The sequence below is a fragment of the Zea mays genome, chromosome 1 (genome assembly GCF_902167145.1).
Source record: "Zea mays cultivar B73 chromosome 1, Zm-B73-REFERENCE-NAM-5.0, whole genome shotgun sequence".
Taxonomy (NCBI): Eukaryota; Viridiplantae; Streptophyta; class Magnoliopsida; order Poales; family Poaceae; genus Zea; species Zea mays.
The window spans coordinates 145,857,524-145,929,612 of record NC_050096.1 but is presented as its reverse complement, the minus strand read 5'-3'; the positions used below and the strand labels follow the sequence as shown (position 1 = coordinate 145,929,612).

General features: G+C 43.7%; 1 protein-coding gene and 1 pseudogene across 2 annotated transcripts; both read right to left on the bottom strand.

Moving 5' to 3' along the window:
- Window positions 1-48,512: 48,512 nt before the first annotated feature.
- LOC103639272 (zinc finger MYM-type protein 1-like) lies at window positions 48,513-51,529 on the bottom strand (annotated as a pseudogene). The gene is made up of 4 exons (XR_002266745.1): window positions 51,382-51,529; window positions 50,214-51,138; window positions 48,641-50,132; window positions 48,513-48,561 (listed from the first exon to the last, which is right to left on the bottom strand). The product of XR_002266745.1 is annotated as a zinc finger MYM-type protein 1-like (transcript).
- Window positions 51,530-56,539: 5,010 nt separating this feature from the next.
- LOC103639267 (uncharacterized) lies at window positions 56,540-57,839 on the bottom strand. The gene has a single exon (XM_035964105.1). The coding sequence runs from the start codon at window positions 57,566-57,568 to the stop codon at window positions 56,957-56,959; it is 612 nt and encodes a 203-aa protein (XP_035819998.1). The 5' UTR covers window positions 57,569-57,839; the 3' UTR covers window positions 56,540-56,956.
- Window positions 57,840-72,089: the final 14,250 nt, after the last annotated feature.

The following is a 72,089-nucleotide window of genomic DNA, read 5'->3' as shown; positions in this document are numbered from 1 at the left end:
TGTTCCAAATGATTTGAGAACAGGTGTGAGTTTTCAAAAGAAAATGCTTTTCAAAATGTGTGTGATGAAGGGTTTTCACCCTTATCACCTTGTGAGTGGGATAATCAGGGACTCCCTGGTTTAGGGGAGGGCCTAAGGTGTTGGCTCAGCTGGTTTAGGCGTGGGCAGAAGGATTGTCCCCTCATATAAGGACTGGTTTGTCATCTTCACTACCTGTACTCTTTAATAGTACAACCACTCGAGACTGTGTGGGCAGTCACTCAATCTGAACTCGTACGGTCCAACCCCAGGGTTATGAAGGCTGGGGAGCACCGGGAGGATAAGGAGGGGGAAAGTTTTGTCCGGTTTGGACATGGTGGTGGTCTGACTCCTTCCGGATAACCGTTAAGGTTAGGACGTGCGGGGAAAGAAAGAGATTCGGATTCGGATCTCATTGATCATGAGATCGCAGAGCCGGACTAGTGGGTAAAGTGTACACCTCTGCGCAGAGTTCAAACCTATTCGAATAGTCTGTGTCCACAGGAATGGACGAGTCTGGTATGGTATGGCAATTAATGTTTTGTTTTCCAAAAAAAAGAGATGGTTTTGAGAAAAGTGGTTTTTAAAAGGTTCGGCGGTTGAGCCGTGAGCTATGGTGGACGGGAAGTCTAGTAGCTGTTTTTGAAAAAGAAAACCAGTGGGAACTACTGAGATACCTGGATGGTTTAGTCCAGGGGATTTTGTTATAATACTGAAAAACTTCCTGCTCCTTTTGGAGAGGATGCGCTTTGCAAAAATACAAAATGTTTTTCAAAATAACTCTGCATAAAATATTGCTGTTTCTGCAAAATATCCAGAGCTCCACATATTCCATGCATTATATCTGATTTCCCCATTCCGCGGGTGAAGGTGGGCTGCTGAGTACGTTTGTACTCACCCTTGCTTATTTGTTGTTTTTCAGAAAAAGGAGATCGGGTAAGAGTTACGACTGTTCCCAACCTTGCCTGTGGCTGTTGGACCGCTGAATTGCTTCACTGCGTATATCAGGCTGCTTCAGCCCCACTCTGATGATATGTCCCGAGTTGTGGAACAACTCTTAAAGTTGATCGCCACCTTTATAGGTTTGTCTCGTTTAAGCAGATCTGGAATCATCTGATGTATAAATGTGTTTACTAGCCTCCTGGGACTATTAATTGTATCACATTTGAGTCCCAGAGGATTGGGGACGCTTCAGGTGGTATCAGAGCTGTTAGGTTGGCCGCAGGACGTAACCCTTAGCCTGATCAAAAGTTTTTGAGTCCAAACTATTTTCTTAAAAAAATTCTTGCTCTCATCCCTTCATTTCAAAAATGTTTTCCCCCTTTCCTTCTCTCAGAAGTCAGATGGAGGTTCAGTGCCAAACCAGCTTTTGCCAGAATGAAGATGGTTTCCCCAAGTTGCTGAGAACATGCACAGTTCGCCTCGGAATCAGGAGCCAGCCAGAGTATGATGGTCGTGAATTCGTCGAGCATGGCACAGAGAAGTGTGTCGTGACTGTATACATTGGATCCAGTCCGCACCATGTGGAATGGAGTGTCACTGCTGGTGGGTTCAGATTCAAAGACACTTGCCAAGTCGTCGCTCGCAAGGCATTGAGGGCCCTATGTCAGATCTATGAAGAAGAAGTGGCTGACACCCCACTCAGATTCTTTCCGCCCTTTTAGAGAGAGCGTACCGCTTGGATGGCCAGGATGCGTGCATTGGAAGGGCAGCAGTTGCTTGAGGACGACCCCACAGTCGTGTACCTCACTGCATACCTGCTCACCCTGGATGTGCAGTATGATTTCTTGGCTCGGCACCACCGTCGGATGATTGCCCAAGCAGAAGATGCAGAGAAGCTCAACCGTAAGCTCCATGTGGATCTCACCTCAGCTCAAGCCCGTGTAGCTGCCTTGGAAAGTCGTGAAGCCATTGCTGTTGAAGCCCTGAAGCAAGCCAAGGATGAGCACGTCCAGAAGTTGATGGAGGCCTACTTGGTAACCCATAACCAACGTAGAGCCCTACGGATCCAAGAGCCCGCTTCATCCAACCCAGTTCAACCCAGGAGAGCTGAAGATCCCCAGATTCTTGAAGGTCACCCGGTCTCTATCAAAGGAGAGAAGAAGGCTTGGGAACTACCAGAAAGAGCCATAGTCTTGGAAGGAATTCCAGTCTTCCCTCAGGCTACGAATAAGCAAGAGCACCCCGAGTCCTCCCAAGATCCCCCGCCAGAGTTGTTTGAGCCCCTCACCATGAAGAAGATTCCAGCACCATCCCTTGAGGTCCGTGGAGTTGGGGTATTTTGGGAGTGGAGTTGGACGAGTTCCGTGGGCAAAAGAGATTCCAGAGCTGGAGGGTGAGATGGTTGTGTTTGAGGCATTTTTTACTGCCGGCCTCCGGTTACCTGCGCATCGTTTTGTGACGGAGGTGTTGCAGAGGTATGAAGTGCAGATTCATCAGTTGACACCTAACGCCGTTGTGGCTTTGGCGAAGTATGTGTGGGTAGTGACTTCGTATGGCGGTCAGCCCTCCGTGGAGGTCTTCGCCAAGAATTATTGTTTACACTGGCAGAAGAGGAAAGTTGGAAACAAGATTGCACAGTTTGGGTCATGCACCTTTACACCGAGGACTGGGAAGACTTCGGCGGAGGTTGTGGAGCTAGTTCCCTGCGCTCGCAATAAGTGGGGCAACTGGCATGATTACTGGTTCTATGTGGCGGGAGGCGTAGTTGAAGACCTCCCAGGACTCCCGGCGGCAGTGATGTGCTCCCATTGCTATGTGGCGTTTCCGCCGTTTGAGGTGGCAGAGGGTGATAGTGACGAAGAGGCCCTTCGTGGTGCTGCCCGCATGAGTAGCAGGCGCGATTTAGTTGAGGAATTCATCGGTTTTGGGGTGTGGCCTTTGGCGCAAGGCTGGGCGTTGGGCGAAGTATGCCCTCGCCAGATGCCCTCCCTAGGCGATCAACTTGTGTGAAGTCCGGCCTTCGCGCTGGATCTGCGTGGCCGGGATCCAGCCGCATTCGTGCGTGAAGCGGAAGACGGGGCTGTGCGGATTGTGGGGCGTTATGTGCCGAGGATAGAGGCCCTGCGGAGTTGGGATATCCGTGGATCCAACGTTCTCCTGAATAGGGTCTTCGAGCTAAACCGCTTGCCGTACGGCGGCTATCCCGGGGATGACGCTGTCGACCGCCGTGGGAAGAGGCCAGTGGCCGTGACTGAGGAAGGCCCTTCGCAGGGGGCCGCCCTAGCCACTAAGAAGAGAAAAATAGGTACTGCAGTGGGGGGACTGGGGGTCTCTGATAGTTTTGCTGTGGAGTTGATGGGGACGTGCGTAGCCCTTGGGGGAAGGATGTCTTCGCCCGAGCTCCGGGAGTCTTTGGCGCGAATGCTGGAAGTTACTGGGGGTCGATGGCCCAAGAATGTTCTGATCCCCCGCGCGGCTGGCGAAGACTTCTTTACGTCTCGCATGGCTCGTGACTTGAAGGTTTTTCCTTACCGACGGAATATTGCTACTGTTGTATCGGCAGTGATGGAGAAGGACCGTTAAGACGCTGTGCAGAAACGTCGGGCGGTCATTAGGATCGTGGACCCTTTCCGCGAGGCGAAGAAGGCGCGGGGGAGCGCGAAGGCTCCTGCTCCTGGCAGTAGCAAACCAGTGCCGGCTGCGAAACCGGCCGCCCCCGGGCACAACAAAGCGTCGGCGAGTGCGAAGGCTGCTGCTTCTAGCGCGAGCAAGCCACCCCTGGGCGGGTTCGTGAAATGACGAAGGTTGCCTTCGCCGGCGCGAACGGACGGGGCGGTGGCACATGTTGCCGACTTCGACACGGACATCAGTGTCGTTGATTATTTTGTTGGTAAGTTTTTTTTAAGACTAGGTCTTTAACCAGTATCATGGTGCAGGGTCGGATGGGGGGCAACTAGCTGTTGTCCCGCCTCCGGTGGCAGCCACCTCGCCAACGGCGGTGGTTGGGGCGAAGGGTGCCACGCGGGACTCATGGGCCACCTTCTGCGTGAGCGGCGAGATTCTATCGGCCGCTGCCGCTAAGGACGTGGCGGGCTCCATGTCTCAGCAACTTCGGCAAGCGTCGCAGCAGCTGAAGCATGTAAGTTGTGTTGGACTTTGATGGTTGTTGTTTTTATGAGGGTTCGGGTCTCATGGGTTTATGTGTCAAGCGGCCGACTTCGCCGACCACGTCGCGTTGGGTGCCTTGACTGCGGACTTTGCTGCTGAGGTCGAGAGTCTCCGGGCGCAGCATGCGGATGCTATGCGGGAGAAGTTGACTGTGGAAAGCAAAAGCCGCAGGCTGTTGGAGAAGGTGGCTGCCATGGAGGCCGAGAAGGCGGATCTCCGGCACTAGCTGGCGGAGGAGAGGAGGGAGGCGAACAAGGCCATCGCTGATGCGCAGGCTACGCATGCCGAGGCCAAAGTGGCGCGGGCGGAGGGCAGTCTCGCCCGCCAACTCGCCGAGGAGCAGGAGGCGAGGCTCAATGCCCTGTGCAACCGTGTGGACAAGGCCGAGGCCTCGATGCGCGCGGAGGTCGAGCGGACGCATGCGCAGTTCGTGGACACGTACGGGAGCTGGGTGCGCGGACCGCTGCCTTCGAAGTGCTCGGCCAAGAAGCGGGCCTTCACTTCCTTGAATGGTTGCAAGAGGAGCTGGGGGTGATCCCGACCATTGTGACGGGTCTCATGTCCTTCGCCTCCCTCGTCACCTGCGAGGGGGTCGTGAATGCTTTGTCCCTCGAGGGGTGCAGGCATTACGAGGTCTTCGACCAAGTGGACGAAAGCTTTGAACGTGAAATCTTCAAGGTCGAAGACCCTGTGCTGAAGCAGTCGGCGGGGGTGCTCTTCGATAGGATGTGGGGCCCGCACGACCGAGACGTGGTCCGGGAGCGGTCGGACCGGGAAATAGATCAGGTAAAGGCTATTTTTGTGTGGTTATATGTGTGGGTATGTGTGGTTTTTGCTGAATGAGTGTGCTGTTGCTGCAGATGGCGCATGACGAAGGCGTCGAGGACCTTGGTGGTCTAGACGGCATGCTGCCCGAGGCCACGAAGGTGGATTCGGTGCCGCCATCTGATGTCGGCGAGGGCCCCTCGGCGACCCCCATGCCGACTGCAGCCGGCGAAGACCCCGCACCAGCCCCTGCGCCGACGTGTGAGGACACCTCAAAGGCGGTGGTCGAGCTAGCTACCGAAGACCCCGCGACGGCGACTGAGCCTTCGCAGGTGGCGGAATAGGGGTTAGGGATTGCATGTGAACTTTTTGTCTCTGTGATACTGAACCTCGGTTGCTGCGCAGGTTCCGACGTTTGGGCCTGCGCAAGTAACCACTACTGACAATACTGATTTTGCGGCGGAGACTTCAATTGTAGTGCCCGCCGATGATAATGTGTCTGGCTCTATGTCTGAATGTTTTGAGTCCGACGGTGAGTCTGGGAGTTCGTTTCCTTGGACGGAGGAGTCCTCAGACGAAGGCTTAGATTATTTTGTTGCGTTGGATGTGGCTGTGGCGGAGACTTCGCCGAGTGTGGTGGGTGCTGAGGATCTTTCTGGTACTAGTACTGGGTGTAGGCGGTGAAGGGTGGTGGGAAAGCAGTGTGTGGGTGAATTTTCACGGAGCGGCAGGCGCCGTCGCATGGGAATGGAGCGTGGCCGACATCGAGTAGACGAGGTTGGTAGGCGAGAATTGTTGTCTTTGCCAAATTGGGCGGGCATAGGCGAAGGGGATCTTCGGGAGCTTTTTGAGGGTGAGGAATTGAGGATAATGTTGTTTAATTACAGGGAGATGGGTATCATTCCGAAGGTTGAGCCGATGTGATAGGCGATGCCCTCGTCGTGTATGTGTAATAGGTGATGCCCTCGCCGTGTGTATGTAATTGTAATGGTGGTGTGGCCTGTTGGTCGTATTCGTACGCTTGTATTGTTCCGGCTGCGTACATGGGTGGCTTTGTGCGGAGTGCCTTTGTAATGATAGACTTCGATTAACGTTATTCCGGCTGCGCCCTTAGGTAATTGTTGCGATGTCTTTTGAATAAAAGACTTCGTTTGATGCTTCTGTTGTGTTGTTCTGGCTGCACCCTTAGGTGACTTTTGCTCGGAATGTCTTGTAAAGAAAAGACTTCGAATAACGCTCTTGTTGAGCTATTCCGGCTGCACCCTTAGGCGACTTTTGCGCGGAGTGTCTTCTGAAGAAAAGACTTCGAATAACGCTCTTGTTGAGCTATTCCGGCTGCACCCTTAGGCAACTTTTGCGTGGAGTGTCTTTTGGATAAAAGACTGATTATCACACTTGTTGTGCTATTCCGGCTGCACCCTTAGGCGACTTTTGCGTGGAGTGTCACACGCGAGGGTGGTCTACGCTGCCTCTCGTGGTGACTTTGGAGTGGTCGAATGTCGAAGACCGTTGATGCGGTCTTTTTCGACATGTTGCATCTTAGTTTTTTGCGGGGGATTTTTGCATATATATTACATGGCTCCGCCTCGTTAAAAACCTCACCCCCCGGGAGGAAAAGAGTGCGGGCCTGAATAATGCTGTTTGGTGAATTACAAGGGCGCGTAGGCCCTGAGGACTTAGACAAAAAAATTTGCGTAGATTGTCAATATTCCAGGAATGGTCTAGGTCTTCGCTGGATGGCGTTGTTAGCCTATATGCACTGGGGGACGCCTTCGACTTGACGATGAATGGACCTTCCCACTTTGGCTCCAGCTTGCCCCGTGACTCTGTCCAGGTGGTTCGAACTAGTACGAGGTCTCCTTCGTTAAATTCTCTTGGGATGACCGCATGGTCGCGCCAGGCCTTCATTTGAGCTTGGTATTTGTTGAGGGCCTGCAGGGCGAAGACGTGGTCTCCGTCGATGAGGTCTTTGGATGTTGGCTCGTCGACGTCGGGGGGCGGCTGATGCATTTGTTCGAGGTGACCCGTGCTTTATTTCCTGCGGGGCATGGCCTCTGATCCATATAGTAGTCGAAAAGGAGTGAATCCAGTTGCCCGACATTCAGTTGTGTTGAGTGCCTAGACTACTTCGGGTAGCTGGTCGGCCAATTTACCCTTCCTATCATCGAGAAGCCTCTTCTTGATGGCAGTGAAAATCTTGTCGTTGGCGCGCTCAACGACGCCGTTAGATTGCGGGTGATATACTGAGGTGAAGGCAAGCTTGGTGCCGATGGAGAAGCAGAAGTCCCTGAAATCCTGGCTGTCAAATTGTTTGCCGTTGTTGACTGTGAGCTCGGACGGGACTCCGAATCGGCAAACAATGTTTTGCCAGAAGAACTTCTAGGCAGTCTTCGATGTTATTGTGGATACTGCCCTTGCCTCGATCCACTTGGTAAAATACTCGACGGCGACGAAGGTGAACTTGAGGTTCCCTTGGGCCGTGGGTAGTGGCCCGACAATATCCAGCCCCCAGCGTTGAAGTGGCCATGTGTGGGCAATCAACTTTGTGTATTGCGAAGGGTTGCTTGAACGGGGAGAGAACTTATGGCAGGCTTCGCACGACCTCGTGACTCGATTCGCGGTGCAGATTATAGCGGGCCAGTAGAACCCTTGACGGATCACCTTGGCAGTGAGGGCTCTAGGCCCTGAGTGAGAGCCACAAGTTTCGCTGTGGACTTCGCGCAGGATCTGGACGCCTTCGGTTTCGGTGACACATTTAAGCATGGGTTGACTGACCCCCTTCTTGTAAAGCTGGCCCTCAATGAGTGCGAAGTCCCGGCTTCGGTGCTTGAGGCGCTTGGCCTTGTTGACGTCGCTTGGATGGTAATATCCCTGTAGGAATAGGGTGATTGGTGCCCGCCAATCTTCGGTCATGATGAGGTTGACTATGCGATGACCCTCGGTGTCGTTGGTTATTTGTAGGCCCTCTGGACTGCGGACGGCTGGCGTGCCGATGACGTGGTAGAACACGTCGGAGGGCAAGGCCTCGCCTCTGGCGGCTGCTTTGGCCAATGCGTCGGCCTCCTCGTTCTTGGCTCGGTCCACGTGCTGCAAGGTAAAGCCCTTAAATTGTCTCTCAAGACTGCAAACAGCCGTGAGATACTGCATGAGTGCGGGGTCTTTTGCTGAATAATCTTTTTCGACCTGGCCGGCAACCACTTTGGAGTCTGTTTTGATTATGCAGGTAGTGACACCAAGCGCTCATAGCTTGCGAAGACCCAGGATGACAGCTTCGTACTCTGCTACGTTGTTGGTGCATCTGTCGGACTCCAAAGCAAAGCTGAGGCGTGCTGCATATCTGTGTTTGACCCCTGTGGGTGATGTGATGACTGCAGCTGCGCCTGCCCCCGCATGGCACCATGCGCCGTCGCAGTGGATGATCCACACCTTCTCTGCAGGCTCATCCGGCTACGTTATTGGCCCTGTCTAGTCAACAATGAAGTCTGCCAGGACTTGTGACTTGATTGCTGTCCTGGGTTCGAAGGTGATATGGTAGCCAGAGAGCTCGGCTGCCCATTTGGCGATCCGAACAGACGCCTCCGGGTTGCGGAACAGCTCTCCCAGTCCCCTGTCCGAGGTGACCCGCACCTTGAATGCTTCGAAGTAATGGCGCAGCTTGTGTGATGCCATGACGACTGCGTAGGAGATTTTCTCCAGTTTGGTCATGTTACACTTGGAGACCGTGAGGACCTTGGACCCGTAGTAGACTGGACACTGCCGGGTCGTGCCCTCCCTGTTCTGCTCTTGGACTAGGGTTGCGCTGACTGCATGTGGTGAGGCGGCAATGTAGAGCAGCAGCGACAACGAAGGGTCTGGACTGGTGAGAGTGGCCAAGTCTGACAGGTGCTGCTTGAGTGATGCGAAGGATGCCGCCTGTTCTGGTCCCCATGCGAAGTCCTTCGCACCTCGCAGTGTCTTGAGGAAAGGTAGACTCTACTCGGCGGACTTGGAGATGAATCTGTTCAGAGCGGCTAATCTGCCTGTCAGACGCTGGACGTACCTGGTTGACTACGGGGGTGTCATGTTGACTATTGCCTGAATCTTGGTCGGGTTGGCCTCGATCCCGCGGTGTGACACCAGGTAGCCCAGTATTTTCCCCTGGCGGACCCCGAAGACGCACTTCTTGGGGTTGAGTCGAAGTCGAGCGTCCCTCATGTTTGCGAATGTCTCTGCGAGGTCGGCTAGGTGATCCACCTTATTTTTGCTGGCGACGACTATGTCATCCACATATGTGAAGATGTTTCGGCCTACTTGGCTCTTGAGCACCATCTTGGTGAGGCAAGAGAAGGTAGACCCAGCGTTCTTGAGTCCCTCCGGCATCCTGATGAAGCAGTACGTGCCGAAGGGTGTAATGAAACTGGTACTGGCCTTGTCTTCCTCCTTCATATATATTTGGTGATAGCCAGAGAAGCAGTCGAGGAGTGACATGACTTCACATCCGGCTGCACTATCGACGATCTTGTTGATCCGAGGCAGCGGGAAATTATCCTTGGGGCAGGCCTTGTTGAGGCTGGTGAAATCGATGCACATCCGCCACTTGCCACTCTTCTTTTGCACCATGAATACGTTGGTGAGCCACGTAGGGTAGGCGTCTGGCTCGATGAAATTGGCCTCCAGCAGGCGGTGTACTTCGGCTTTGGCGGCTTCTATTTTTTCATCGGACGTTTTGCGCAGCTGCTGCTTCTTTGGGCGCACCGAAGGGTCGATGCCCAGACTGTGCTCGATGACGGTGCGATTGACTTCGACTAGGTCAAGGGCAGACCAGGCGAAGACGTCCTTATTTCTGGAGAGACAGGAGATGAGTTTCTCCTCGTCTTGCGAAGTCAGGTCTTCGCTTATGATGACCGTTTGCTTGGGTGTTGCCTGGTTAAGGGGAACTGTCTTCGTTCCATCGTTGCTCTGCAGCTGTGTCTTTTCATGCTCGTTGGCGGCTGGGCGAGTAGCCTCGGGGACTTCACGCTGCGTCGTAAGGCAGTGTACGTTCTGTTGACCGGAAACGAAGTCTCTCTCAATGTTACGCGCAGTCTGCTGATTGCCGTACACCGTTATTGCGCCTTGCGGACTAGGAATTTTCATGTAGAGGTATAATCCGTGGATGGCTGCTTCAAATTTGTTGATAGAGCCCCGACCCATTATGGCGTTGTAGGGGTAGACCATGTCAACGATGTCAAAGGTGACCTGTTCGCTTCGCGCATTGAGCGCTACACCGAAGGACAGGGGTAGCTCTATCTTGCCCACAGGGAAGGTGCCCTTGCCACCGAAGCCATATAGAGGATTGTCCGAAGGCTTGAGTAAACAGTGGCTGATGCCCATGCGGTCGAAGGCGTGGAGGAAGATGATGTCCTCCTGGCTGCCGTTGTCAACTAGGACTTTATGCAGGTCCCATCCTGCCACACTGCAGCTGATAACCATGGCGTCAATATGGGGTGCGCTGCATAGATCAACATCTCTGGCGCCGAAGGTTAGCGGCACGTGTGACCACTTCGTTTGCACGACTGGGCCGGTGATGGCGACGTGGTTGATGCTGCGGTAGTGGTCCCTCTTTTGTCGCTTCGTGTCGAAGTCGACGCTGGACCCTCCAGTGATCATGTGAATGACTCTGCGATATGGTTGATCAGCGAAGTCTTTCTGTTTTGGTGCTTGGGGTGATTGTGGTGGTGGATGTTTGGCTGATGCGGGTGTGGAGGCGGAAGTGGGGGTGGTACGACTTGTACCTCCTCGTGGTGTTGGTATGCGTGGTTAAGTGGATGTTGGGCGGGCCGTGGTTGTATGGTTGTGGGAGGTGGTGTTGATATGTGTGGGCGACAACTCTTGGGTTGTCGGCGGGTTGTGCTCGGGAGATCCTGTCCCTGGTGGCCTTTGTTTCCGAGCAGTCCCTTGTTGGGTGCGTGCAGTCTTCGCCGTGAAACAGGCAGTAAAATCTACGCGGCTGCTGCGCCCGTCCTCGGCCCCGACCACGCGTGCCATTGCCGCAGCCCTGGGGGGATAATCTTGACGGCGAGGGGCCTCTCCGGCGGGGTGCTGGTTGGCAATATTATGCACCTGCTACTGACTGCGGCTATCCTAACCGGAGTCTGACTGTGAAGGTCTTGTCCATGTTTGGCTGGACTGTGGAGGGTCCTTGGGTTTTCTTTGAGACTCGACCTTGCGCTGGTGGAGCTCTTCGGATCTGGCGTACTTTTCAAACAACTGATAGAGTTCTTGGAGGTTTTTGGGTGGGTCCCTGATGCAGTGACTGTACACGACGCCAGCCCGAAGGCCACTGATGGCGTAGTGTATGGCAATTTGGTCGTCGACCGAGGGCAGTTGTGACTTGAGAGTCAAGAACTTGCGGTAGTACTCCCGCAGGGTTTCTTTCTCCTGCTACTTGTAGAGTGATAGTTCGGCCAAGGCATCGGTGTCTGGGCGGTACCCTTGGAAGTTGAGCAGAAATTTGTCCCGGAGAGTTCTCCAGGAGTCGATGGACAATGGGGGCAACCTGATGTACCAGGTCAAGGCCGGACCCTCGAGGGTGATGATGAAGGACTTGGCCATCGTGGCGTCATCCCCTCCGGATGATGCGACGGCGACTTGATAGCTCATGATGTACTGTGCTGGGTTAGTGCTGCCGTGGTACTTGGGGTAGGTCCCTACCCTGAAGTTGGTGGGCCATGGTGACACTTGCAGTTGTGGTGCCAGGGGACTCCGCTCATCAAGGTAGTTGACGCCTTGGAATGTTGCGGCGTGCGGGATGAAGGGTTCGCGCTGAGGAATGAATAGGTCTCCGACTGGCGCGCGCTGTTGGAGGGGCGGGCCGTGCTGCAGATCATGTTGGCCTTCACGCTGCATGAGCGCAATCTCTTGCTCGAGTTCCTGAGCCCTCTGCTCCTCGTCTCGTATCATCTGGCGCACCTTGGCCTGCGCGGAAACACGTTGGCGCTTGGCCTCGAGGATTTCTTTCTGCTTCTGGAGGTTGCGGTTCTTGATGCGCAGGGCCCGCAGCTGTAGCTGTTCTTCTGCTGAAACGCCGATGACTTCGCCGTCCTCTGTGGCGTCCTCGCCCTCTAGCGGAGCGAAGCCTGCGCCGGTCGTTTTGCCTCCGTTGGTGCAGCGAGATTGACGAAGGCCTGGAGCGAAGGGTAGCGTCTTCGCCTTCGCCCCAACAGACGTGGATAGATAAGTCCAACCATGTTTACCTGATAGGTTTTCTTATGGTGTGCAACCTTATTTTTAATAATAAATAGGGTGGTTTCAAGTGGATTGTATGTCTATATTATAATTGAAAACACATGCATGTTTTCTTTCTATGGTTTGTTTCAATAGCCATAAAGGCTATGCATAATTGTTAGTTGCTGCAGGCTAGTCATGTGGACGATATTTACAACCCATTTTATTTTATTTATTCGCTGACAATATATGGTAGTTTTATTTTTAATAATCAGTTTTGCTATGCATGCTTGTTGAAACATTATTTGGACCACTTTATCTTAAACGAAGTCAATGCTTAACTGGGAGCTACTTAGGTTTGTTAGTCATCTATCTCTATAATGATGTGGTTGTTGCATTAGAATGAGATTTTTTATGAATGGTGGTTTGATAGATCATGTATGTCTACTACTTTGAATGCATCCTGTGATATCACGAGGTACAAATTGTTCAAGTGCAGTAATAGGAGGTTTTGTTGTATATGAGTTTAATCAAGGTAGTTTGGTTATGTGGATTGTCTTATTGAAGTCCAATTACCCCTGTTGAGCATAGTATTGTGTTATTATTTTAGACTTGAAAGTAATATATATGAAGCTTTTGCATGAGTCCGTGTCTAGAAGAACATTAGTTTTTCTTGTTGTTATCCCTTCATTGCTTTATGAGTCTTGCAAATTTTATCTCTTTTGGAGAGGAGAAAAGGATGTTATATGACATGAGCACCATTTGCTTCATGTCAGCAGAATAGTTTTGGAGGTCTCTAGTAGTTGGATTCTAATGTCATAACAACCATGTTTTATAGTGCTTGAGAGTGGTATGTTAGGTGTTTCATACATTGACGATATATGGATGTTTGACCTTAGTGGCATTAACAAACGAGGTTGTTGAATTCGTTGATTGTTGTGTTTAGTGTTCTAACCTATTTGGTAACCTGTTGTTTAAAGACTTTGTGGGGTTGCATCCAAATTTGATAGCGGGAAATCCTAGTGTTGATTGCACCTGACAATGCCTTGGGTTTCATTTTATATCATTTTTTATTGTTGTTAAGGTGTGTTGTTTTCTATGATAAAATAGTCCGAGTTAGAGGTTTTCTCGTGAAAAAACTCTCTTGAAGATCACGTCAAGACAACTAGTCTATTATATGAGCCTTGTTGGGGGCCTTCGTCCTCCGAAGGTCCTCAAAAATGTAATTTAACAGTGTTTGTCAAGAATGATTTATAAACAGGTACCTTCGGATTCAGGGTTAAAGGCATATACGATGAGAAGGACACGATCGTGACGAAGGTTGCCACTACTTCGAAGCTATGCACAAAGGAGCTTCGGCTCAATCGCGGGAAAAGGAACCGACTTAAAGGGGAAAAGGCTATCTAGTCCTCATAGATTTTTCTATAAGCCAATAGTAAATGTAAAGGGCATGACTGTAATTTCTCATAGGCTGTGTCCTATGCCTATAAATAGGTGAACAGTATCCCCATACTGTTCACGCTGGCTAGTGCTTGTTTTTGCGTCACGCTTGTACTTTCCTGTCTTCTATCAAGTCGAAGGTACTTTTGTAATTTAATATTGTACCTGTTTTTCCATGATTATATAATAAGAAATATGTTGATAATGCCATATGACTGTTCATGTTGTTTTCCATATGTCATATGCTTCTTCTTTTATTTAACATTTACTGCGATGAAGAAGATATGTCCTTCATCTCCTTCGTCTGAAGATCATTATATCCTAAGGAAGATAATGCTTTGGAGGACAAAGGATATTAATATTTAATATTTTGTGTTGCCTTGTTCTTGATTCATAGCATTTGAGAACAAGTCCCCAACATTGGCGCCCACCTCCGGTGAACCCTTTTTCGACCACCTTCGGCAAGCACTGACCTTCGTCATGCCACCGAAGAAAGCTTCAGCGCCAGGGGCTGCTGCACTGCAGCCACTGGACCCAAATTAGGAGACCCTTTCTCTTCGAGAGGCCCGAAGCCAGAAGAGGAAGGCCACTAGTCCAACACTCCAGAAGGAGGAGTTGGACCAAGAAATCAGAAACATGGAGATAATCCATCAGCAAGTACAAAGGAAGAAGGAGAAGATGGCCCGACTGGCTGATCTTCGAAGGCAGATCGATGAAGCCACTGAAGAAGTACGCCATCTTGCTCAAGACGAACAAGATCGAAGGCCCCAACACAGAGAGCTTCATCAAGAAGGCTTGTTCAACGACGATGGATGGTATGATGATTTTAATCATGATACCTTTACTTTTGATGATGCTTCTCCCTTGGCAGCAGAACTGCAGGCTATCCCATGGCCCCCATCATACAAGCCACCTCAGCTTCCCATGTATGATGGGCATTCAGACCCGAAGCAGTTTTTGATGAGTTATGAAGCAACTATATCTTCATATGGAGGCAATGCAGCTGTCATGGCCATGTCCTTCGTCATGGCAGTTCAGAATGTGGCCCAAACATGGTATTCTTCTTTTCGGCCAGGGACCATTACTTCATGGCAGAAGCTCAAGGATATGCTGGTGACAAGTTTCCAAGGCTTCCAGATGAAGCTAGTCACAGCTCAGGCCTTGTTTCACTGCACGCAAGATCATGAGGAGTACCTCCAAGCATATGTCCGAAGGTTCTTGCGTCTTAGAGCACAAGCGCCTACAGTGCCCAATGAAATTGTCATTGAGGCCATGATTAAGGGGCTTCGTCCAGGACCTACTGCCCAGTATTTTGCTAGAAAGCCCCCACAGACTCTGGAGAAGCTGTTTCAGAAGATGGATGAGTACATCCGGGCTGACAATGACTTTCGCCAAAGAAGGGAGGAAGCATACAGGTTCGCTGAAATGACCAGGGGCTTCGGAGAAAGAATCCACCCAAGGCACGTCAGGTCAATTCACAACTCCACTCAGAGTGATGACAGAGGAAGTCAACAGCAGAGGCCGCAGTATTCTTCGCAAGCTTCGGGGCAGCAACAAAGCTCTTTCCGGCCGCCAGCTCCAAGAGGCAGAGGCGCCAGGGGCTTCGGAAGAAGATATGGGGACCAACCCAGGAAGATCTACTGCTTATTTTGTGGTGAAGATAAGGGCCACAATACAAGAACGTGTCAAATCACCATCCAAAAGCAAAAATAGATTGCAGAAGCCGAAGCCCGGCAAAGTCAACCGAAGTAGGTCCTACACACTGCTTCGTGTCATTCACCCTACATACCAGAATATGTGGGTAATCATCCCGCAGCTTATGTTGCTTTGGCTAGTCAGCCGCAAGTTTCTTGGCCACAGCTTCCACCTCCGCCGCCACTACAACCTGCCTATTCACGAGGTTAGCAGCCAAAAGGGAGCCAATAGACCCATCAGTAGCGAGATTTCAGGGAGGGGTCCGAAGCTCGCAGAGTTAATAGTACTGTGCCAGAATCAAAACACATATATTGAGAGATATCCTACCTCTAGCACAGTTTTACAATCACTGTCATTTTCTTTTTAATCAGGAACAATCAATGTAAACCTAGTTTTCTTGTCATTTTTAATTTCCTGTACTAGCTTCGTTTATGTCAAAATGAAATATACCTTCGTCACAGACTTACGAGAATGCCGAAGCTACAAAGAGATATTCCTTCAGGAATGCAGAGCTAAAAATCGCAGTGAAAGTTTCACCGAAGCCACAAAAAGTCGTTCTTAAAGAGCGTAGCGTAAGTTTGCCAAGCTTCAAAAAGTCGTTCCCAAGGGAGCGCAGTGTAAGTTTTCTGCTCAAAAGTCGTTCCAAAGGGAATGCAGAGCCAAATACCGCCGAAATATAAGGCAAAGCGCGAAAAGTCAACGTGAATACCGCCTAAATAGAAGGCGAAGAAGTTCAAAAGACGTTCCTTAGGGGATGCAGAACTTACACCGAAAAATAAGCGGCAAAGAAATTTTGATTGTCCCTAAGGGGACGCACAGATTGTGTTTTAGCATGGGTGTGTCTTCGGCATTGGCATCATTCTTTGCATCATTTCATCACATCATATCGCATAGCATCACATCATACATCATATCACACCAATGACATGAGTTGGAAACGAAGTCGATCTTCGGAGAACACTTTACAAACATGAAAAGGTGCCAAGGCACGAAGTAAGCTGAGAATTACATCTTCATCAGTTCCGATGTGGAAGAAGGGATCTATTGTTTACGAAGCATCGATGTTTTTACAAAGTGTGGATATTCTTACGAGGCATAAAAAGCCCTTCTTTACGAAGCATGAAAAGAAGGGAAGGTGGTTTTTCGCCGAAGGCTCAAAAACGGTATGTATGTAAAATTTCATGCATCGCAAAGAATTATATTACAAACGACTTACATATTAGATTCAAAATTGTAAGCATAAAATATTACAAACTTAGTTTAGCAAATGTTACATTAACATCCTAAAAATGTTTTTACAATAACTACTCTTCTTCCTTCAGAACTGTTTCTGCAACTTCGTTAAGTAGTTTAGCAACAACTTCGTCGACAATAGCTTCGGCCATATTAATGATTTCTATCGCTTTCTTTGTCTCCGGGTCGGCTAGAGGGTCGAACGGCTCCCGTGGAGGAGGTAGCTCAGCTGCGATAGAAAAAACAATTAGTTCGAAGTCTCGAAAAAACAAACGACGAAGCTACAAGACAATAAGCAATACCTATCCGTCTCTCAAGCTCTGCAGCTTTCTTCGTTGCTTCTCGAGAGTTGTGGATATCTTTTTCGTTCTTCTTTATTATTTCATGATCTATTCCTCGGCCGCCATTGTCCCAAATGTCAGTGAAAATTTTTCCGCCCAATAAACTTGCTTCGGTCGAAGGGTCTTTCGTGCCGTCAACAGAAAAGGCAGCGTCGGCCTGCGTCAAGGTTTTAACATGTTTGCAACCCGCCTTCTCCAGGACGGCTGCAACTCCTCTTGCGCCAGAGAATGCGCAGACGTCCCCGTGGTCACTCAAAATTTCCTCAAAAGCTTCAGCTTCACTACTGATCCACTCGATAACGCCCTCAGGGTCGCCTCGTATCAAGTTGTCTTCGTTTGAGTAGGCGCCTACGTTGGTGAAGCTAGCCTTTATCTTTTTTACGCATTCCATAGATTTTTTAAAACACCTTTCTTTGGATGCGTGAAGCTCTGCAACTGTCTTTTCAAAATAATTTTTCCAGTATTCGCTGACATCTCGATCAGCTTCAGCAACAACGCATTTTACTTTGGCCTCAGCCAATTGTCTCCGAAGATCTTCAATTTCATTCTTCTGGGCCTCAGCTTGAACTTTGGAATTAGCTTCGTCTTCTTTAATCTTGTTTACCAATGAAATTAATATTTTATCCTTTTCAAGGCCTTCGTTTCTTAGTTCAATTACCTCTGAACGAAGGTTGTTCAGGGCCATTGTGCACCCTTCATCTTCGATATTTTTCTGTGCCATGAGGGCATTACTAATGATCAAGCCCTACAAGAGGAGTACATTATTAAGTATAAATAAATAATTCGTCTTTAAATACAAAAATTGATTTTCATACCTTTATGCTATTATATGCTAAACTGTCAGCTAATTCATCCTTTGACAATACTAAGAGGCCATCTTCTAGCTTCGGAAATCCGAAGCTTCTTCCTATCTCCCGGCTGACGGATATCTCTTTGTTATCCGGGAGACAGTACAAAAAATCTTCTTCTCCGCTGCCATTAAACACCAGTGCCCCCTTTGGGTATTTTAGCTTTTGGGCATAATGATTAGCTTCTCGTTTTTCTTTCTGAAGAAAGCATCTTTCCCGAAGCATGGCAGATGATGTAATCAATGTTCTCTTCCAAAGCTTCGGGAGTAGGAGCGGCAACCTTTTCAGGTGGAGTTTGCTCTGAGGCTTTTTCTTCTGTTGTTTTCTCTTCAATTTCCGAAGGTTTTTTCTCGGCAAGCTCTGAAGGCCCAGCTTCGGCACTAGCTTGGCCTACTGCAGCTTCTGTTTTGGTCGGCTCTATCTCAGCTTCGGTTTGCATTTCTGAAGCCTCGGGAATTTTCCTTGAAGGAGTAGAGCTTAAAGCCTTTACTGTTTCTAGCACGTCTAGTACATTTACCATCCTTTTTCTTTTCGGGGTTGCCGCAAGACTTTTTTGTGCCTTCGGCACTATTACTTCCATCGAAGGGCTTAAAATTTCTAACTTTTTTGTTTCTTCAGTCTTTGGCTCTTCGGCCTTATCTCTATCAGCCTTTGACTTAGCTAGCTCGGCTGAGGACGCCTTCGGCATGGTAGCCGATTCTTCAGCCTTCTACGTAGGAGGAATGGACTCCTTTGGATCAGCAGCTGAAGAAGTCTCCCCGCCAAACTCAGGCACCACGGCCGGCTCAATATAGCGTGACCGACGGGTAAGAACCTTCAACTTCTTGCTCTCTGGCGCAGGCTCATCTGGAGTGGCCGAAGCAGCAGTCTTGGCCGAAGCAACAGCCTTGGTCGAAGCAGCAGTTTTCCTCTTCTTTCCTCGTCCCCGCAGTGGGTAGCAGTAGTCGGGATAAACAAAACCAATGGCATCGAAAACTCTATTCAATCTCTTTTTTACCCAGCCACCAAAGGATGCGGATAATGCATTGTCTTCTGCTTTGGAATACGGCCCAAGCAGTTCATTACTTGTAGCGTCGATACATTTCAGCCAGTCATCATTCGGTTCACCAAATTTATCTCCGTACCTGAAGGTGTATTTCAGTCGAACCAGCTCACCTTCGCCAGACTTGGTGACAGTCTCTTTTGGCATCTCCCAGTTCTCTACAAGTGGCCATACTCTGAAGGCTATATGCTCTTGGATTAAATCTCTTGTCCCAATAAAAAAGCAGACAGTACCAAAATCCTTTTGGCAAGCTTCGGCGGCTTCGTCAATCTTAACCTTCGGCCTTCGAAGGCCGAAGCGGGACCAAATGGGGCGCATAATAACTTCTTTGATATCTTCTCTTGCCTTCAAGTCATTCTTCACGTAAAACCATTCCTCCATCCATGCTCCAGGCCACCTTTTTTGGTATGTTGGCACCAGATAACTTGCGTTGGGGCGGGCTGTAAACCCATAACAACCAAAGTTATTGTGATATTGTTCCTTGCCCATGGTCTTCGTCTCATATGCAAGTTCATGCATGCTGCAGAAACATTTCGCGCTTGGCTCCACTCCCTGGCTTCTCACGGCCCAGACAAAAATTCCCATTCTAATAATAGCTTCGGGGGTTATCTGATGAAGGAAGATCTGATAAATTTTCAACACTTCGACCACAAACCTGCTCAATGGGAATCGAAACCCAGCTTTGAAGAAGCTTCGATAAATCACAACTTCATTTTCCTCAGGGGCAGGGACGTTGTTGTCTCCGCCAGCTCCCACAATAGACATATCCCAAAAGTATCTTCCTCTCATGCTCTCAAGGTGATTTTGTTTGATGGTTGATTTTCCGAAAATCGCATGACTTGGCCTCCAGGACCGGTCCTCAGAATCTTCACCCCCACTTTCTGTAATATCCCAAAAAAAATGTTGACCAAAAGTTAATCTCTGGTGCGTGGATGAGGTAAAGGGTTGTGGGCCATTGGATGCAAAGATAGAAGTCATCTGAGGCGTCGTTTCTTTCTCCCACAAAAACCCTAGGTGGCCACCCCTTTTTTTCCCTTCACCCCCCCCTCTTGGCCGCCACCCCCTTTTTCTCCCCCTTGGCTGGACGCCCCCTCCCCCTATGGCAGCCATCCTCCATTGCTTCCTCCCCCAAGATCTCCCCCTACGCAGCAAGGATCGAGAAAAGGAGGGGCACGTTGAATTGAAGAGGAAGAGAGGATCAAGGAGATGTTCTTTCCCATCTCCTCTTGAAGATTTCTTGGGGAAACCCTAGGTATGGATGAGATCCTTGTTCCTCCCTGTAATTATAGGCTTTTGGAGGTTGTGGATCATGGGAATTAAAGGATTAGAGGTTGGATTTGATGTGGGGTTAGGTTTTGATCTCGAATTTAGTTTTCTGCAGAATGGCAGATTCGACAGTTTCTGTTCATGCCAGTTTTCCGTGGTCTTAGTGGCCTCAAAAAAATAAAAAAGTCTATGTATGAGTCGTAGATAATTTGTAGATCTTTCCGTGGCCGCGAAGAACACCTCAATCGGACATCCGACCAGAAAGTTATTGCAGTTTTACTATAGCAGTTTTTCAGTCTCATAATTCTGTGCAGAATCTGTTCTCTTAAGATTTAGGCAATTTTATCAACAGAATTAAACTGTGGGTTGGTAAAAGAAGTTGTAGATAATTTTATAAGCTTTCCAGATTGTTAAAGAGTGCATTCATATGATTTGTGAAACTCCAGTTATGTTTGTTTTACTGTGGCTGTTCCTGTTTACCTGACAAAAATGAGTGGGTCTGTTCTCTGGTGGGTTTCATCTAGTAAATGGCCGAATTGGCTCTTCCAACTATGGAGACTTTTGTAGAGGGATAAAAGTTCTTACTTCCAGCAGAATTTCATAATTTTTGGTTCAGCAGTTTTGGAGATATCGAATTTTAAAGTTAACCATACTGCTGTCTAAAACAGATTCAGTCAGTTATCTTGTCAGATGTTTTAGAACTTGTAGATGGCAGAATTTCATTATCTATTGAATACTGAAGTTGTAGAGTATTTTGTGTAGATACTCCTAGAGTATTTGTTTGATATCACCGCTGTTTTAATTTTAAAGATACAAAATTAACAAACAGCGTTGCTGCTGTATGGCATGTGGTTCAGGGTGGGAGTCTTTCCACTGGGTCTTGGTTTCAAGTGTAGGAGTGTTTTGTTGATTGATGGCAAATGTTTGTGAAATATTTGTACTAAGTTTTATGCCCACTAGCAGGTGGCTACACTCCAGATCATGTCTAGTACATTTCTTCTTCTTCGATGAAGGCAAGTGAATGTAGCGGTGGTTGCTTCCGTTCTGACCTGTTATTTCTATCGCCTACACTCTAATATTCAGAAGTATCAGATTCTTTCATAATTGGACTCTATGGTGATGCTTTACTTGCTTGCATTATACTGATGCTCAATCATATATTGATGATGATTATGATTTGAGTATGACTCATGAGATTAATTCACACCCCTGAAGGTAAATGAAGTATTATTTGAGGTTGGTATTGTATCTGAAGGTAAATGAAGTATTATTTGAGGTTTGTGTTGTATCTGAAGGAAGTGAAGTTTATTGATAAATGTAGCATGCCATATACATTGCATGACTCATTTGCATATGAAGTTTTGTCGTGACCTATGGTCCGACCGTACCGGTACAACTTAGCATCGTACGTTGCCCGAGAAGGGGTACGATGCGGCTTCATACCCTTAGAGGTATGAAGGCAGAGGACATATGCATTGCATTCATATGCATTCATTGAAGTGATATTTGCAGATGATGTGGTTTTATACCCCCAGAGGTATGAAGATAGAGTACCTACACATTGCATTCCTATGCATACATTGAAGTGATATTTGCAGGTATTATTGACGCACGGAAGTGTTATAGAACCTATTGTGGTTGTTCGAGGAAATGAGATGGTATTGGTTATAGTGGGACTACTGAGTTCCATATCTACAAGTATTTCTGATTTTAATTGTGACTCTTTTAAAATGTTGATGAATTCAATTTGTGGTTTAAAGATCTTGTCAAAATTATTCGCTTGCTGAGATGTTTCATCTCACTCTTGCATTACTCAATGCAGGTGCTTGTTGCTCATCAAGGGGAGTGGGAAGTAGCAGCACACCCACCTTCATTCTCATAATAATGCTGCCCAGACGCAGCCATGATTTAATTAGAAACTTCTTGTCAAAGGATGTTTGTTTTTAACTAGTCGTGCGTACTGATTAATTCAGTTCATGTTGTTATGGTTGTCTTCCCATTGCTAGCAGATTATTAATGTCTTATATGTTTTCTTATCATGATATCTATTTATACTTTGTTGCTTCCCCCATTTATGCAATTTTCAAAGGAGATGCTGTCGAAATTTTATATATGAATATTAGATGTGTAGTTTAGTAGCATTCTGGGGTGTTTATGAATCCCGGGGTGTTACAGTTGGTATCAAAGCATAGGCTTTAGATTCTTGGCAATTTTAAGATAAATTTGACACACTTGCACATATAGGAAGGGTATGGGTTCAAATATCTTTGATATATATTAATGTCTTTGGAGTGCAGATGACAATAGTTTCACCCCTCCCTATTCCTTTACGGTGATGTGGTAAGTTGTTCATGGCTTAATGCTTGATATAATTTATTTCTGAAATTTTGATATTGTTTTATTAATGCGGTAGATATCGCTGGTCATTGGTGAGAATGAAGTTGTTATTATGCTTGTGATATACAAGTATGCCTATGTTGTTTTCACCATGTTTTTCATGGTTGAGTTTTATTACAATAATATTGTTATATATGCTTGATTGTGGATGTTTCTAAGAGGAGTGTGAATTGCGTGTTTTGGGGTACAAGGTAATCATCAATTTGAATTTAAGTTGTTGAGCGGTTGGTGGATAGCTCCAACTATCATTGCAAAGAATGATTGTTTATGTTGAGAAACCAGTTTTGAAAGAAATGAATATTGGTACTTTATATGGATTTTTGGGGGAAGTCTTTTCATAGCCAGAATGGCTTACATGTCTCTCTCATATTGTGTGTTTTAGTTGCCACAAAGCCTAGATGTGGTTTAAAGTGGTTGCCTGTTAGTCATACTAATTGTAGAATAAATCTTTGATTCTCTTGATCCATTGATTATGTATTGATACATTGAGGATCTGATGGTTCCCTTTTCGATGCATGCTTGTGGAGCCATTTTTTTAGACCACCTATCTATTGGTTTGAAGGAAGTCCTTGCCTAGCCTAGAGTTGGTTGGGTGTGGCTAGTCACCTATTCCTAGATCATGTGGTGTTTACATCAGCTTAATATGTTTGTCAAATGTGTGAAGGATTAGGGGTTATTATTATTGACTTTGTATGTCTGGTACTTTGAGTGCATCGTATGATAGAATGAAATGTATGTTTCTGAACTACAGTAGATGAAGACTTATATTATGTGTAGGTTATCCTTACTAGTTGGATATTTTTCTTAGTTGAGATGTTGAATGAAGTATAGTGACATGGGTTAAGCAAGTATTGTGTTGTTGTTGGGCTATCAGTGCTCTATGTAGAGTTTTTGGCATTTCTTCGATGAACTATGCCGCACAAGATGTTATTGGCTTCTTTTGGCTTTATTGCTCCATTAGTTCTATAGATTTTCTCCCTTTTGGTGGGGTGCAAGGAATGTTAGATTACATGATTATCTTTTCATGATGGCAAGAATAAGGTTTAGGAAGATTAGGAGTTTTGTTCCAATAGAACTACTTGTTTCATAGTGCTTTAAGGTGAGGTGTTTGATCTTCTTATACATTCGTCGGGTGTAGATGTTTCACCATTTAATTAAAATTAATGGTTGAAGTTGGTAAGGGTTGTGCTTGGTGCATATTACCCCTTCATAAAAGAGTGTTGTCTTAAGACATTGATGTTGATGTATAGCTGCATCCAAATTTGATGGTGTGAAATTGGAGTGTTGATTGCAACTATGACATGCTTTGAGCTTCATTACATGTTGTTTCATGCTTGATGTCAGGTCGTGTAGTTTCCTTAGACAATTAGTCCAAGGTAGAAGTTCTTGTGTTAATTAAGACCAATAATGGCCCCATGTTTTGAATTGTGGTGCTATATGGGGTACCTTGGGTGTTTTGCTTGGAGTGGCCGAATTCGAGGTCGAATTCTTTTTAAGGGGGGTAGAGTGTAATATCCCAAAAAAAATGTTGACCAAAAGTTAATCTCTGGTGCGTGGATGAGGTAAAGGGTTGTGGGCCATTGGATGCAAAGATAGAAGTCATCTGAGGCGTCGTTTCTTTCTCCCACAAAAACCCTAGGTGGCCACCCCTTTTTTTCCCTTCACCCCCCCCCCTCTTGGCCGCCACCCCCTTTTTCTCCCCCTTGGCTGGACGCCCCCTCCCCCTATGGCAGCCATCCTCCATTGCTTCCTCCCCCAAGATCTCCCCCTACGCAGCAAGGATCGAGAAAAGGAGGGGCACGTTGAATTGAAGAGGAAGAGAGGATCAAGGAGATGTTCTTTCCCATCTCCTCTTGAAGATTTCTTGGGGAAACCCTAGGTATGGATGAGATCCTTGTTCCTCCCTGTAATTATAGGCTTTTGGAGGTTGTGGATCATGGGAATTAAAGGATTAGAGGTTGGATTTGATGTGGGGTTAGGTTTTGATCTCGAATTTAGTTTTCTGCAGAATGGCAGATTCGACAGTTTCTGTTCATGCCAGTTTTCCGTGGTCTTAGTGGCCTCAAAAAAATAAAAAAGTCTATGTATGAGTCGTAGATAATTTGTAGATCTTTCCGTGGCCGCGAAGAACACCTCAATCGGACATCCGACCAGAAAGTTATTGCAGTTTTACTATAGCAGTTTTTCAGTCTCATAATTCTGTGCAGAATCTGTTCTCTTAAGATTTAGGCAATTTTATCAACAGAATTAAACTGTGGGTTGGTAAAAGAAGTTGTAGATAATTTTATAAGCTTTCCAGATTGTTAAAGAGTGCATTCATATGATTTGTGAAACTCCAGTTATGTTTGTTTTACTGTGGCTGTTCCTGTTTACCTGACAAAAATGAGTGGGTCTGTTCTCTGGTGGGTTTCATCTAGTAAATGGCCGAATTGGCTCTTCCAACTATGGAGACTTTTGTAGAGGGATAAAAGTTCTTACTTCCAGCAGAATTTCATAATTTTTGGTTCAGCAGTTTTGGAGATATCGAATTTTAAAGTTAACCATACTGCTGTCTAAAACAGATTCAGTCAGTTATCTTGTCAGATGTTTTAGAACTTGTAGATGGCAGAATTTCATTATCTATTGAATACTGAAGTTGTAGAGTATTTTGTGTAGATACTCCTAGAGTATTTGTTTGATATCACCGCTGTTTTAATTTTAAAGATACAAAATTAACAAACAGCGTTGCTGCTGTATGGCATGTGGTTCAGGGTGGGAGTCTTTCCACTGGGTCTTGGTTTCAAGTGTAGGAGTGTTTTGTTGATTGATGGCAAATGTTTGTGAAATATTTGTACTAAGTTTTATGCCCACTAGCAGGTGGCTACACTCCAGATCATGTCTAGTACATTTCTTCTTCTTCGATGAAGGCAAGTGAATGTAGCGGTGGTTGCTTCCGTTCTGACCTGTTATTTCTATCGCCTACACTCTAATATTCAGAAGTATCAGATTCTTTCATAATTGGACTCTATGGTGATGCTTTACTTGCTTGCATTATACTGATGCTCAATCATATATTGATGATGATTATGATTTGAGTATGACTCATGAGATTAATTCACACCCCTGAAGGTAAATGAAGTATTATTTGAGGTTGGTATTGTATCTGAAGGTAAATGAAGTATTATTTGAGGTTTGTGTTGTATCTGAAGGAAGTGAAGTTTATTGATAAATGTAGCATGCCATATACATTGCATGACTCATTTGCATATGAAGTTTTGTCGTGACCTATGGTCCGACCGTACCGGTACAACTTAGCATCGTACGTTGCCCGAGAAGGGGTACGATGCGGCTTCATACCCTTAGAGGTATGAAGGCAGAGGACATATGCATTGCATTCATATGCATTCATTGAAGTGATATTTGCAGATGATGTGGTTTTATACCCCCAGAGGTATGAAGATAGAGTACCTACACATTGCATTCCTATGCATACATTGAAGTGATATTTGCAGGTATTATTGACGCACGGAAGTGTTATAGAACCTATTGTGGTTGTTCGAGGAAATGAGATGGTATTGGTTATAGTGGGACTACTGAGTTCCATATCTACAAGTATTTCTGATTTTAATTGTGACTCTTTTAAAATGTTGATGAATTCAATTTGTGGTTTAAAGATCTTGTCAAAATTATTCGCTTGCTGAGATGTTTCATCTCACTCTTGCATTACTCAATGCAGGTGCTTGTTGCTCATCAAGGGGAGTGGGAAGTAGCAGCACACCCACCTTCATTCTCATAATAATGCTGCCCAGACGCAGCCATGATTTAATTAGAAACTTCTTGTCAAAGGATGTTTGTTTTTAACTAGTCGTGCGTACTGATTAATTCAGTTCATGTTGTTATGGTTGTCTTCCCATTGCTAGCAGATTATTAATGTCTTATATGTTTTCTTATCATGATATCTATTTATACTTTGTTGCTTCCCCCATTTATGCAATTTTCAAAGGAGATGCTGTCGAAATTTTATATATGAATATTAGATGTGTAGTTTAGTAGCATTCTGGGGTGTTTATGGATCCCGGGGTGTTACACTTTCAGCATCATAACTGTCACTGTCACTGTCGCTAGTATCTTCAGACAGGCCTTCCAATATCTCTTTTATAATCTTCTCTATATTTGATTTTGACATTGATTCCAAAAACCCAGCTATATAAGGATCAACAACCTTCTTCTGCTCATAGAGCTTCTCCTCTTCGGTGAGCTTCGTCTCAGCAGAAACTTTCTTGTCTTGAGACATCTTTTCTTCGAAAATGGTGAAAATGTATCCTTCAAACCGAAGCTTAGAAAGCTTGAGAAACTAAGCAAGCGTTGGTAAACAAGAGCTACAAAATGGAGCAAACAAAGCAAGTGGCAAAAACAGCGTACCAAATATGGTCAGGGTGAGTTCTTATTTATACGCTCGGCGCGCTCCAAATTGGAGGGTCCCGTCTGTCATTGACTGTTGCTATTCTAGCAAAGGGAAGGTGTTTTTTCGGACCTTCGGCTTAAGACCTTCGTCCATGTCGCAGTTTAAATTCGTTATCCTAAAACAAATTAATACTGCGAGGGGCTACTGTTGGGGGCCTTCGTCCTCCGAAGGTCCTCAAAAACGTAATTTAACAGTGTTTGTTAAGAATGATTTATAAACAGGTACCTTCGGATTCAGAGTTAAAGGCATATACGATGAGAAGGACACGATCGTGACGAAGGTTGCCGCTACTTCGAAGCTATGTGAAAGGGAATTAGGCTTACACCTAGTCCCTAATTAATTTTGGTGGTTGAATTGCCCAACACAAATAATTGGACTAACTAGTTTACCCAAGTGTATAGATTATATAGGTGTAAAAGGTTCACTCTCAGCCAATAAAAAGACCAAGAGTTGGATTCAACAAAAGGGCAAAGGGCCAACCGAAGGCACCTCTGGTCTGGCGCACCGGACTGTCCGGTGTGCCACCGGACAGTGTCCGGTGCACCACCGGACATGTCCGGTGCACCAGAGGACTCCAACTCAAACTCGCCACCTTCGGGAATTTCCAGAGGCACTCGCGCTATAATTCACCGGACTGTCCGGTGCGCCAAAGAAAGATCAGCCTCAGGAACTCGCCAGCTTCGGGAAACTCCAACGGCTAGTCCGCTATAATTCACCGGACTGTCCGGTGCGACTCCGGAGCAACGGTCATCTCCGCGCCAACGGCTACCTGCAGCGCATTAAATGCGCGCGCAGCGCGCGCAGAAGTCAGGCGCGCCCATTCCGGCACACCGGACAAGGAACAGTAGTTGTCCGGTGTGCACCAGACACCCAGGCGGGCCCACAAGTCAGATGTTCCAACGGTCAGAATCCAACGGCAGTGATGACGTGGCAGGGGCACCGGACTGTCCGGTGTGCACCGGACTGTCCGGTGCGCCATCGAGCAGACAGCCTCCCAACGGCCACTTTTGGTGGTTGGGGCTATAAATACCCCAACCACCCCACCATTCATTGCATCCAAGTTTTCCACTTCTCAACTACTACAAGAGCTCTAGCATTCAATTCTAGACACACCAAAGAGATCAAATTCTCTCCAAATTCCACACAACGCCATAGTGATTAGAGAGAGAGATTTGTCGTGTTCTTTTGAGCTCTTGCACTTGGATTGCTTCTTTTCTTTCTCACTTGTTCTTGTGATCAAAGTCCCATTGTAATCAAGGCAAGAGGCACCAATTGTGTGGTGGCCCTTGCGGGGAAGTTTTGTTCCCGGCTTTGATTTGAGAAGAGAAGCTCACTCGGTCCGAGGGACCGTTTGAGAGAGGGAAGGGTTGAAAGAGACCCAGCCTTTGTGGCCTCCTCAACGTGGAGTAGGTTTGCAAGAACCGAACCTCGGTAAAACAAATCCGCGTGTCACACTCTTCATTTGCTTGTGATTTGTTTTGCGCCCTCTCTCGCGGACTCATTTATATTTCTAACGCTAACCCGGCTTGTAGTTGTGTTTATATTTGTAAATTTCAGTTTCGCCCTATTCACCCCCCCCCTCTAGGCGACTATCAATTGGTATCAGAGCCCGGTACTTCATTAGAGCCTAACCGCTCGAAGTGATGTCGGGAGATCACGCCAAGAAGGAGATGGAGACCGGCGAAAAGCCCACTACAAGCTACGGGAGCACTTCATCGGAAGAGTCCCGCACCAAGAGGAGGGAGAAGAAGAAGATCTCCTCCAACAAAGGGAAGGAGAAGAAATCTTCTTCTCACCACAAAGAGAAGAAGGAAAAATCTTCTTCCCACAAGCCGCATCGAAGCGGAGACAAGCAAAAGAGGATGAGAAGGTGGTCTACTATGAGACCGACACTTCATCAACATCGACCTCCGACTCCGATGCGCCCTCCGTAACTTCTAAACGCCAAGAGCGTAAGAAGTTTAGTAAGATTCCCCTACATTACCCTCGCATTTCTAAACATGCACCTTTACTTTCCGTCCCATTAGGCAAACCACCAACTTTTGATGGTGAAGATTATGCTAGGTGGAGTGATTTAATGCGATTTCATCTAACCTCACTCCACAAAAGTATATGGGATGTTGTTGAGTTTGGTACACAGGTACCATCCGTGGGGGATAAGGATTATGATGAGGATGAGGTGGCCCAAATCGAGCACTTCAACTCTCAAGCAACAACGATACTCCTCGCCTCTTTAAGTAGAGAGGAGTATAACAAAGTGCAAGGGTTGAAGAACGCCAAGGAGGTTTGGGATGTGCTCAAAACCGCGCACGAGGGAGATGAGCTCACCAAGATCACCAAGCGGGAAACGATCGAGGGGGAGCTCGGTCGGTTCCGGCTTCGCAAAGGGGAGGAGCCACAACACATGTACAACCGGCTCAAAACCTTGGTGAACCAAGTGCGCAACCTTGGGAGCGTAAAGTGGGATGACCACGAAGTGGTTAAGGTTATTCTAAGATCTCTTATTTTCCTTAACCCTACTCAAGTTCAATTAATTCGTGGTAATCCTAGATATACTAAAATGACCCCCGAGGAAGTAATCGGGCATTTTGTAAGTTTTGAGTGCATGATCGAAGGCTCGAGGAAAATCAACGAGCTTGACGAACCCACCACATCCGAAGCTCAACCCGTCGCATTCAAGGCGACGGAAGAAAAGAAGGAGGAGGCTACACCAAGTCGACAACCAATAGACGCCTCCAAGCTCGACAATGAGGAAATGGCGCTCGTCATCAAGAGCTTCCGCCAAATCCTCAAGCAAAGAAGGGGGAAAGACTACAAGTCCCGCTCCAAGAAGGTTTGCTACAAATGTGGTAAGCCCGGTCATTTTATTGCTAAATGTCCTATATCAAGTGACAGTGACCGAAGCGACGACAAGAAGGGGAGAAGAAAGGAGAAGAAGAGGTACTACAAGAAGAAGGGCGGCGATGCCCATATTTGTCGGGAGTGGGACTCCGACGAAAGCTCAAGCGACTCCTCCGACGACGAGGACGCCGCCAACATCGCCGTCACCAAGGGACTCCTCTTCCCCAACGTCGGCCACAAGTGCCTCATGGCAAAGGACGGTAAAAAGAAGGTTAAATCCAAATCCTCCACTAAATATGAATCCTCTAGTGATGATAATGCTAGTGATGAGGAAGATAATTTGCGTACTCTTTTTGCCAACCTTAACATGCAACAAAAGGAGAAGCTCAATGAATTAATTAGTGCTATTCATGAAAAGGATGATCTCTTGGACACCCAAGAGGACTTCCTTATTAAAGAAAATAAGAAGCATGTTAAGGTTAAAAATGCTTATGCTCTAGAAATTGAGAAATGTCAAAAACTATCTAGTGAGCTAAGCACTTGCCATGAAACAATAGACAACCTTAGAAATGAAAATGCAAATTTGTTAGCTAAGGTTGATTCTCATGTTTGCAATGTTTCAATTCCCAACCCTAGAGATAATAATGATGATTTGCTTGCTAGGATTGAAGAATTGAACATATCTCTTGCTAGCCTTAGAAATGAAAATGAAAAATTACTTGCTAAGGCTAAAGATTTTGATGATTGCAATGCTACCATTTCCGACCTTAGAACTAAGAATGATATCTTGCATGCTAAGGTTGTAGAATTAAAATCTTGCAAACCCTCTACATCTACCATTGAGCATGTTTCCATTTGTACTAGATGTAGAGATGTTGATATTAATGCTATTCATGATCACATGTCTTTAATTAAACAACAAAATGATCATATAGCAAAATTAGATGCTAAAATTGCCGAGCATAACCTAGAGAATGAAAAGTTTAAATTTGCTAGAAGTATGCTCTATAATGGGAGACGCCCGGGCATTAAGGATGGCATTGGTTTCCAAAGGGGAGACAATGTCAAACTTAGTGCCCCTCCTAAAAGATTGTCCAATTTTGTTAAGGGCAAGGCTCCCATGCCTCAGGATAACGAGGGTTACATTTTATACCCTGCCGGCTATCCTGAGAGCAAAATTAGGAGAATTCATTCTAGGAAGTCTCACTCTGGCCCTAATCATGCTTTTTTGTATAAGGGTGAGACATCTAGCTCTAGGCAACCAACCTGTGCTAAGTTGCCTAAAAGGAAAACTCCTAGCGCATCAAATGAGCACGACATTTCATTTAAGACTTTTAATGCATCCTATGTTTTAACTAACAAATCCGGCAAAGTAGTTGCCAAGTATGTTGGGGGCAAGCACAAGGGGTCAAAGACTTGTGTTTGGGTACCCAAAGTTCTTGTGTCTAATGCCAAAGGACCCAAAACCATTTGGGTACCTAAAATCAAGAACTAAACTTGTTTTGTAGGTTTATGCATCCGGGGGCTCAAGTTGGATCATCGACAGCGGGTGCACAAACCACATGACAGGGGAGAAGAAAATGTTCTCCTCCTATGAGAAAAACCAAGATCCCCAACGAGCAATCACTTTCGGGGATGGAAATCAAGGTTTGGTCAAAGGATTGGGTAAAATTGCTATATCCCCCGACCATTCTATTTCCAATGTTTTTCTTGTAGATTCTCTAGATTACAATTTGCTTTCTGTTTCTCAATTATGTCAAATGGGCTACAACTGTCTTTTTACTGATATTGGTGTCACTGTCTTTAGAAGAAGTGATGATTCAATAGCATTTAAGGGAGTGTTAGAGGGTCAGCTATACTTGGTAGATTTTGATAGAGCTGAACTCGACACTTGCTTAATTGCTAAGACTAACATGGGTTGGCTCTGGCACCGCCGACTAGCTCACGTTGGGATGAAGAATCTTCATAAGCTTCTAAAGGGAGAACACATTTTAGGACTAACAAATGTTCATTTTGAGAAAGACAGGGTTTGTAGCGCATGCCAGGCAGGAAAGCAAGTTGGCGCTCATCATCCGCATAAGAACATAATGACGACCGACAGGCCACTGAAGCTCCTACACATGGATCTATTCGGCCCGATCGCTTACAGAAGCATCGGCGGGAGTAAGTACTGTCTAGTTATTGTGGATGATTATTCTCGCTTCACTTGGGTGTTCTTTTTGCAGGAAAAATCTCAAACCCAAGAGACCTTAAAGGGATTCTTGAGACGGGCTCAAAATGAGTTCGGCTTAAGGATCAAGAAAATTAGAAGCGACAACGGGACGGAGTTCAAGAACTCTCAAATCGAAGGCTTTCTTGAGGAGGAGGGCATCAAGCATGAATTCTCTTCTCCCTACACGCCTCAACAAAATGGTGTAGTGGAGAGGAAGAATAGAACTCTATTGGACATGGCAAGGACCATGCTTGATGAGTACAAAACTTCGGATCGGTTTTGGGCCGAGGCGGTCAACACCGCCTGCTACACCATCAACCGATTGTATCTACACCGAATCCTCAAGAAGACATCATATGAACTCCTAACCGGTAAAAAGCCCAACATTTCATATTTTAGAGTCTTTGGTAGCAAATGCTTTATTCTTGTTAAAAGAGGTAGAAAATCTAAATTTGCTCCTAAGACTGTAGAAGGCTTTTTACTTGGTTATGACTCAAACACAAGGGCATATAGGGTCTTTAACAAGTCCACTGGACTAGTTGAAGTCTCATGTGACGTTGTGTTTGATGAAACTAACGGCTCTCAAGTAGAGCATGTTGATCTTGATGAGATAGGTGAAGAAGAGGCTCCGTGCATCGCGCTAAGGAACATGTCCATTGGTGATGTGTGTCCTAAGGAATCCGAAGAGCCTCCAAATGCACAAGATCAACCATCCTCCTCCATGCAAGCATCTCCACCCACTCAAAATGAGGAAGAAGCTCCAGTCGATGAAGAAGAAGATCAATCAAATGAGCCACCTCAAGATGACGGCATAGATCAAGGGGGAGATGCAAATGATCAAGACAAGGAGGATGAAGAGCAAAAACCGCCACACCCAAGAGTCCACCAAGCAATCCAACGAGATCACCCCGTCGACACCATCCTCGGCGACATTCATAAGGGGGTAACTACTCGATCTCGTGTTGCACATTTTTGTGAACATTACTCGTTTGTTTCCTCTATTGAGCCACACAGGGTGGAGGAAGCACTACAAGATTCGGATTGGGTGGTGGCGATGCAAGAGGAGCTCAACAACTTCACTAGGAATGAGGTATGGCATTTAGTTCCACGTCCTAATCAAAATGTTGTAAGAACCAAATGGGTTTTCCGCAACAAGCAAGATGAGCATGGTGTGGTGACAAGCAACAAAGCTCGACTTGTGGCCAAGGGATACTCCCAAGTCGAAGGTTTGGATTTCGGTGAAACCTATGCACCCGTAGCTAGGCTTGAGTCAATTCGCATATTATTAGCCTATGCTACTTACCATGGCTTTAAGCTTTATCAAATGGACGTGAAAAGTGCCTTCCTCAATGGACCAATCAAGGAAGAGGTCTATGTTGAGCAACCTCCCGGCTTTGAAGACAGTGAGTACCCTAACCATGTCTATAAGCTCTCTAAGGCGCTTTATGGGCTCAAGCAAGCCCCAAGAGCATGGTATGAATGCCTTAGAGATTTCCTTATTACTAATGGCTTCAAAGTCGGAAAGGCCGATCCTACACTCTTTACTAAAACACTTGAAAATGATTTGTTTGTATGCCAAATTTATGTTGATGATATTATATTTGGGTCTACTAACAAATCTACTTGTGAAGAGTTTAGTAGGATCAAGACACAGAAATTCGAGATGTCTATGATGGGGGAGTTGAAGTATTTTCTAGGATTTCAAGTGAAGCAACTCCAAGAGGGCACCTTCCTAAGCCAAACCAAAAACACTCAAGACATTCTAAGCAAGTTTGGAATGAAGGATGCCAAACCCATCAAGACACCCATGGGAACTAATGGGCATCTCGACCTCGACACGGGAGGTAAGTCCGTGGATCAAAAGGTATACCGGTCGATGATAGGTTCTTTACTCTATTTATGTGCATCTCGACCGGATATTATGCTTTCCGTATGCATGTGTGCAAGATTCCAAGCCGACCCTAAGGAAGCTCACCTTACGGCCGTAAACCGAATCTTGAGATATTTGGCTTATACTCCTAAGTTTGGGCTTTGGTATCCTAGGGGATCCACATTTGATTTAATTGGTTATTCGGATGCCGATTGGGCGGGGTGCAAAATCAATAGGAAGAGCACATCGGGGACTTGCCAGTTCTTGGGAAGATCCTTGGTGTCTTGGGCTTCAAAGAAGCAAAATTCGGTTGCTCTTTCCACCGCCGAAGCCGAGTACATTGCCGCGGGCCTTTGTTGCGCGCAATTGCTTTGGATGAGGCAAACCCTGCGGGACTACGGTTACAAATTAACCAAAGTCCCTTTGCTATGTGATAATGAGAGTGCAATCAAAATGGCCGACAATCCCGTCGAGCATAGCCGCACTAAGCACATAGCCATTCGGTATCATTTTCTTAGGGATCACCAACAAAAGGGAGATATCGAGATTTCTTATATTAACACTAAAGATCAATTAGCCGATATCTTTACCAAGCCACTTGATGAACAATCTTTTAACAAACTTAGGCATGAGCTCAATATTCTTGATTCTAGGAACTTCTTTTGTTAAATTGCACACATTGCTCTTCTATATACCTTTGATCATGTCTCCTTCATATGCTATGACTAATGTATTTTCAAGTCTATTTTAAACCAAGTCATAGGTGTATTGAAAGGAATTAGAGTCTTCGGCGAAGACAAAGGCTTCCACTACGTAACTCATCCTTCGCCGACACTTCAAGTCTCTCTCCATTCTAGGGGGAGAAAAGAATAAGCATCAAAGGAAAGGACTTTGTCTTTGGGGGAGAGAGTAAGAGCCCAAAGCAAAAGGACCGGACTTCGTCTTTGGTATAATCTTAACTCACTCATTTATGACCAAAGAGGAAGAAAACACTTCGAGGGCTCTAATGATTCCGTTTTTTGCGATTCATGCCAAAAAGGGGGAGAATTGAGCCCAAAGCAAAAGGACCGCACCACCACCACCAATTTCAAAAACTTAATGATTGAATATTTTAAATTGGTATCCTATTGTGTTCAAAAAGGGGAGAAAGTAGTATTTCAAAAATAGTATATCAAAACCCTCTTGAACACTAAGAGGTGGATCTCTTTTAGGGGGAGTTTTGTTTAGTCAAAGGAGAGCATTTGAAACAGGAGGAGAAAATTTCAAATCTTAAAAATGCCTTGCAAATTCTTATTCACTACCTTTGACTATTTGCAAAAGAACTTTGAAAAGGATTTCCAAAAGAGTTTGCAAAAACAAAACATGTGGTGCAAGCGTGGTCCAAAAAAAATTATATAAGAAAGAAACAATCCATGCATATCTTGTAAGTATTAATATTGGCTCAAATTCCAAGCAACCTTTGCACTTACATTATGCAAACTAGTTCAATTATGCACTTCTATATTTGCTTTGGTTTGTGTTGGCATCAATCACCAAAAAGGGGGAGATTGAAAGGGAATTAGGCTTACACCTAGTCCCTAATTAATTTTGGTGGTTGAATTGCCCAACACAAATAATTGGACTAACTAGTTTACCCAAGTGTATAGATTATACAGGTGTAAAAGGTTCACTCTCAGCCAATAAAAAGACCAAGAGTTGGATTCAACAAAAGGGCAAAGGGCCAACCGAAGGCACCTCTAGTCTGGCGCACCGGACTGTCCGGTGTGCCACCGGACAGTGTCCGGTGCACCACCGGACATGTCCGGTGCACCAGAGGACTCCAACTCAAACTCTCCACCTTCGGGAATTTCCAGAGGCACTCGCGCTATAATTCACCGGACTGTCCGGTGTACACCGGACAGTGTCCGGTGCGCCAAAGAAAGATCAGCCTCAGGAACTCGCCAGCTTCGGGAAACTCCAACGGCTAGTCCGCTATAATTCACCGGACTGTCCGGTGCGACTCCGGAGCAACGGTCATCTCCGCGCCAACGACTACCTGCAGCGCATTAAATGCGCGCGCAGCGCGCGCAAAAGTCAGGCGCGCCCATTCCGGCACACCGGACAAGGAACAGTAGTTGTCCGGTGTGCACCGGACACCCAGGCGGGCCCACAAGTCAGATGTTCCAACGGTCAGAATCCAACGGCAGTGATGATGTGGCAGGGGCACCGGACTGTCCGGTGTGCACCGGACTGTCCGGTGCGCCATCGAGCAGACAACCTCCCAACGGCCACTTTTGGTGGTTGGGGCTATAAATACCCCAACCACCCCACCATTCATTGCATCCAAGTTTTCCACTTCTCAACTACTACAAGAGCTCTAGCATTCAATTCTAGACACACAAAAGAGATCAAATTCTCTCCAAATTCCACACAACGCCATAGTGATTAGAGAGAGAGATTTGCCGTGTTCTTTTGAGCTCTTGCACTTGGATTGCTTCTTTTCTTTCTCACGTGTTCTTGTGATCAAAGTCCCATTGTAATCAAGGCAAGAGGCACCAATTGTGTGGTGGCCCTTGCGGGGAAGTTTTGTTCCCGGCTTTGATTTGAGAAGAGAAGCTCACTCGGTCCGAGGGACCGTTTGAGAGAGGGAAGGGTTGAAAGAGACCCGGCCTTTGTGGCCTCCTCAACGGGGAGTAGGTTTGCAAGAACCGAACCTCGGTAAAACAAATCCGTGTGTCACACTCTTCATTTGCTTGTGATTTGTTTTGCGCCCTCTCTCGCGGACTCATTTATATTTCTAACGCTAACCCGGCTTGTAGTTGTGTTTATATTTGTAAATTTCAGTTTCGCCCTATTCACCCCCCCCCCCTCTAGGCGACTATCACTATGCACAAAGGAGCTTCGGCTCAATCGCGGGAAAAGGAACCGACTTAAAGGGGAAAATGCTATCTAGTCCTCATAGATTTTTCTATAAGCCAATAGTAAATGTAAAGAGCATGACTGTAATTTCTCATAGGTTGTGTCCTGTGCCTATAAATAGGTGAACAGTATCCCCGTACTGTTCACGCTGGCTAGTGCTTGTTTTTGCGTCACGCTTGTACTTTCCTGTCTTCTATCAAGTCGAAGGTACTTTTGTAATTTAATATTGTACCTGTTTTTCCATGATTATATAACAAGAAATATGTTGATAATGCCATATGACTATTCATGTTGTTTTCCATATGTCATATGCTTCTTCTTTTATTTAACATTTACTGCGATGAAGAAGGTATGTCCTTCATGTCCTTCGTCTGAAGATCATTATATCCTCAGGAAGATAATGCTTTGGAGGACGAAGGATATTAATATTTAATATTTTGTGTTGCCATGTTCTTGATTCATAGCATTTGAGAACAAGTCCCCAACAAGCCTATTTAGGGTGTTTGGCTGAGTTTTACAATTGGTGAATGTTTTGACTTGTAGAAGCGACATAATTCGATGACGAATTCTTTTGAGGGGGTAGAGTGTCACATCCCAAACAAAAACATTAACTGTGTTTTTTATTTCTAAAATGCTTGGAGTGACCAAAAATTGACCTTTTGATTTATTGCTCTGATGACCGATCGGGAGCCGTGGTTGCGTAGATCTCGTCGAAATGCATTTTTATTTGATTGCTCATACACATCATTTGAGGTACGGACAAGTCTTAAATGAGTTGTCTAATCTAGGCCTTTGGATCCTAAATAATTGGGGGTTTTAGCTACCAATCCCTTCTCTTTTCTTTCATTCTTTTCCCTCCCTACGACAGCAGCTGTAACACCCCGTCCAATCCCTGGACCAGCGGTACTTACTCCTGGCAGCTCTCTAGGATCATATATTGTCCCCACAAACCAACACAAGTCTTTTGTGTGGACTTTGTCCTCACTCATGCGCACCGAGAAAACTTCCCAGTCGGTCACCCATCCCAAATTGCTCCAAGCCAAGAACGCTTAACTTAGAGATTCTTTCGAGATAGGCTTCCGAAAAAGAAGATGCACCTTGTTGGTATGGATACTCTATTAATTCTATTAAGCCTTGGGCCAGGATATCCCATCCGAGGGGCCAGGATATCACAATCCACCCCCCTTAGAAGACCGACGTCCTCGTCGGTCAACCCCAATCCAGGAACCTCCCCTCTTAGCCACATCTGTGTCTAGTGTCGTCATATGCCATGCCATGTGACCACTCCGGGCCCACATGCGCCATGCGCCATATACCCGAACCCCGTAGCCCACACACGCCCGTGAAACCTCGAGGGTCGGCTCTGATACCACTTGTAACACCCCGTCCAATCCCTGGACCGGCGGTACTTACTCTTGGCAGCTCTCTAGGATCATATATTGTCCCCACAGACCAACACAAGTCTTTTGTGCGCACTTTGTCCTCACTCATGCGCACCCGAGAAAACTTCCCAGTCGGTCAACCATCATAAATTGCTCCAAGCCAAGCACACTTAACTTGGAGGTTATTTCAAGATAGGCTTCCGAAAAAGAAGATGCACCTTGTTGGTATGGATACTCTATTAATTCTATTAAGCCTTGGGCCAGGATATCCCATCCCAGGGGCCAGGATATCACAGTAGCAAAGGGTGCAGGAACCGCTGCCATCACCCATTTTCCCCATCACTTGGAGCACAGCAGCCACCGTACCACCATCTCCTCCATCGCTGGATGCTGCCACCACCCATCTAGGAGCAGGCCGTCGTCCAACTAGGAGTGGGGGGAATTGAGTTCGTTTTCCCCAAGATAATACCGTTGTACAAGCTCCTAATCACTCCCCTAGCATTTGTTGGTGTGGATTAACCCAACTGCTGCTAGTGGATCTTCTGTTCTAGTGCATGCAGTTGTACTCTGGGGTATTTTTTGGGCTCTTTAGATTCCGATTCTAGGTAAGTTACAATGGAATAAGATGTAGAAGATCTTTTAATCATTCCAACAAGTATATATTTACTTTTTTGGATGAGTATTAAGGGAGATATCAATGTCTGAAGTTAGGTGTCTTGTTCTGTTCAGATTCTAATTTTAGAGGTGTTGTTTGGTTTTGGGAGTCATTTTAAATTAGATGGAGGCTGAATTAGGCTTCACTTATCTGGAATGTTTTGTAGTAGGTTTCTTGAACTTTCCATAGGATGCTTAATCACCTAGTTTGGTCTAAGCATTTGAGAGTTATAGGTTTTCTAAATCAGCCTTATTGGTATCACTGACAGAATGAGTCTTTAATCTTGTACGAAAGAGTAGACATAGAAGACGGTATAATTTGGCATTTGTTTGAATATAAAAGTTTTTGATAATTTCATGATCTTTCCAAAGAGTATTTGTTTGTAATTTTCATTGCATATAACTGGAGTTAGGCTGCTCTGAAGCTGTTGTCCCATTGTGTCTGAACTTTAGGTGTCATTATAACCACCAATAAATTGACCGCGTTTTGATAGTTTTAGAGCCCAAATTTGAGAATTCTCTTAAAGAAAAACTTTTAGTTCTTTTCAGTACCTTTTTAATGGGTATTTACTTGTAATTGTCTGCTAAATAGATTGGGAGAGGTGGATGTCCGAATATAAGTCGAATCTCTGATGTGCAGTATTTTAGGCTGAGTTTAGCTATAGGTCATGCAGATTTGAGGGGTATGAATGATAAATTTGGGTGCAACTTTATTGTAAAAGTCGTGGACAATTTCCAAACCTTTCCAGCGCGTACTTGTTTGCAGTTTTCTATTGAGTATAGCAGGAGTTATAGGAATCTGAATTTTTGTTGTCCATTGTTTCTATCCTATCAGTTTTGCAACAAAAGAGTTGCATTGTTTTATCGGTTTGGATACCAATTTCGAGACACTCATTATAATAAAAGTTTTAGGGAATGTTATAAACTTTCCAATTTGTTTATATTTGCAAATTTTGTTGGCTACAGAGAGTTATGAGGTTTTGAATTTATGTGTCCCGTTCCATTAGTTTGTGGTGGCAGATCATGTATGTCGCCTTACAAGTCAAATTAAAAATGGTAGTTGGTACAATTTGTTTATACTTTGAATACGAAAGTTGTAGATCATGAAGTTTAAATGATTTTACAATATTTCTTGGTTATCATTGCTTTTTATAGTGAGAGAGGTAGAAACAAAATGAACAATTGCGCCGTTTATTGTCAATTTTCTATTTAGGGGTATTTTCATGAGATTTTGGTTTAGGCTATAGGAACACCATATGCATTGCTTTCCTATATATTCATTGAAGTACTTGCATATGTCAATGTTGATTTGGTGTCAGGAAAGCTTTATCCGAGGTACATTGGACCGTCTACTATCTTAGCCCGAGTTGGCAGCTTGGCTCATCACTTGCAATTGCTAGAATCTATGATAGGAGTACACCATATATTCTATGTCTTTATGATTGAGAAAGTATTTGCGGAATCCGGATCATCAAATCGACCTAGAGCCGATCCCCGTGTAGCAAGACCTGACTCTAGAGTGTCGTCTGTTGCGTATCTTAGAATCCTCAGAGCGTGTCATAAGGAGAAGAGCAATTAAGTATGTTAGGGTCCTGTGGACTAATCAGTTTGAGAGCGAGGCTACCTAGGAGCTTGAGGAGCAGATGCGAAAGAAGTACACCGAACTTTTCGTTATTGGTGAGTTTTTGTCTTGGCTCATCTTTCATGTGTCGTTTCGTTAGAAGCGGTGGAATTCGAGGTCGAATTCTTTTTTAAGGGGGTAGAGTGTGATACCCAATTTTATGCAAAAGAAGTTAAATCTTTTTCTCTCTTCTTTCATGCTCTGTGCCATTGGAGGTTTGGAGTCCTTGGAGGTGAATATCTCAGTTGAACGGTAGCATTTTGGTATTCATTCGCTGGGTCCGGGACCTCGGATGGGAGAACGGGTTGTGAGCCATTGATTTCTCATCAAGGGCATTAGAGGCCCCTCACCCCTCCATACCCTAACCGCCCCTCTCTCTTCCTCTAGGAGCCGCCACCCCTTTCCCCAAAACCCTAGCCGCCCTTCCCTCCCTCTCCTCCAAAGTGCAGCCGCTTGTCCCCTCGGTCTCTTCTTTGGGTGGTGCAAAGCTCCATTGGTGGATTAGTGGGAGGAAGAAGGAAGGGAGAAGAAGGAGTTCAAGATGATATTGTTTTCTATTTTTTAATTATGCTGCAATTTCGTTCAATTATCCGTTTCCCTAGACGATTTAGCAGGGGTACTGTCCTAATTTTTGGTGGCGGGCGGACATCAGTAGTGTCTACTATTTCTGGGGGTTTTGCGGGGGCAATTAGCTGTAATTGCTGTAATATTCATGTAGAGCATTATCATATCTTTCCATAGATTACTTATGCATCCAATTTGGTGAAATATTCTAGGAGATATCACATTTTGAAGTCAGCTAGGTTGCTGTCCAAAAAAACAGAACGCAGGGTGTACCTTGTCAGCTATTTGGGGCTACCGAGATGTTGAAATTTAATTATCGTTTGAATATAAAACTTAAAGGGTATTTTGTGTAGATGTTTCTGGAGTTTTTGTTTGATATCACCGATGTTATAATTTTAAAGATATAAAATTAATAAGCAGCGCTGCTGCAGTTTGGCGGGTGGTAGGGAGAGGTGTTGTTCACGTCGGTGTTGGGGTTTGTGCGTAGGAGCGGTGTTGGTTATTAGCGAATGATATGTGAATGTGTGCACTAAGTTTTATGCCGCAACAGGTGGTGGACCCCCGGATCGTGCCTAGTACCATTTCAAATTCCCGGCGAAGGCAAGTAAATGCAGTGGTGGTTTTCTACCGTGTGATTGTATCTTGTGCCCTATCATTGAATTTTCATAAGTATCGAATGTGTTAATCATTGAATTCTATTAGGAGGTTTGTTCGTTTGAAAATATTCATGTTCCACTTTTTAAATATGTTGAGGATCATGATTCGAGAATGATATATCTGGTTGACTCGTAACTTGATGAAGTTGAAGTATCTATTTGAAGCATGTTATATGAAGTGAAATTATGTTGGCATGTCATGCATAGTGCATCATTCATCTTACTTTTAACATCATACGTTGCCTGAGGAGGGGTACGATGCGGCTTCATATCCTTAGAGGTATGAAGGTAGAAGTCATCCTTGCATTTGCAGTCATTTGCACTCATGAGGTATATATGAAGCGTGATATTGCTATGTTACTATTGTGGTTTCTACCCGCGAGGTGTGGTAACTAGGTGCGTTGTACATTGTTTTCATGCTGCACCTTGATAATACCAAGAGGGTTGTGAAATCAAGTGGTGGTAAAATAATGTTCTTATGTGGTTAAACAGTTTGATATTATTTTACTTGCTGAGATGTGTCATCTCACTCTTGCATTACTCAATGCATGTACTTGATTCATGTGGGAATGTGGGAAGTGGCAGCACGTCCACCTTCACTCTTATAATAACGCTGCCCAGTTGCAGCCATGATTTAATTAGAAACTCCATGTCAAAGGATGTTTGTTTTTTAATTAGTCATGTGCACTGGTTAATTCAGTTCATGTCGTTATGGTTATCTTCCCTTTGCTAGCAGATTAATAATGCTTAGTATGTTTATTTTTGTCATGATATATGTTTATACACTGTTGCTCCCTCGTTTATGCATTTTTTCAAAGGAGATGCTACCGAAATTTTATATATGAATGTTATATGCGTAGTTCAGTAGCATTCCAGGGTGTTTGTGGATCCCAGGGTGTTACAATTCTTTTAGTTCTTCTACTGACATCCTGTATGGCCTTTTTGAAATGGGAGCGGTTCTAGGTAAGAGGTCAATAACAAACTCAACTTCCCTATCTGGTGGCATCCCGGGTAACTCCTCTTGAAAGACATCAGGGAAATCTCTAACCACGCGAATGTTTTTGCCCATAAATTTACCATCTACTAGATATACGGCGGGTCTAGTAGAGGGGGTTATGGTAATTATGACTTCAAATTTTTCTCCTTCTGGACTGGTGAGTTCTACGGTTCCCCTAGCACAATGTATAACTGCCTTTGCCTTTCTTAATCATGACATACCAAGTATCAGATCTATACTGCTCTCCTCTAATACTGTAGGCATAGACCAGAATTCCCTTCCTATGATTGTCAGTGTAAATATGTTGGTCATATAGTTTGCTTCAATAGGCCTTTTAGGGGTAATTACTATGTGGTTTTTGTATAGTTTGAAGTGGTAACTCATTTGTGTTGGCATAGCGAGCAGAAATAAACGAATGCGTAGCTCCAGAATCAAATAATATGGCTGTAGGAATTGAATTAATGTAAAACGTACCGATAGCGATATCAGTTCCATCAGCAGTAGCATCATCACTGACTTGGTTGACTCGGCAATGCTGAATCCCTTGCCGGATGTTGGAGTCTGTTACTTGCCCTGGACATTGCTTCGAGCGGGTGTGGTGGTGATCCTCTTCGGACAAGCATTGGCGTAGTGCCCAACCTCACCACACTTGAAGCAAGTGGTGACTGTACTGTGTCCTGCGGGTCTCGCCGGGGTGCCAGTGGGGGCAGCCTGACGAGTGTGTGGAGTCGGTGGAGTCGCCTATGATGTATACTGAGCTGGTTGTTGCCCTCCTTCCGGACGAGCTGGTGTACCCTAGGGCGGAACATAGCGAGGACGGATGCTACTGCCCTCCTGCCCCTGGGTGATATCCTTCCTCTTCATCTCACCCAGCTGAACACGTTTGTGTTCAATAGCTATAGCCTTATCCAAAATCCTTTGGAAAGATGGAAAGGTGTGAGCAACCAGCTGATACTGAAGTGGTCCAACAAGTCCCTCCATGAAATGCTCCTATTTTCTTTCATCATCAGCAACCTCATCTGGAGCATACCTTGATAGCTGAATAAATTTGTCACGATATTCACTGACTAACATGTTGCCTTGCTTCAGCGATAAGAATTCCTTCTTAATTTTCATTAAGGCCGGCAGGAATATGGTAGTTTCTGAACTGTGTAGCAAATTCTGCCCAGGTAATAGTATTGGCAACATCATGGGCAGTAGTGTAGGAGTCCCACCAATCAACAACGGGGCGAGTGAGACGACCTGAAGCATAGAGCACCTTCTCCCGATCAGAGCATTGAGCGATATTAAGCATCTTCTGGACTAATTTTATCCAATCATCAGCATGTAAAGGATCTGGAGAGCTGGGGAATGTAGGTGGCTTGTGACTCTTGAATTCTCGATGCTTGTCCCGGGATGGAACTGGTTGTGGTGGTTGAGTTAGTGGTAGTTGTTGCTGCCTTTTCCGTCGTTCTTGCCTCATCTCCTCTCGCATCTCCTGCCTTTCTTGACGCATCTCCTGGCGTTCTTGCCTCATTTGAGCCCACATTTCATTCATCGTGTGTTGCCATCAGCTGGTGTAGCATTTTCATCTAAGCGGCAACCACAGGATCTATCCTAGCTATTGGAGGATTCGGAGGATTCATTTCTAGTTGGGATTGTCTAACAATCCTCCTGCTGTGGTGGTTGACAAGTAGATCGATTCTGCCTCCCTTCCTAGTATTGACCATCTGGGTTAGAAACACAAGGTAAGATATAATTGTAGATAAGACGAGTAATTACAAGACATGATCTTTTGGGGGTTTTATTAGGTCAGTGGATTAGTGTGTCACATACTAATACTAATACATTACCTCATGGTGGTACATGCTAGAATGCCCTGCTATACTAATTCAGTCAATCAAAGAAGCGAATCAAGCAATTATCATCAGAACAAACACCCAAACACATTAGATAGAGAAATATATATATTTATTTGTCTTAGGTCTCCTATCTCTTTAGGGAGTCTTAGATGTAGGATTCCAAGGTGTGAAATCCTTCTTGTCTTTCTAGAGTAGAAAAGATAAGAATAGTCAGAGTAGAGCAGCCAAAGGTGAGATAGGATCAAGAAAAGTATAGAAAGAATCAGAGTAAGGTAAGTAGGTAAGGGTTTTGTCCAGTTCTATCTAGGTTTCGTCCTACAGTCAACATTTCCTCTGATACCACTTCTGTCGCACCCGGATTTAAGGGATAAAGCTGGGTGCGTCTCATATGTGCGCCAAAGAAGAACATCACATATAATGACAAAGTGTATAGAGATAAATGTCACAAGTATCATTATTACATAGCAGAAGTATTACAAAAATAAATGATAATAATAAAGCAAGTTGAATATTATTCCTTGGCGCCATAAAGCTGACTCAGAGACGTCACCTAGATAAGCTTGTACTCCTCGTTGTAGTCCTCCTCCTGGACCACCTGTTCTTCTCCTGTGGGGTGGAGGGTTTATATATCACAAGGGTGAGCTCACAAAAGATCATAGCTTAATAAGTTGTGGGGAATAATGTGCATGAACTCACCAAAAGGTGGGAGTTCATGTGAAGTCTAAGGCTGATCAACAAATGATGGTTAAAGCTGAGTATTGCTTTTAATAAGTTGGTCAAATTTTATTAGCAGTTACTAAATGTAAGTATATACGAAACCAGAGTAATAATAGATCAAAATTAATAATAAAACACAATGCAATGCAAATGACCAGTTAAATTTAATTCCATAAGTTATTCATGTGAGGGTACGAGTTGCTCATGACCGTGAGCACGACTGATATATCAGTTTTACACTCTGTAGAGGTTGCGCTCCTTTACCCACAAGTCGTGTTACCCATCTGCCACGAGGTCATGAATCCCATACACCTCTACCAAGGATGCAAGGCAGGGTAACACTACGAAGCCTTTACAAAGTTCCACTAGCTTCAGAAAACTAGCTATAGTTTCTAGTGAGCGCAATGCAGGAATCCCCCGTCTGACCGCCATCATAGCAAAATCAACCTGAGAACCTCCCTACACCGACCACTCCCCTACTGCCCTTGCCCCTTTTGGGTAAGGTAGTCATCCACTAGCTTTCCTAATTAGTCAGCCAAGGGCGTCCCATACCACCCTTGTGGTAGCACTGTTTTCCCGGGTGGTTCTCCATGTTCCAATTAGCATAATGATCTTAACATGAACAGTAAATAACAACTGATAATAAAAGTATAATCATGAATAATAATGTGTATCTCTAAACCAAAAACCACATAAAGCATAGCAGGTACTACCCAAAAATTCAGTGGTAAACAAGGTATAAAGATAGTCAAACTAGGGTAACCTATTGGATCTCATCAAAATTAACCTATGCAGATCATAATGATTAACAGGAACATTATTGGGTAAATAGAGGTGATCAAGGGCACAACTTGCCTTCAACGAGCTCTTGCTCAGTAGTATCCACCTGCTGAGTCTCCGGGTCCTCGGTCATTTGCCCGTCTATTCGCAACAATACAAGCAAACATGGTATATGAGAAATTAACATCTCACCAAACATGAGTACATAATACATGATAATAATCTACGCATTGTAACGAGATCGTTGGTTTGAGAATCACTAAATTTGGAGTTACGGTTAAAGAGTTATAATTTTCTAAAGTTTTAAGTGCCTATTATAAAATAAATTAAGTGGATAACTTTAATCTTTGTTTCATGATAAAAAAGAGTTACCAAGTGATAGACAATATTAATACAAAATTAATGCAACTAGAATGGATCAAAAAGGAGTACAAATGGATTTTCTATGAATTAAACAAGTTCTATAATTATTTTATACTAGAAAATCATTTTCTATATTAATTTACCTAATTTATTAGGTTTCTGGACTGCGCGCATTATTTTCGAGAAGTTCAGGGTTTATTCTATAAAATTCAGGGCCTCTACGTAAGAATCTTATCAAAGATCAGCACTGCGGGTTGATAACAAAAAAATTTAGGGGCTCTTTAGAAAATGTGACGGGACGCTCCGCTCCTATTCAACCGATCTGAGATCTACGACCTAGAATCAATCACGCGAAGGGGTATCATAGGCTTCTAATCTGAGCCGTTCAACGAGATCTGACGGTGCACGCTCTTCCCCATCTAAAATATGTGCACGACGAACATGATGACGGTATGCATACCGTAATTATTGGAAGATTCTACGTTTCCCCTAGCGAGAAGTGGCTCGGCGCGCTGCTTGCACGGTGGCGAGCAATTCCCATCGGTTCCCCCTATCCCGAGGCTCAATCGATGCTCACAAAGCGACACCGCGATGCATTCTGTTCCGTCGATGGTTCTTCTGGGGTCGGGAACACGTCTCCCACTCCCTACTGTTGAGTCTCCATCTCTGACACACATCGCGACAACTAGCACACGCGGCGGCTGGTCTTTGTGGGGTGGTAATGGAACAGGGCAAGGCACATCGATTATACTTAACCCCTAGCTGACTGCGAGAGACTCGGAGATTAGTTGCAAGGTGGCCCCCCCAAGAGTTAGTTTGAGCGGTGCTTGGATCTTGCATGAGAATTCGGGGCCGGTTCCGCGGTCCAAGCTAATCACCCGCTTGTCCACAAATTGGGGCTAGCTAGACGGTCTGACTGGTCAGTGTTCGAGGCGGGAGCTGCGCGGGCGAGCAGAGTTCCCCATCCGTGATATCTTCGCGAGCGTGGACTTCGCGGGGTAGACGACAATGACGAGTCGGTCCCCCGTGACAGCGGCATCCGGATTCGAGAGATGGTGGACCTGCAGCGACTGATGAACCCGGACCCACATGCCAACGTTGGGAGGGTAACATAAGCTCGCGCGTAAGAGAGATGCCGATAGATCAGGCCCGCCTATCGGCACCGGCATGCGTGAGGGTAGGGTGGGCCACGCGATGGAGTTAGGGAGTGCAGGCCAGAAGTGAGGATCTAGGCCCAATCGATTTCCTATTGTTTTTTCTTTTCTTTTTTCTATTATCCTTTCTTTGTTTTATTTCATGAATTTCAAATTCATGGGGTAAACCTTCCAACTAAATGCACACACAAAGAAAACTCAGCATGATGCATAGCCTTATTCTTTTGTTTACTATGTGTTTAGTAAAGAACATGTCTTACCATAACCATATTAATCATCTTAAACCCTTATTTTATTTCCCAAGGGAGCTACTTAGTACATTGACACCATGCACTCCTACATATACATTTTTAGGGGTTCACAGATTTCTACTAAAGAATGCTTTTGCCAATATACTTATGATTCATTCTCTCATATACATGTGGTACACATGGCATCCTTGGATGTTCAAAATGAATTGACTCAAATAAGTTCCAATGTGGATATGTTAGAGTCGATCTAGCAAGATGACTTGGACATGTTGATTACGATATCTCAGCATAACAAACCAAAGAAGTTGAATGTAGCTCGAGTTGTGCCCCAAGGTAATTATTTTTGGTTCTTACCTTACTGCATCCAATTGGTTTTCTGATATATCATTTGCTTATGAAGTATAATATTGTTTATTGTATATAGATTATATGTGCACTAAAGACGATGTGAAACTTATCGAATACATTAAATCATTATCGAGAAAAAACGTCATGGTGAACATCGACAATGCATGGTTAAATAGAAATGATATGGAATGTCTTTTCCATGTTGACATGCAATTGATTGGTGAAGTAAGTATGTATATATATGTACCTATATATATATAGTAAAGTATATAAATTTATAACTATCCTATTATACAATAAATTATAGAAATTTAAAGCTAGCCTATATATTTTTTATCTACTAACTGTATTTTTTGGTATACAGGTCCTTAGTGCATATATACATTCTATTTGGGATGAAGAGCATCTACTTCATAGCAGTGGCGGACGCAGGACAAAATTATAGGTGGGGCGACATTATAAAAAGCTAAATCACTAGACTAGATCACAACTCACAAGATAAAACTAGTTTTGTGATGACAATCTAGAGACTAAGTAATAATAATAGAAATGTTTCATAATAACATGCATACCAAAATTTCTCTCTTAATCTGCAGTGCGGCACCAAAATCACCAACAAAAATCCAATCTATAGTTAGAAAAGATGTATATTAGATGAACATCAATACAAGAAAAGTACATTGATGTAAATAGTGCAGTGAATATACCACTAAGTTGTCAATCTTGTAGTTGTGACTCGAGGCAATTGCATTCTTCTAGTTTTAAGACGCTGGAATCTTCTAGTAATAGTCTCATCATCAAGGGATTTGAATATCTCTTTCTCCGTATAGCAAACCATCAAATCATTCATCCAATCATCTTCAATTTTGTTACGCAATTCTCTCTTAATGATGTTCATTGCCGAAAATATTCTCTCAACACTTGCTGTTGAGACGGGTAATAACAAGGCCAACTCAATTAGCTTGAAAACCAAAGGGAACACAAGATGCTTTTTAGTTTCAACCATCTTCATAGATAGAGATGCAATATCTTCACAAGTACCAAAAGCAGCATGCCTTCGCACGTGGACAATGTATGTCTCAAGTTGCTCTCTTAACATTGCACATTCAATAACTGAAAAATCCTTATCATATAGAGTACCAAGCCGAACAAGTTTCTCTATATCAAAACTGCAAAAATAAGTTCTTTGGATCGAGGCAAGAAAAGCAAACAAGCAACTCGCTAGAAACTTCATTAAAGCGATGGCATAACTCAGTGTTGATTTTATCAAGAACAACAAAGAATATCTCGGTGCGGTAGTAGTGAAGGTTTGTGATTGTGAAGCCATCTCGCCTTGAACGACCTCTAATAGGCACTTCTTCATCCATATCTACCACAGGAATACCCTTTTGAGCACAGAATTCTTTCACGCTTTGAAAGAATGACTCCCAACCACTATCTGTCCTCATTGTAGCCATTCGGGTTTTCACAACATCAAGCAACTCCATAGCATGAACAATGTTGGCATTCTTCCTTTGCAAGGTTTGAGAGAGCTCATTTGTGATTGCAAGCATTTTCAACATCAATTTTAAAATGAAAACAAATTTGAAGCTCTCCATTTTTTCAATCAACCCTGCTGCCTGTGTTGGTACACGACCATCTTCATGCACAATGGTAAGAACATGCAATACTGAGTCCCACATTGTCTCTAATCGAAGCAATGTTAAATAATGTGAACCCCATCTTGTGTCACCAGGTCTAGCAAGGTTAGTTTCTTGATTCACACCTCTACCAGATAAAATTTCACCCCTTTCTAGTTTTTCTAAAATATTCTGGTGGTGTTTTTCTTTTAGAGCATCCCTTCTCTTGCAAGATGAGCTTGTGGTGGTGACAATTAAGTGGATGTACTCAAAGAAGTCATGAACTGATTGGCAACAAGCACTACTAGCAATAGAAACCACCACAAGTTGAAGTTGATGTGCAAAACAATGAACATAATAGGCATGTGGATTAATATCAAGTATCTTTCTTTGTAAGCCATTAAATTCACCTCGCATATTCGATGCGCCATGAAATCCTTGCCCCCTGATCTTGGATATAGATAATCCATGGTGATCAAGAAGGCCAAAAATAGCTTCCTTCAAGGCTTCTGATGTAGTATCCTTAACATGCTTGAGCGCAAGAAACCGTTCCATCACATGGCCTTGATTATTCACATATCTATCTTACAAAAAAAATTAGTTAGCTAGGCAACACGACATGAAAATTAAATATGAAACTACAATATGAAAGTACTATTACCTCAATATCACCGCCATTTGTTCTTTAACAGAAACATCACGTGATTCATCAATAAGAATAGAGAAGTTTCTATCTCCTATTTCTCCTAGGATGTTCTCTGTGATCTGTTGAGCACAACACTTTGCAAGATCTTTTTGAATATGTGGTGATATCATAATGCAATTTCTTGGAGCACGCTCAAAAGCATCTCTCACTTCTTTAATTTTATCTTTCATCCAATAAATCAATTCTAGAAAATTTCCCTTATTTAGCGAACTAGATGATTCATCATGACCACGAAAAGCCAAACCTTGCATCAAAAGAAATCTGGAACAAGCCAATGAAGAAGTCAAACGAATTTTATAAAGGTCTTCAGCCTCACGACTGGCACTAGACATGATAGTAGATATGCTTTGTCTTTGGTTGTTAAAATCATCAAAATGTAACCTAGCATTGTTGTGGATACTGTTAACACCACCAACATGTGATTTCAACCTTTCAACTGCATCTTTCCAATTATTATACCCAACTTTAGTGAAAGCTTCATATTTATCACCCTTCACTGCTTGCTTAAAAAGAAAGCAATAAAAGCAATACACTGCATCTTTTGATTCACTATACTCCAACCAATCATACTTGTCATACCATTCCTCTTTAAAAGGCCTTAAACTTTGTCCATACTGTCTACGAGGGAAATCTAAACCCTTTGGTTGGCATGGACCATTTAGAACATATGCCCTTCTCACTTGGTCTTGGACATCTTTATCATATTCATAAATTTGCCTCCTTAAAGCGGGATCTGCAACTATGTCATCCGGATTGAACGTCCCTCCAACAATTGGTGTGTTATTCACATTATTATTAGCATTAGTGCCAGAGCCTCTTGAAAGTGGCTGAAAAAACCTTCTCATTTGCTTCACCCAATATTTCTGTGAGGTTTAAAGGCCTAAAAAATCATAGAAACAATATCCAATAAAACACAACAGTTGACAAATTGTTAACTTGAATTCTATGGGCTGGAGCATTTAGCCGAACACCTTGCGCTCACCAATGGACTTATGGACTGTTGCCCCAAATTGGCTCTATAAATCTAAATCAATAAACTGCTATCTAAATCAATAAACTGCTATCTAAATCACTAAACACCTTGCGAGCGCAGAGGCAGATCCAGAAGGACCAAAGGATTTACCGCTCGGTGGCTGGGTCCTGGGCTCCTGAGTCCTGGCCTCGACGGCGGGGCCGCTGGGCGAACGGCGGGGCCGCAGCCCGCAAGCCGCTGGACGCTGGCGGCTGGTCGAACGGTGGAAGAGAACCGCCGGCTGGCTGGGCGCCTGGGCGAACGGCGGCGGAGCTTGCGGCTGCTGGGCGCTGGCGCCTGGTGGGCAGCTGCGGTTTTCTGCCTTCCTGGCGAACGGCTGGAGCCTGGATGGCGGCTGGCTCTCTTCCTAATTTCCTATATCATATTGTGAAGATTATAAAATTTGAGGTGGGGCCATAGCCCACCTTGCCCTCACTGTGGATCCGCCACTGCTTCATAGAGAAGGTGGAAATGTCTTCTTGGAGAACACGCTCATTTCCAGCATGCTTAAGTATGATGGCGACCCTAAAGTGCTGTTAAATTGTAAGGAGGATACAATTGAAGAAAAGGGTGGACAACTATTTACAAGCTGACATGGTTAACTTAAAACTCAGCTCATTTCTAATCTATGTAATATATTAGTGCACAATACTTACAAATTAATGTTAATGCATATGTTTGATTCAGTTGTTCATTCCAATAAACATAGAAATTTTTAACTAGTACCTAGCAGTTGTCAATGCAAAAAAAGTTAGGTACATGTACTTGATTCTATGGGACTAAAAATAACGGATCGTCGAGACCTTTATACTACAGTGAGTAATTAATCCTATTATATATGATTATTGCATCACTCATTATTTGCTATCTATCAATTCTGATATGTTATTATATTTATCATATAGTTAAAAGGTCTAGAAAGACAGATTAAACTTGTAGCAAAACATAAAGAGCTCTATCTGAGCAGAACCTTGATGTTACATCATGGCTAGTTATAGAGAAGATCACAGAGCAAATGCAAACCGATGGGTAAAATTCATGTGACCACTACCTGTACAAAATTGGTTATGATTGTTTTCATATACATAAAATTCACCTATTGTTTTTAAATTATGTTTATGGTTTCTTGTGGTCTATGGATGGTAAACTATATGAATACTAGACATGATCTTCTCTGTCTGATAACGTAACTTAGGTAGAGGATGTGCATTTATAGGAACACTATTTTTTTTATTTAATTCTAATCTATAGTACTTGCAGGATAATATAACCCTGTTTAGATTTAAGCTACCTGCAATATTGTGGGACTCGAGATTAAACACAAAGAAAGGACATCAAGAGCATGACCATCATGCGGATGAAGATGGAGGGAGTTCATGCTATGTTGAGATAATCGACACTCCCTATAAGTTACCTAAATCATCAAATATATCTTCATGTGCTTTACCGGTGTAGGAAATGATTACGCTTAAGAGGAGGGTGAATTAGGACTTCTAAAAACTATCTCTAAACTAGGGCACAATAAAATCCCTATAACAAAACCTATGCAATCTAGAATGTGCAAACTAGGTTTTGTCTAAGTGTTGCTATCTCTACCGCAAAGCCTAAGTTCCAATCCTAAATATTCTAACTAGTAAGGAGAGATTGAAACTTAAGTACTTAATGTAAATGCGGAAGGTAGAGAGCAAGGATAGAGATGCAAACTCCCATGGATGACGCCAATATTTTTACCGAGGTATACAGAACCACGCAAGGTCCCAACTATTCGTCTTTGGTACCCCTACGCAAATGGTAGCCCATGCAAGGGCCAAGCACATGGTCAAGTAACTTAGTAGGGAGTCATGGGCCTTCTCCACGACCAAGTGGTGCTCCGCTTCTGGATCCTCTCGGACGCTCCCTGCCGTCTCAACTATCGAGCTTCTGGCTGAAACGTCGCGGGCCTCGTTCCCTTTGGTACACGGTGGCGGCTGTGACACAAACTCGGTTGTCACGGTCTCGCAAGAGTCTCGCCCCACTCGGTACAATTACAATGTGTGATATCCTGGTCCCGGGATGGGATATCCTGGCCCAAGGCTTAATAGAATTAATACAGTAATCATATCAACAAGGTGCATCTTCTTTTTTGGAAGCCTATCTCGAAAGAACCTCCAAGTTAAGCGTGCTTGGCTTGGAGCAATTTGGGATGGGTGACCGTCCGGGAAGTTTTCTCGGGTGCGCATGAGTGAGGACAAAGTGCGCACAAAAGACTCGTGTTGGTCTGTGGGGACGTTATATGATCCTAGAGAGCTGCCAGGAGTAAGTACCACCGGTCCAGGGATTGGACGGGGTGTTACACAACGGCTCCCAAAAGAGCTGAGGGGGTTTGTGGGGTTTTCTAAACTCACTCAACTAACTAGGATTCACCTAGAGCAAGCGCATAAGCGGTCTAACTAACCTAAGCACTTCGCAAAAGCACCCACGTTAATCACCAAGTGATTCTATTAAGTACTTGGGTGTTTGAGCACATGAAAATGTTTATAACATGTGTTGGTATGTTGCTTGGGCTCCCACACCACCAAATGACCGGTTGGGTGGAGTATATATATCATGGGAGCCGTTGTGTTGATCATCAAACACCAAAATCATTTAGACAAATGGGCCGAGGTCCATTTTCCTTACACCCGCTATAGTAAAGTTAACAAACACACAAGAATTGATGTGTGCATTGTGCACATATATCATGGGAGTAGACAACACCGAATATTTGGAGTAATTTAATTCTCAATTAATATATTATATGCATGGTAAATATTCAGCACCTATAATCTTGCTTTAACTATGAAAACAAATGTTCATTTAATAGGAAAAATTTGGATTTGGCGCACGAAGCCTTATCCAATTTCTTTAAGTCTTCAAAAACTTAAAGATATATTGGATGTAAATAAGCTGATGGATAATGATTGCTTCAACATGACTATTCGGATAATCGCATGCAATGATGTTATGTTCTTGTTGGAAGACAAATACCACTATATGGACCTACAGTTCTGTGTAAGTTGAATTAACTAATATGTATCCATATAAGTGTGCTTATTATATCACCATTTTACTAACACAAAGCAGTCCATGGCTCAATTTGGTCGAGACCATCACCTTCGTGTAAAGATAGATATCAATATATTCGCAAAATTATTTGAATGTTGGCCTAGCATGGAGCATAATGTTTTAGATTGTAGCCAAGTAAGCTATACTCCTTTATCATTTTGTAGTCTTGCGCTTTTTCTCTTACTTGATTTCTTGAACTATTTGTTTAACTTGCAGATTTTATTGTCATATTCTTTCTTGGCTATGTTCAGCTTATATGTATTTAATATGGACACTAGAAGCATCTATATAATGGACTCCATGCCTATACCGTCATGGTTTAAGGGTAATCATCCAAGCATGCATTATATTCACAAAATACATAATATTGCCAATAATATGAATGCCGCCATGGAATTGGTCAATCCTACATGGAATGATGATATTTATATGTGGCGCCAAATAGTACCAACATGGGTTCTAAAAATATTAGGATGCTAATTTCTTATAACCTAGAGACAACTAATAAAGCATGTCCACATATATTTAACAACATGTTATTTTAATTTGTAGGGAATTGTTTGGTTTTCTTGTTATCAACTTTATGCATGATTAGAATGGTATAAGGTTACCCTGCATCTACAGTGTGAGTAACCTCATTGTTCTAACACTTGGTCAATATCGTTCTTCTATAATTAATTATTAACTGAGTTCAAAAATATGTAATATCGAATGTGCAGAATGGGAATGTCCCGAGGACCAAATTCTTGGTAGAATTATTGAAGTGCAAGGACAATGAATCTAAAGACAACATTCCAGAAGAAACACAAGAAATTATTAGGCACATAAGAGTTTTGTTGGTTTCTAGGTATATATAATAGATGCCATGTTATTAGTAATGATACGAACTTTTTCATAAACTTATTATCATTAATGTATATTCACTTCATTTTGATTTGTCATAGCCTTAGCAAGATTTCAGAGCTTACGATAAGACTAACATTTTGTCGAATATTTTGTATATCGTTGCAACGCACGGACACATACCTAGTGTGTGTCTATATATATAGTTTATGTATTAGAAGCCCTGAGCTCTCAGTAACTAAAGAAAGCCCTGACCTGATACCTCAATCCTTACCAATTGAAGCCCTGACCTGTGCATCCCGGTCCAGTATACCCTCACGTTTCTTTACCCTAACTACTCTAGCGAGGGCACACAACCGCCGTCGGTTACCCACACGTTTCTTTACCCTAACTGCTCTAGCGAGGGAAGTGGTCTAGGAATTAAAATGGAAAGGGAATGAGAGAAAAATGAGATGATCCCTCAAAATAAAGAAGTTTGCAGTCTGAGTGTCAAATATTAGAAGGCATGCAAATTAGGTGTGCATTCCTGTGAGGCATGCAAACTTAGTGTCAAATATAGAAATTTCTCACTAACTTAAGTAACACATATAACTAAGTCTTGTACTTCTCCAAACATCACAACATCACATATTTGCTTAAGGTTTTAACCTAGTGAATGCATCCTATGTGTAGCAAACAAGATAATGTCAGTGCATATGATGACATGTCCATGTTTTATTTCTCATAACACCAGGGGTGATACATCTTTTCCTCATAAAAAGAATCTTGTCCCAAGATTTGAAGCTCATGGCTAAGTAATGGAAAAGTTCTCTTACCAGACAGGGGGTGGTTGTGTGTCTTTGCTAGCTTACAATAAAATGTACAAAACTTAAGGTTTACAAGAAGCTAAAAACTCAGGAAAATGTTTCTCTAAATACTCTTTCGATTCCCAAGTGGCGGCCGTGCGGCGGGGCTAGGGCGCGGCGAGCGACTGGCGGCGGCACGCGCGTGAGATGAGAGAAAGAAACAGAGAGAATGAGGTAGGCGACTGTTTAAAAAGACTTATTTTCGGCGGCCAGGGCTAGGCCGCCGAAAATAGCCCTATTTTCGGCGGCCGTGTCAAAAAGCTACCGAAAATAAGTCTAATTTCATTGACCACCGCGCGCCGCCAAAAATTAATCCTTATTTTCGACGCCGAGCCCTAGCTGCCAAAAATAAGCGTGTCCGCCGAAAGTGGTGGACAGTGGTGTTGTGTACATTTGAGTAATTATTATTGTAGACTACAATAAATGTACAGTTGGTGTATACTAAGTGTATACTTACATATACAGGAGTAATTTACAAAACATGATACATACGAAAGAAAAAAAAGTGAACTCAACTATGTCAGTTACATTACATCTCCACTTATCTCCCCCTAGAATTGTTTTTGATTGTCTGGGCAATGCAATTTCCTTGGTCATCTTCCGGGGTCATCAGGTGTCTCCTCTGACCAGGTGGTCACTGACGGCAACTTCTGGACAAGGACAAGAGCATCATGAACCGGTAGCATGACGAGGATGACAAGTGTTGCCTCCGCGGCTACCGCCACCGCGACAAACCCAACGAGGCCGACGGTGGGGGACGTGTACTGGTGCATGTCCCACACTGAGGTTAGGGCGAGCGCCAACACCTGTAGTGGCAGTGGCACAAGGATGAGCACGGAGAGCGCGTACGCCCTCGTGCGTAGCCGCTTATTGATGGCCACGGCTGCGACGTCCCAGCACGCGGTGGCGAGCAACTACAGGTATACCGCGATGAGGGCGAGGAGCAGCGTGGCGGCGTACGTCGGGTACGCGCAGTGCCCAATTCCATCAGCGGCATGGGCGAGCTGGCCTGGGTAGGCGGCGACGGTGGCCGGCGTGGCGAGCACGAGAACATGCACGGTGAGGAATGGCAAGCAGGCGAGCGGCACGACAAGTGCAGACGCTGGCAGCCGCGCGCCACCGACAGACACACGCAACAGCAGGAGCACACATGCGAGCAACCCTGGCTCGGCGATGCCATGGGCGACGAGCGGGTACGCGAGGCATGGCATGACGTGGTGGCGCGGCGGCAGCATGGCGCCGTGGAAGAATGGGAGGCGGAGCATCTCGGCGGCGGCCAGGAGCCCCACAAAGAAGACGAGCAACAAGCGTGGTCCACATAGTGATGGACCGAGGTCGAGGATACGACGCAGTTGGCCCTGCCCCGCGCGCGCGTCGAAGGAGACAAGCATGAACGACGCTGTGACGGCAAGCGTGCCAATGGCCACGGCGAGACCGGCAACTGCGAAGTCGGCCGCGTCGGCGACGGGCTGAGGCGTGAGCTTCCCGGCATCGAGCGCCTCTGCAACTGCAATGCTTGCCTGCATCGCTTCTTGGAAACTTGAGGTCGAAATCTAGCACCGGGGACGGCGCGCTCGATCTTGGAGCAAACACGACGATCGCACGATTTCATATCAAACCGAATTTGAACGTTGGCATCCGTCACCATGCATGCAGATGCAGGAGGCACATGACCATGAGATTTGAATCTAATAAAGAGGAAGCGGCTCCCATTTTTTTCTCTATCATCCTCTTGTTGCTGGCGTAATCTCTCATAAGTAGAAGAAGCAGATGATTTAATTGCGTAAACGACAAGGGCAGGACATCATGTGATGAATTAGAAAATTAGGGGAGGTAGAGGAGTATTGCATGGGCATTGGGATCTTTTCTTAATTAAGCGTTGCCGTCAATGATGACCTATTGCATTACGGTTTGCTGGACGTCATCTTAAAATAACTAGCTTTCTGTCACAGGCATCCAAAAATGTAGCTGCATGTTTGTAGGCCGGCGGGATGGACCAGCTCAATTCCAATTCGGCACGTTTGTAGGCTGGCCGGATGCACGTTTGTAGCTGAGACTTATTAATATCTATGCACGCATATGTAAATGACCGTGTGTTAAGAAATAATAATATACTATACTTATGATACTTTGAACATAATGTTTGTAACATCACTATGCCACTATTACAAGACATTTTTTTGTGAAAAATGAACAAATCAAATACTTTATCCGTTAAAAATTATATATATATATATATATATATATATATAGCCGTGGGCTTCTAATATATACTGGAAGCCTCAGCCACCCTGGACCCCACTAAACAACACCAAACTACCAGTGCATAGAAATAGTGTAAATAGTTCATAGAGATAACATTAAACCCCGCCACTGAACCACGTCCAATCGTGCAGGCGCATGCCTGCAGATCCTATTTTTAAGATAGATTCGATAATTATGGCAGATCGTAGGAGTTTCTATTGCATGTACACGAATTTTGGATGATATTTTTATTTCCACTGCATGCGCGCAAAAAATGGATGACTCCATAAATATAGAATCACTCCTACAACCATGCAACTAGGCTAGTTATATCCAGTTTATGATATATAAAAATACTAATTATGCTACACAGTGTAGGTATTTATCAATTCGATACACTTTGTAAAAAACTATTTCCTATTGCATGCACACAAATTTAGAATGGTAGCAATGTGTGATGAAATTAAATGGATTGGCATGAATGGAAATAAAAAATCTTATTTAAAATCTTTGTTTCCTCCATAAATATATGATCGCTCCAACAGTCATACATTTAGGCTCGTTAGAACCGGTTTGTGATATATACTGGTACTAATTATGCTACATGGTATAGATATTTATGCAATGCGGTACAATGAGTAAAAATCTGGCATGCAGTTCAATGGTGGACGCATCTCCATGTTCGAGTGTAAAAACTTCAGTTTTGAGCGTAAAACCGACAATTATGAGCGTAAATACCGATGCAACATGAAAGTCGTTGAAAACCTTTTAATGTTGACATAGATATATACACAAAGTGACATCAAAATATGTATGTGATGGCATGTCATCTCTCTACCAGGAACACACATTCAGACGCGTGCCCCACTAGAAGCATGCATGCAGTCCTATTTTTATAGATCTAAACAATAATGCAACCACTATGCACATGCATGTGGTTCCTATTTTTATGTAGATTCTAAAAATATGGCAGGTCTTGGGAGTTTTCATTGCATGCGCATAAATTTTGAATGATATTTTTGTTCTACATCATACACGCAAATGTTGGATGCTGATATCGCGTAAAGCATAAATCGTCATAGAAAGTTGCATAAATACCTACATCGTAAATTATAATTAATGAAAAAAAATCATAATACGGGATCAACCAACAAACGCATGAATAAAACAAAGGATTGGGGGAGGTCGTTGCTGGAGGACGCCACCGAGGCCATCAGATCGTAGGAGTTGGTCACCGAAGGATGCCGGAGCCACCCATGCCTCGTGTGGTCTCAATCCCCGGAGACGACTGCGCCTCGCCCGACCGCCGGAGCCACCCGCGTCTCCTGTGACCACCGCCACCAATGCCAAAGCCTACCGCGCCTCACGCAACCACTTGTGGCAGAATCACCTAGATTGTTCCGGCTTAAGTGCCCAAGTCTCACCTTAGAGGCAATCGACAAACTTAAATTGGAATAAACGGTCCATCTGTTGGATCTAGTTTGATAAAACCACTTAACATGGATCGAGTCCACTTGCTGTCACACCTGGGTTCTGGGGGCACCAAGACCCGGGAGCGAAATAAACACCAGGTGTGCTGGGACCAAGTCTCACACATATGATGAATAGTGGTACATAAACGAATATCACATCTTTACTATATAATAGGAGTTCTGTACAAAATAAATAAATAATTACATCATAAGGAGACAACGATCCAGCAACCCAAAGTTGACTGGGAGACGACGGCCTAGACCTCTCACGACCTCATCACAACACCCTCCATGCGCCTCATCCTGCGGTACCAGTTCTTGACCTGTGTGGGGGGTATGAGACAGCAAGAGTGAGCTAACATACATTCATTGCTCAACAAGTTGTGGGGAACAATGTGCATGAACTCACCAAAGGTGGAAGCTCATGTGAAGTGTAAGGCTTACCAAAGAGGATGGTTGAAGCTAAGCATTGCTTTTAAAGTTGGTCAAAATTTTATTAACAATTACTAAGTATAAGTAAATACCAACCCAATTAAGTAGTAGAACAAAAGTTATAACAACACCTGCGATGCAATGCATATGACAAATTGAATTTAGTTCCATAAATTAATCATGTGAGTGTCCGAGCCGCTCATGACCGTGAGCACGGCTAGTATACCAGTTTTACACTCTGCAGAGGTTGCACATCTTTACCCACAAGTCATGTTACCCATCTGCCAAGACAAGGCCAATACCATACACCTCTACTGAGGAGGCGAGGTAGGGTAACACTACGAGGCCTTTACAAAGTTCCACTAGCTTTAGAAAACCCGCTACAGTTTATAGGAAGCTCCAATGCAGGGACCCCTCGCCTGACCGCCATCGCAGCAAAATCAACCCAAGGGCCTCGCTACACTAACCACTCCCCTACTACCCTTGCCCCTTTCGGGTAAGGTAGTCCTCCACTAGCTTTCCTAATTAGTCAGCCAAGGACGTCCCATACCACCCTTGTGGTAGCACTGTTTTCCCGGGTGGTTCTCAATGTTCCAATTAACATAATGATCTTAACATGAACAGTAAATAACAACTGATAATAAAAGTATAATCATGAATAATAATATGTATCTCTATACCCAAAACCACATAAAGCAATAGCAGGTACTACCCAAAAATTCAGTGGTAAACAAGGTATAAAGATAGTCAAACTAGGGTAACCTATTGGGTCCCATCAAAATTAACCTATGCAGATCATTATGATTAATCAGAACATGGCTGGGTAAAAAGAAGTGATCAAGGGCACAACTTGCCTGGGACTTGAGATTCCAGGTACCAACTTGCTTTTCAGATGACTCATGACCTCGCGCTAGTCGTAGCAATACAAACAAACATGGTATAAGCAAGATTAAGATCACACCAAACATAAGAACAAAATACATATTAATAATCTACATATTAAAATAAGATCATAGGAACATGAATCATTAATTTTGGAGTTATGGATTTTAAGTAATGAATTTCCAAAAGTTCTAGGTGCTAGGTACAAGATTAATTAGGATATTAATTTTAATATGGTTTTCATGTAAAAACAGAGATACTAGTTGATAAACAATAATATCACAAAATTATAGAAACTGGAATGGATCAATTTGGACTTAATATGAATTTTCTATGAATTATACAAGTTTCTAGAATTATTTTTGTATTAAAAATCAATTTATGTAAATTATCCATTTTCATTGTTTTCTGGACTGCGCGCTAAATACTGGAAAGTCTAGTGGCTAATGTATAAAATTCCCTAGACTCAGATTGCCCTGCTGGTGGACAACAGGTTAGTTTCTAGGTTCCTCGAGGACTCTTATGCAAAATAGCCATGCCGAAGGGGTACGTAACAATTTAGGCCGTTGGATCTACCTTGGATGATCACGATTAGATTCCAATACGCCTCTGCACTGGAAACAACCCGTGGCCAGCCGACTTGAGATCAACGGCCAAAATCAATCGCGCGAAAGGGTTATGTGTCATTTAATCCTGGCTGTCTGAGCGGAGATCAACGGCTAGCACTAGTCGATCCCCAACTTCTAATTGCAGCCGTTCAAATCGGATCCCACGGTTACCGAGACTCTCACCCTTTCCCCCGTCAAGCTGGGTACGACGGCGCCACACAGTACCCCCTACGGCGGAAACTCGCAGACGCTCATGCGATTGTCGCCCACACGCCCCGAACCCAAAATTAATTTGCCGCGGCACACATCGGAGACCAAAGTGAGGCGGAGGAGGTCCCCCATACCTGGGTTAATGGCGCCAGTGATTCTTCCCACAGAGTACAGCGAAGCCAAGGCGGAGCAAGGATTCCATCGATGAATTTTCGCGGTTTTGAGTCGATGCAGCACCCGATGTGGCCCTAAACACCTTCGCCGCACCCAAGGGGTCCTCCGAGTATTCCCAGAAGCCCCAACAGCAGAGAAGGAGCGAATTGTGTGCGGCGGCTGTGGGTAATCGTTCGCCCGCACGCAAGCTTCAAAGATATGGTGATTCATGATGGTGATGGCGGCTGGATACTTATAGGCATGGGGTGGCGTGAGCTTTGCAACGGCGGCCGAGGAATCCCAATGGAAATCGTCGCGCGAATCGCGCGGTTGTTGCAACATTGAGTTCCACACGCGTGTTTGTTACGGTGAGGGGAAATGGATGACGTGTGGGTCCCAAACGACAGTGGCAGGGGAAGGGAGCGAGCGAGTGCGCCGCGGAAGGGACTGCATGTGGGGCCAGCGCGATAGTGAGGCGGGCATCAACGCGAGCGAGAGCATGTCCCGTGACCGGATGACGAAGTGGGCCCCACTCGCTAGGGACCAAAACAGAAAGAAAAGGGGGAAGAGGGTGGATTGGGCCGTGCGGGTGCAATACTCATTTGGGCCGACAGGGAAGGGGGAGGATTGGGTCAACTTTTAGTAATTTTGCCCAAATGCAGGTATTTCTTTTACATTTTTTGTTTTCTTTTATATTTTCTATTCCCTTTTTGATTTACCAATTTCAAATTCAATTCAAGATAAAGTTTAAGAATTCCAATTTAATGCACACTCAAAATCCAACATGTGATGCAGTATTCATATTATTTATTTATGTATTCATTGCTTTGTTCATTTTAAGCAACTACCTCCAAGTGTATATTTTATACCAAATATTTGTTTTAATGAAATAATTTCTATTGCACATGTTTATTAATAGTTATTTTAGATAACATTTCTAAACATTCTATCTAAAAAGGATATCTTAATTTATATAAGATCATTAAATATTTTAGTATTTATTTAAGGAGATGTGACTTAAAAGGTGATATAATTCGTATAAAAAGAATATCATGATTCAAATCTTCGTATTATTCTATTAGAAATCCATAATAATATTTTTGGGTGCTACAAATTCTACTTTCAACTCAAACTTGTCTCAAAATTTTGAGTATAAAGGTAAAAATGCAAGAACTCCGTCATGAGGTGCATAATTCTATATCTATTTATTTTGTTATTTGGCTAGCTTAACTCTATTCAATTGGACATAAAAGCATGAGGATCCCAATAACATCCAAAGGTTTTAAAAAATCCCAAAACACTATCTTAAATATATTTATTTATTTATTTCATCATCATTATTATTTTTCCTACCAATTTTGGGCTTTACAAATCCTACCCCCCTTAACAGAAATCTCGTCTTCGAGATTTGTAAGAAAAGGGATACAGAAGGATTGGTTTGTAATTCGGCTTTTTAGTCTATAATTTGTTCAAAAAATCTAGAGCCCTTTTTATAGTCAATAGTGGGTGATTAGGAGAGCGTAGGTGTCCAGCTACTTATTATATAGAATATACGCTGGACAGGTTGAGGTAAGAAAGGCAAGGAAAAGACTTCATCCGAAATGTTTAAGTCTGGATTCTTCTCGAGGTTCGCTTTGACTATGATATCCTTCCTTGTCGATGTTGATCTTTTCTTCTCCGGTCTTGGTATCATTGATTTGAGGTTAGTGTATATCATCAGGGTTGGAGAATATGGTTAAGATAGATATGCTTGGTGTAGGTCAAAATCTTGTTTGATGTTAGGTGGGGATAGACAGATTATGCAATCCATCATGACTCTATTGGTTGGGTTAGCTCTTATGCTCATGATTGAGTTGGTCTAATGTGCTAAGTTAAGTTAACACCTAGCTAGTAGGGTTTAATCTTTTCTAGCAGTATCACTAATCTGTTTAGGTGGACCACATTAGATTCTATAGTCCTGTTTAAGATTACCTTTTAGTTTAGCATATAAAGCTGACTTTATCTTTATGAAATTCCAGTATATATTTTTTAAGTGGAACTTCCCATTAGTATAGTTTTATACGCTTAAATTTTTCATGCCATTAGCAGGTGTGGCATAGAAAACAAGGGTACATGGGGTAGGTAGGTTAAATAGAGTTTCACTTTGCTCTTGGGATAAATGGGTTGGGCAACCTATGACATAGGCTAGGTCGTGGTTCCACGGACGAGTTGGTCAAAGACACCAATTTAGGTTCAAGACACATTTATAGGAATATGGTCTAATCTATGTTACTAGTATTAACTAGTTTAAATAACTCCTTTTAGATTGGATCATATTAGATTAGGTAGGATCTAGATTAGATCGGATATGACTAGATTAGACTAGATAAGATCTAATCAAATTTTGGGATTAGCTCATGGTTGTTACCTTAGGATGAAATAAGCAAAGTGGTTAGGATAGGATGAATCTTCCAAGATAAGATGAATCTTTTGAGATAAGAGAGAATCCTTTAAGATATGATGGATCTATTAAGGTAAGAGAGAGTCTTTTAAGATAAGATGGATCTATTAGGCTTGATATATTCTAGTGGACAGTGGTGGTATTCTTAATTGGTCTAGTTTATCTTATAAACAATTTTTTTCTATATGTACATGCAGATGTAATTGTGGACATTACTCCACAACTCATCACACTCAATCAAAGATCCAAATCAGTCATGTATCATAAGAACAAACATTCAAGTTCATAGATATCTATATACTGCTGGTGGACAACGGGTTAGTTTCTAGGTTCCTCGAGGACTCTTATGCAGAATAGCCATGACGAAGGGGTACGCAACGATTTAGGCCGTTGGATCTACCTTGGATGATCACGATTAGATTCCAATACGCCTCTGCACTGGAAACAACCCATGACCAGTCGACTTGAGATCAACGGCCAAAATCAATCGCGCGAAAAGGTTATGTGTCATTTAATCCTAGCTGTCTGAGCGGAGATCAATGACTAGCACTAGTCGATCCCCAACTTCTAATTGCAGCCGTTCAAATCGGATCCCACGGTTACCGAGACTCTCACCCTTTCCCCCATCAAGCTGGGTACGATGGCGCCACACAGTACCCCCCACGGCGGAAACTCGCCGGCGCTCATGCGATTGTTGCCCACACGCCCCGAACCCGAAATTAATTTGCCGCGGTGCACATCGGAGACCAAAGTGATGCGGAGGAGGTCCCCCATACCTGGGTTAATGGCGCCAGTGATGCTTCCCACAGAGTACAGCAAAGCCACGGCGGAGCAAGGATTCCATCGACGAATTTCCGCGGTTCTGAGTCAATGTAGCACCCGATGGGGCCCTAAACACCTTCGTCGTGCACCCAAGGGGTCCTTCGAGTATTCCCAGAGGCCCCAACAACGGAGAAGGCGCGAATTGCGTGCGGCGGTTGTGGGTAATCGTTGGCCCGCACGCGAGCTTCGAAGATATGGTGATTCATGATGGTGATGGCGGCTGGATACTTATAGGCATGGGGTGGCGTGAGCTTTGCAACGGCGCCCGAGGAATCCCAATGGAAATCGTCACGGGAATCGCGCGGTTGTTGCAACAATGAGTTCCACGTGCGTGTTTGTTACTGTGAGGGGAAATGGATGACGTGTGGGTCCCAAACGACAGTGGCAGGGGAAGGGAGCGAGCGAGTGCGTCGCGGAAGGGACTGCATGTGGGGCCAGCGCGACAGTGAGGTGGGCATCAACGTGAGCGCGAGCATGTCCCGTGACCGGCTGACGAAGTGGGCGCCACTCGCTAGGGACCAAAACAGAAAGAAAAGGGGGAAGAGGGTGGATTGGGCCTTGCGGGTGCAATACTCATTTGGGCCGACAGGGAAGGGGGAGGATTGGGTCGGCTTTTAGTAATTTTGCCCAAACACAGGTATTTCTTTTACATTTTTTGTTTTCTTTTTATATTTTCTATTCCCTTTTTGATTTACCAATTTCAAATTCAATTCAAGATAAAGTTTAAGAATTCCAATTTAATGCACACTCAAAATCCAACATGTGATGCAGTATTCATATTATTTATTTATGTATTCATTGCTTTGTTCATTTTAAGCAACTACCTCCAACTGTATATTTTATACCAAATATTTGTTTTAATGAAATAATTTCTATTGCACAAGTTTATTAATAGTTATTTTAGATAACATTTCTAAACATTCTATCTAAAAAGGATATCTTAATTTATATAAGATCATTAAATATTTTAGTATATATTTAAGGAGATGTGACTTAAAAGGTGATATAATTTGTATAAAAAGAATATCATGATTCAAATCTTCGTATTATTCTATTAGAAATCCATAATAATATTTTTGGGTGCTACAAATTCTACTTTCAACTCAAACTTGTCTCAAAATTTTGAGTACAAAGGTAAAAATGCAAGAACTCCGTCATGAGGTGCATAATTCTATATCTATTTATTTTGTTATTTGGCTAGCTTAACTCTATTCAATTGGACATAAAAGCATGAGGATCCCAATAACATCCAAAGGTTTTAAAAAATCCCAAAACACTATCTTAAATATATTTATTTATTTATTTCATCATCATTATTATTTTTCCTACCAATTTTGGGCTTTACAAATCCTACCCCCCTTAACAGAAATCTCGTCCTCGAGATTTGTAAGAAAAGGGATACAGAAGGATTGGTTTGTAATTCGGCTTTTTAGTCTATAATTGGTTCAAAAAATCTAGAGCCTTTTTTTATAGTCAATAGTGGGTGATTAGGAGGCGTAGGTGTCTAGCTACTTATTATATAGAATATAAGATGGACAGGTTGAGGTAAGAAAGGCAAGGAAAAGACTTCATCCGAAATGTTTAAGTCTGGATTCTTCTCGAGGTTTGCTTTGACTATGATATCCTTCCTTGTTGATGTTGATCTTTTCTTCTCCGGACTTGGTCTCATTGATTTGAGGTTAGTGTATATCATCGGGATTGGAGAATATGGTTAAGATAGATATGGATGGTGTAGGTCAAAATCCTGTTTGATGTTAGGTGGGGATAGACAGATTATGCAATCCATCATGACTCTATTGGTTGGGTTAGCTCTTATGCTCATGATTGAGTTGGTCTAATGTGCTAAGTTAAGTTAACAACTGGCTAGTAGGGTTTAATCTTTTCTAGCAGTATCACTAATCTGTTTAGGTGGACCACATTAGATTCTATAGTACTGTTTAAGATTACCTTTTAGTTAAGCACATCAAACTGACTTTATCTTTATGAAATTCCAGTATATATTTTTTAAGTGGAACTTCCCATTAGTATAGTTTTATACGCTTAAAATTTTCATGCCATTAGCAGGTGTGGCATAGAAAACAAGGGTACATGGAGTAGGTAGGTTAAATGGAGTTTCACTTTGCTCTTGGGATAAATGGGCTGGGCAACCTATGACATAGGCTAGGTCGTGGTTCCACGGACGAGTTGGTCTAAGACACCAATTTAGGTTTAAGACCCATTTATAGGAATATGGTCTAATCTATGTTACCAGTATTAACTAGTTTAAATAACTCCCTTTAGATTGGATCATATTAGATTAGGTATGATCTAGATTAGATTGGATATGACTAGATTAGACTAGATAAGATCTAATCAAGTTTTGGGATTAGCTCATGGTTGTTACCTTAGGATGAAATAAGCAAAGTGGTTAGGATAGGATGAATCTTCCAAGATAAGATGAATCTTTTGAGATAAGAGAGAATCCTTTAAGATATGATGGATCTATTAAGATAAGAGAGAGTCTTTTAAGATAAGATGGATCTATTAGGCTTGATATATTCTAGTGGACAGTGGTGGTATTCTTAATTGGTCTAGTTTATCTTATAAACAATTTTTTTTCTATATGTATATGCAGATGTAATTGTGGACATTACTCCACAACTCATCACACTCAATCAAAGATCCAAATCAGACATGTATCATAAGAACAAACATTAAAGTTCATAGATATCTATATATAAAAAAATTTGTTTTTGTTCCTAAGATGAGGTCTCCTATTCCTAAAGGTCATTTTAGGCACATGATTTGAAAGTGTGAAATCCACTTTTGTCTTTAGAAGTGAAAAGGTAAGAGTAATCAGAGTAAAGCAGCAGTGGATGAGAAAAGATTAATGAAAGTTTTAGAAAGAATCAGAGTAGCAAAGGTAAGTAAGTAAGGGTTGTCTAGTTCTATCTAGGTTTCGTCCTATAGTCAACATCCCTCTGATACCACTTCTGTCACACCCAGGTTTTGGGGGCACCAAGACTCGGGCGCGAAATAAACACCAGGTGTGCTGGGACCAAGTCTCACACATATGATGAATAGTGGTACATAAACGAATGTCACATCTTTACTATATAATAGGAGTTTTGTACAAAATAAATAAATAATTACATCATAAGGAGACAACGATCCAGCAACCCAAAGTTGACTGGGAGACGACGGCCTAGACCTCTCACGACGTCATCACAACATCCTCCATGCGCTTCATCCTGCGGTACCTGTTCTTGACCTGTGGGGGGGGGGGGGTGAGACAGCAAAAGTGAGCTCACATACGTTCATCGCTCAACAAGTTGTGGGGAATAATGTGCATGAACTCGCCAAAGGTGGAAGCTCATGTGAAGTGTAAGGATTACCAAATAGGATGGTTGAAGCTGAGCATTGCTTTTAAAGTTGGTCAAAATTTTATTAGCAATTACTAAGTATAAGTAAATACCAACCCAATTAAGTAGTAGAACAAAAGTTATAACAACACCTGCGATGCAATGCATATGACAAATTGAATTTAGTTCCATAAATTAATCATGTGAGTGTCCGAGCCGCTCATGACCATGAGCACGGCTAGTATACCAGTTTTACACTCTACAGAGGTTGCGTATCTTTAACCACAAGTCATGTTACACATCTGCCAAGAGAAGGCCAGTCCCATACACCTCTACCGAGGAGGCGAGGCAGGGTAACACTACGAGGCCTTTACAAAGTTCCACTAGCTTCAGAAAACCCGCTATAGTTTATAGGAAGCTCCAATGCAGGGACCCGTCGCCTGACCGCCATTGCAGCAAAATCAACCCAAGGGCCTCCCTACACTGACGACTCTCCTACTGCCCTTGCCCCTTTCGGGTAAGGTAGTCCTCCACTAGCTTTCCTAATTAGTCAGCCAAGGGCGTCCCATACCACCCTTGTGGTAGCACTGTTTTCCCGGGTGGTTCTCCATGTTCCAATTAGCATAATGATCTTAACATGAACAGTAAATAACAACTGATAATAAAAGTATAATCATGAATAATAATGTGTATCTCTAAACCAAAAACCACATAAAGCATAGCAGGTACTACCCAAAAATTCAGTGGTAAACAAGGTATAAAGATAGTCAAACTAGGGTAACCTATTGGATCTCATCAAAATTAACCTATGCAGATCTTTATTATTAATCATAACATGACTGGGTAAAAAGAAGTGATCAAGGGCACAACTTGCTTGGGACTTGAGATTCTAGGTACCAACTTGCTTTTTAGATGACTCGTGACCTCGCGCTAGTCGTAACAATACAAACAAATATGGTATAGGAAAAATAAACATCACACCAAACATAAGAACAAAATACATATTAATAATCTACATATTAAAATAAGATCATAGGAACAAGAATCATTAATTTTGGAGTTATGCATTTTAAGTTATGAATTTCCAAAAGTTCTAGGTGCTAGGTACAAGATTAATTAGGAGATTAATTTTAATATGTTTTTCATGTCAAAACTGAGACACTACTTGATAAACAATAATATTACCAAATTATAGAAACTGGAATGGATCAATTTGGACTTAATATGAATATTCTATGAATTATACAAGTTTCTGGATTTTTTTGTATTAAAAATTAATTTATGTAGTTAAATAGTGGACTGCGCGCTAAATACTGGAAATCCAGGGGCTAACGTATAAAATTCCCTAGACTCTGATTGCCCTGTGGTGGACGGCAGGTTAGTTTCTAGGTTCTTCGAGGACTCTTATGCAAAATAGCCATGAGGAAGGGGTATGCAACGATTTAGGCCGTTGGATCTACCTTGGACGGTCGCGATTTGATTCCTAAACCCCTCTACACTGGAAACAACCCGTGGCCATCCGACTTAGGATCAACGGCCAAAAGCAATCTCGCGAAAGGGTTATGTGTCATTTAATCCTGGCTGTCTGAGCGGAGATCAGCGTCTAGCTCTAGTCGATCCCTAACTTCTAATCGCAGCCGTTCAAATCAGATCCCACGGTTACCGAGACTCTCACCCTTTCCCCTGTCAAGCTGGGTACGACAGCGCCGCACAGTACCCCCCACGGCGGAAACTCGCTGGCGCTCATGCGATTGTCGCCCACACGCCCCGAACCCGAAATTAATTTGCCGCCGCGCACATCGGAGACCAAAGTGAGGCGGAGGAGGTCCCCCATACCTGGGTTAATGGCGCCAGTGATGCTGCCCACAGAGTATAGCGAAGCCACGGCGGAGCAAGGATTCTGTCGATGAATTTTCGCAGTTCTGAGTCGATGCAGCACCCGATGTGGCTCTAAACACCATCGCCGTGCACCCAGGGGCTCTCCGACTATTCCCCGAAGCCCCAACAGCGGAGAAGGCACGAATTGCATGTGACGGTCGTGGGTAATCGTTCGCCCGCACGCGAGCTTCGAAGATTTGGTGATTCATGATGGTGATGGCGGCTGGATACTTATAGGCGTGGGGTGGCGTGAGCTTTGCAACGACGGTCGAGGAATCCTAATGAAAATTGTCGTGCGAATCACGCAGTTGTTGCAACGACAAGCTCCACGCGCACGTTTGTTACGGTGAGGGGAAAGGGATGACGTGTGGGTATCAAACGACAACGGCAGCGGAAGGGAGCGAGCGAGTGCGCTGCGGAAGGGACTGCATGTGGGGCCAGCGCGATAGTGAGGCGGGCATCAACCCGAGCGCGAGTGTGTCCTGTGACCGGCTGACGAAGTGGGCCCCACTCGCTGGTGACCAAAACAGAAATAAAAGGGGGAAGATGGTGGATTGGGCCGTGCGGGTGCAATACTCATTTGGGCCGACACGGAAGGGGGAGGATTGGGTCGGCTTTCAGTAATTTGGCCCAAACGCATGTATTTCTTTTTACATTTTCTATTTTCTTTTATATTTTCTATTCCCTTTTTGATTTACCAATTTCAAATTCAATTCAAGATAAAGTTTAAGAATTCCAATTTAATGCACACTCAAAATCCAGCATGTGATGCAGTATTCATATTATTTATTTATGTATTCAATGCTTTGTTCATTTTAAGCAAACCTCCCCCAAGTGTATATTTTATACCAAATATATGTTTTAATGAAATAATTTCTATTGCACAAGTTTATTAATAGTTATTTTAGATAACATTTCTAAACATTCTATCTAAAAAGGATAACTTAATTTATATAAGGTCATTAAATCTTTTAGTATTTATTTAAGGAGATGTGACTTAAAAGGTGATATAATTCGTATAAAAAGAATATCATGATTCAAATCTTCGTATTATTCTATTAGAAATCCATAATAATATTTTTGGGTGCTACAAATTCTACTTTCAACTCAAACTTGTCTCAAAATTTTGAGTACAACGGTATAAATGCAAGAACTCCGTCATGAGATGCATAATTCTATATCTATTTATTTTGTTATTTGGCTAGCTTAATTCTATTCAATTGGACATAAAAGCAGGAGGATCCCAATAACATCCAAAGGTTTTAAAAAATCCCAAAACGCTATCTTAAATATATTTATTTATTTATTTCATCATTATTATTATTTTTTTAACAATTTTCGGCTTTACACTTGCTCACTTGATGGTAAGGCACAACAATAAAGCACAATACCATAATTTAATGAGTACTTAAGAATTATTACATCATCGAAGTTTGACATGTGTTAATCATAGATTTGAATGTAGTGAAAATAACTAATGGAGGTAACCGAGTAACATGGATAAGCCTGGCCACACTACTCCTTTTGGTCCTCTCCTACAGAGGCATCACCCCACTCGTCCGTCC

What these genes read in the sequence shown, in the direction of transcription:
- LOC103639267 (XM_035964105.1), bottom strand. Translation starts at nt 57,568, where the DNA reads ATGCAGGCAAGCATTGCAGTTGCAGAGGCGCTCGATGCCGGGAAGCTC.